Below are 64,600 nucleotides of genomic sequence, written 5' to 3'. Positions count from 1 at the left end.
AGTTGTGTACTAAAGTTAAAAAGGAATTCTAAAAGTGCAGAGGCAGACTTTGCTTGATAGTTATTCGTGTGAAAAAAAATCTCTGTGCAATAGACCAAAAATGATTTAATTTACTTGTGTGTGTGTGAGAGCAAGAGAGCATGTGGGATGGGGAAGGGCAGAGGAAGAGAGAGAAACTCAAGCAGACCGAGCCTGACATGGGACTCAATCCCATGACCATGGGATCACGACTTGAGCTGAAACCATGAGTCAGATGCTTAACCAACTGCACCACCCAGTGCCCCCCAACCAAAATGTGTGCAATCAGCCAGTGATGTAAGGTGGTTACCAAAAAGGTGGAGGATGCTTTAGGCTGCATTAACTGAGTGTCCATGACAAGAGAAGTTATGATCCCACTGGGTTTGGTGTGAACTGGAAGCCACTGGAGAGGGCTGTGTTCAGTCTTAGGTATCATGTCTTATTAAATATTTTGCCAAGGATAGTTACCTATGGAGAAAGATAAAAATATAACTTGGAGAAAGATAAAAATATCTAAGGCATTTATTTTTTGAACTGTTGTAAATATTTTATGAAAGTGTATTCAGTTGAAAACCGGTCATTTTTGTGAATAATTTCTGGTTTTTTTTAGGGAGTATAGGATTGAGGGCATTACTTTGTTCTGGGAGAAAACATTTTGGTAACAATCTTTAGTCAAATATGACCTGATTGTGATTTAGAAACTTCTGAATTAGTAGACTGACTCAAATGGAGGCATTTTAGACAGATTTTAAGAATATAGTTTAAGAATGTGTTCTTGGCTATATTAGAAGAACTCTGCCATTAAAGAAGTGGATGATTTTCTCACAGCCCCAAGCCCAAACCTGAAGTTTAACTCTCCTCCTATGCTTGAAAACTTTTCTTTCCTTTGGGAGATCTGTACGTGTATGCATGTATGTCTTCTGATCTAAGATTTTGTTTATTGAAGGTTGGGAGAAGAGCCTAGAGTAGGAAGGCTATACTAGTTTGGAAGATAGATTTTGATTGGAACTTGACCTGGCTTAATTAAACACTACAAGGCTTGCCTCCATGTGTGCTCCTCATGGTGTATTATCTGACAATGCATAACTCTGGACTATTGTGTTATTCTTGTCCAGGTTATGTAGGCATATAAGGATTCTATATGCATATAACATCCATAAAGGGAGGAAGAAGTTCCCCGGAATCAATGGATGTGTCCTATATAAACCATTTCAATTCTCTATTTTTGTGGGGCTGAAGGAAGTTGGGCTGCAACTCTTCTGGGTGATTCCTAATTCATTAGTAAGGATTGAACTGAGCCTGTGTATCCTTTGTAGGAAGTAGCCAGGGACTCAAGTTGGGGTTGGCCTTGGGAGCACCAGTACCATCCAATTCTATTTGCGGTTGTTACTTCTGTGTTGCTGTTGTTCCCAGGCCTTCCGTAATATTTTGCTAAAATCATAATCTCTCAGCAGGACTTTGGGACTTAAAAAAGGTAACTATGGAAAGTGGCAGAAATCTGGGGAGGTTAGTTATGAGTTAACAAGAATTAAATTGCAGGAAGGTAAGAAGCAGTCTGAAGTAAGTTGTCAGGGATGACATACATTAATGAGGATAGATTTGTAGAATGTGAGGTACTTCCCCCAAATTCCCAGAAATATGCCAACATACCAGGACAGGATTCTCATAAAAAACCTGTCTTAAAGCACTAAAACTGAATCTTTTGTTTTTTGATACTAAAAGGAAAGTAGACATTTGCATGTGGCAGAATAGATTTGATATTTCCCTTTCTCCACTTGGAAACTACTCAAAGAACGCAAGGAGAATGAGAAGTCTGTTTTTTATAAAACCAGAAAATATCTGGAACAATGACCCACATTACAGGAGGAAGGACTATTTAAAACAATGAAGAAAGAGGGGAGAGAATACTAGTGATTAGAGTTAGGGGCCAGGAAATTATGCTTTTCCAAGGTAAGAGGCATTCACCTGTTTGCAAAACTGGGTAGAAGATAAAGAACCTGTGGAGGGGAGACTTAGGCATGAAGTGGTTCCTCTCTAGAGGAGGCAGGGCTGGGTAGAGATTCACACAGATAAACCATATTGGCTAAGGTGGTCTAGTCATGGGGCGGACACCTTTGTGGAGGAAGAAGAATCTTTCCATGGTGAATATTTCTAGTGTTGTCTGCCTATCTCAATAGGACAGGAAAAGTACGTGCTAAAGAATATAACCTTAAAAATAAAAGAGAAAAAAAATAAAAAATAAAAAAATAAAAGAGAACATGACCGTACTGCCAATGTGAATATAAAATGGCACAACCAATTTGGAAAAAGCTTTTCAATTTCTAAAGTAGTTAAATATATACCACCATGTTGATCCTGTCATTCTACGCCCACACGTTTGCCTAAAACAACTGAAATCCTAAGTGCAAATAAAGACTTGGACAGCTTGTTTTGTCCCAACGCCAAACTGGAAACAACCCAAATGTCTGTCAACATGTGAATGGATAAACAAATTGTGGTATATTCTTAAAATGGAATACTACTCAGCAATAAATAAAAATGATACATCCACTAACATGGATAGATCTCATGTTGGCACAGAGTATGGAATGTGCAGGGGTAGGAAGAAAGGATTACAAGCAACAAGAGGAAACTTTTGTGGGATGATTAATATAATCATTTTCTTGATTTTTAGGATGGTTTCATGAATATATACATACATTTGAAAGCTTATCAAATCGTATACTTCAAACATGCATACTCTACTATATGTGAATTATATCTCAAAACTATTACAAATGATATACAAAAAGTATTATAATGCCTGAAAACTGTAAAATGTGGTGACTGGTTATAATTCAAATGAAAGCAAGTAGTCTAATTTCCTGCAATGTTTTAGTATAACTAACATTCATTAGAATCCCTGTAATAATGAAACTTAAATCAAATTTAAGTGCTGTCTTTCACAAATAATCTCATCTTTCAGTTGGACTCCTGGTATGAGACCTATTGCAATTTCAGTTTTATTGCTTATTTGGCTGAGGGGAATAAACAGGCCTAAGATGAAAGAGATTTGTTTCATTTTAGTTTGATTTGGTTTTGAGTTTGGTTTTTAGTTCCCATGCCCAGCCCTGAGCCCTTCAGTGTCTAGAACAATAGGGCCATGATGATAGTGGATGTTTAATAAATATCTTGACTTAATGTATAATTGAAAGGCCTGAATATTGTTCTCTCAGTTGCTTATTAAAAGATCTGCTGATGGAGAAAACCCTTTCGTGGGTATAGAATACTTTAAAAATATCAGGTAGAAGACATTCTGAGTCGAAGAATATCTAAGTATTTTTAGACTTCTAAATAATTATTTCTTCCAAATAAACAACTTTCCAGGTGTGAGGACAATATTTTTTTCTCTTCAGTGTTTGATAAAGAGAACATAAGCTTTCATCAATTTAACCCTAGCAAAATGAGTGGTAAGCAATACAGGTTGTTGCTAACAAGATACAATGATTCTTTATTTTCTGCAACTGTGATTTAATAATACTAGCACTTTCCTTATAGGGTTTTTGCAAGAAATAAATGAAATAATGCATGTAAAGCACCATAGCAGATGCTGTGGTGCCCCTCACCCCAAATCTCTCTCTTCTGGACACTCATTTCCCCAGCTGCCTGGGGGCGGGGGTCAGCTACTGAGAGCTCCTATATAATGAACAAGGAGTAATGTTGAGGGTCTTCTATGTCTCATTCCTTGTTGTGAGGGGAACCTTCTATTTTACCATTAAATATATATTGCCTGTAGATTTTTTGTAGGTAGTTTTGGTCATATTAATTAAGATCATTTCTCTGCCTAGTTTGTGAAGAATTTTCATCATGAAATGGAATGGATTTTTGATAAAGGCATTTTTTTTTGCATTTATTAAGATGACCATATAACTTTTTTTTCTGTTACTGTAGTGAGTTTTGCTGACTGAATTGGTGTTATTGGTGATTATCGGTGTTAACTGATTGTTATTGGTGAATAGGATTGGTGTTATTTCTTTTTGAAATGTTTGAATGAAGTTAATGGTAAAACCATTGATAAAGCCATCCTGATATTTTCCTTGTGGCCAAAAAGTTATTATATATTTAATTTCTTTATCAGATTGAGAATTGCTCAGATATTCTATTTTCCTTATCTCAGTTTTTAGTTTTATCTTCTAAGAGATTTGATCATATGCACTAAAATTTCAAGTTTATTGTTTTAAAGTTGTTTATCATCTATGTCTTTTAAATATCTTAAGGATAAGGGACACCTGGGTAGCTCAGTGGTTGAGTGCCTGCCTTTGGCTCAGGGCATGATCCAGGGTCCAGGATCAAGTCCCACATCAGGCTCCTTGCAGGGAGCCTGCTCCTCCCTCTGCCTATGTCTCTGCCTCTGTGTGTGTGTGTGTGTGTGTGTGTGTGTGTGTGTGTGTGTGTCTCATGAATAAATAAATAAAATCTTAAGAAAAAATTTTAAGGATAAGAGTCCATTTTTAAACTCTGGATAGTGGCAATTTGTGTTTTCTTTTTTCTGTCTTCTCCTCTCCTCTTTTCTTTCCCTCCTTCCTCTTCTCACTACCCCCCTTCCCTTCTCCATCTGGTATAGTAAGCTTTATTTATTTATTTTTTTATGATTTTATTTATTCATTTATTTATTTGAGAGAGAGAGAGCCAGCAGAGAGAGGAGCAGAGAGAGAGAGGGACAAGCAGACCCCATGCTGAGCATGGAGCCTGACTCTACATCCCACTATCATGAGATCATGACCTGAGCCTAAATCAAGAGTCAGCAGCTTAACTGCCTGAGCCACCTAGGTACCCCAAGGTTTATTAATTTCATTAGTCTTTCAAAAAGGCAAAATCTTAAATATTCTGTTTATGGTACATTTGATCTTTATTTCTTGAAGTCCTATATTATTTCTTCCCTACTTCCTTCAGATTTAATATACTGTTTTTTTTTCTAGTGGAGATGGATAATTAGCTCATCAGTTTTAAACCTTACTTTTTAATATATTCATTTAACACTATACATTTCCTTCGATATAAAGGTTTAGCTGTAGTCCACAGTTTTTGTTGTATCATAGTTTCACTTTAATTTAGTTCAAAGCATTTGATAATTTTCATTGTGATTTTTTTCTTTTACTCATGGGTTAGCTAGAATTCTATTGCTTATTTTCTAGCTATCTCTGGACATGCTAATTATCTCTAAAAAAATGTTGAGTTCTAGTTTAATTCCACTGTGGTTAGAAAACATGCTCTATATTAATATAACCTTCAAAATCGTTTAGAATTGCTTTATGACTTAGTGAATGGTCAGTTTGGGTAAATAATCTGTCTGCATTTGAAAAGAGGATAAATTTTTCAGTTGTTAGATGTAAATGTTCTCTATATACCAATTAAATCAAATTTGTTAATCATGTTATTCATACCTTATTCATTACTACTTATATTTGTTTTCCTTTTTTCAGTTATTGAGAGGTATGTTGCAGTTCTTCTACTATGATTATAAATGAGTCTAGTTTTCCTTTAAATCCATCAGTTTTTGTTTTATGTATTTTGAGAATGTGCTGCTACTTCTATACTGAAGCCAGTTTTCCTGTCAGTTCAACATTTTTATGGATATGAAATGGGCTACTGGTTCTCCTATTGTCATAAAGTCTATTTTGTCTAATATTGACATAGCAATACCAACTTTCTTTTAGTTAGTGCTTATACAGCACACCCATTTCCATAATTTTATTTCCAATTTTTGCATCTTTACATTTAAAGTATATATCTAGTAAGTATCATATATTTGAATTTTGTTATTTTATTCAGTCTGGTAATCTTTGGTTTTTTAGTTGTAGCATTTTGTAGTTCTTTATGATTAATATAATTACTGGGTTTCAACCCGCATATTTATTATTTGTTTTTCCCATATGTTCATTGCTTCTTTTTTCTTCTTTCTTATCTTTTGCTATTATTTCATTTCCCTCCACTATATTGGTATGTTAGATGTACATTCATTTACTATTCAATTGATTGTCACCCTAGGGACTGAAACTTGTATATTTGACTTGTGTGTATAATAAGTTAGTACTTTCATTCCTGACAACTGTTGTGCTATTGTTGTCATATATTTTAATCTACATATATTTTTTAAACTCTGGAATAAATTATTGTTACTGTTTTAAATAAAATAAAAATAACCCTACTTAGTCTTCATTATTTTCACTGAGCATAGAATTATAGGTTGGTAGTTATTTTCTTTCAGTTCCTTAAGTATTTCTTTCCATTGTCTCTAGGTTTTTCTCAATTCTGTTGAAAAGTTAGCTTTAGATCTTATTGCTGATCTTTCTTCAGGTCATTCTCACTGAATACTTTTTTTTGACTACTTCTTTGTCACATTTTTTCCCCTCCTTCTTATGTTATATATTTTTCTCATATGTTCTCATATATTGTCTTATATGTTTTTTTTTTCTTTCTAAAGATTTTATGTGTTTATTTATAAGAGATACACAGAAAGAGAGAGGCAGAGACACAGGCAGAGGGAGAAGCAGGCTCCATGCAGGGAGTCTGACGAGGGACTCGGTCCTGGGACTCCAGGATCACGCCCTGGGCTGAAGGTGGCACTAAACCGCTGAGCCACCCAGACTGCCTGTCTTCTATGTTTGTTAAATACTTCTTTTTTTATTTAAGATCTATCTGTGCTTTAGTTTGGTTATGTTATACTAAACTTTCTTCTAGTTCACTAATACTATCTGATGTTGTATCTAATTAGTTATTAAACTCATTCCTTATTTTTTTTCATTTCTAAATTGTTTCAAAATCGACCATCTACTTTATAGATTCAGTTCTCTGTGAAGTTTTCTATATTAAACTATTTTCTTGAACATGCATATGAGTTATTCTAATATCCTCTTATGATCATTCTAATAATACCTGCATAACTATAGTTTGATTACCTTTTTTTTTCTTTTGCCTTTTTGTCATTGATCCTATTTCCAGTTATGCTTGGAGATTTTTGGATTGCATGCTTGATATTATGTATAAAGGCTGAAAAAGTTTTTAATAATATCATCTTGCTTCTGAGAAAATTCTCTTTTCTTCCCAGAAGGCAGTTGGAGTAAAAGTGAATCATCTAGATCCAATTAATGATAAGGTAAACTGAGGCTGATTTTAAGATAGATCTCTTTCTGGTTTGTTCTTACTACTAGTCTGTTATCCTTCTGAAGTTTTACCTGATCGGCTGGAGAATTTGCCATAACCCCTAACCTTCGGAAGACCCTGAACTCATATTTTGACTTCCACTCTGAAAATGTGAGGTTCTGCTTAGTTTTTAAAGATCTTAGCAGCTTCAGGATATTTTTTTTTTTTAACTTCTTGCTCCATTCAGCCAATATCTAAAAGGGCAAAAGCCAAGCTGAATATTGGTTTATTTCTCTATGATTCTCTTTTGTTCTGGATTTTGGCTCTTCATATCCTGGTTGCCTTGAGAATTCTGAATTCAAATTTTTACCTACAAGCCCAGCATGCCTGTCATATGGGGCTGCAGCTTTTTGTATGGTTTCTATGAATCATGCTGGAAATTGGAAGATGTATCAAAGAAAAAATGGTAGTGAATGTGAAGTTTACCTCAATGTACTTCTTTTCTCACCTGAAGTTTAACTCCTCAAATCCAGGCTTCCTTAGTTGCTCTCAGATGCCTTTATATAGCTGTTTAGTTATTTGCCTTACTCATCTTTTATAATTGTCTAAGTCAGGAGGTCTGGTTTCATACAAGCTACTCCATTCTTGATATGAGAGGAAGATCTCTATTTTTTCTTATATATTAGAAGGCATGAGAATCATTTGGAGGGCTTGAAAACTGTACTTCTGGGCCCCATATCTGAATATTCTAATTTATATCTGCATTTTTAACAAATTACCAGATCATTTTGACCTAATTGGTCCTGCAGTCCAAACTTTACATCTTTTAGAGTATACAGGTCAAAACATGCCATCTACTTTTTTTGGGAATAAATTTATTTTTTATTGACAGCAATATTAAATAGTGAGAAGACAGCTAGCATCATCACAAACTTTTGGTTTCTTTTTTGAGGGGTAAAAGGATATAAAAGCCAAAGAGTAACTTAAGAAGAGAAAATGGGGGAAAATTCTATTTTCTGGGGGTGCAAAACTTCGTAGGCTTGAAATTAATAAGTAACTTATTAGTCATTAACTTTTCAATAGAATGACTTGGTAGTTCCATAGAGGATCCATATTGAGGCTATTGGAATTAATTCTACATCAGTCTGCCCTAAATGTAATTATCATTGAATTGATTCATGTTCTATCAAGGCACATTCTCAGATGAATATTTTGATGTATAGATCTTACAACTTCTTTCCTTATTATGATCTATAAGATGAGATTGTCCAAGACTGGAATGATTCCCAATTTGTGTGTGTGTGTGTGTGTGTGTTTGTATATATGTATGTGTGTATGTGTTTGGTTTGATTTTGTTTTAGAATTATTGCAGTTGTATCTCTCCTGGGCTATTTCTATCAATATGTAATTTCTGTAAGTCTCTACTGTTCTGTTAAATGGAGAGGAAAATGCCTAGTTTACAACTCTATTTAATCCTTTGGGGATCAATTGAGACTATTCTTGTGAAGTTGTTTTTTAAATAATAAAGCATTACTTTTTTATTAGTTATTTAAAGAGGCAGAGATATGGTGGGAAATAACATGGAAGAATGAAGGCTCAAGGTTCGCCAGCAGTCTAACCAATATATTCAATATGCCTGGAGTGAAGGTAATATTAAAAAAAAATTAGTAAAATATTAGGCAGTGAGATTAGGGCCAAATCATGGAGGTCTTGATTACCAGGCCAACTTCAGACTTTCATTCAACAGGCAATGCAAATGATTGCCTTATGAATAGACAGTTGAATGATAAGAAAAAAAATTATATGGCATTAAGTGTATGTCTTTGAATGGAGCAATGAGAAATTAAGTGGGTATTGAAATATTCTGAGTGAGAGGTAATGAGGCTCTGAAAGGAAGAAGTGAAAATGAAAATGAAGGGACATTTAAGAGAAAGGAGTTGAGAACAGAATCAGTTCACCTTAAATATGAAGAATGGAAGAATAGGAATATTTGTACTATCTTTGCTTCTTTTAAATTTTGATAACTGGAAGAATCAATAGAAGTAGGAAACACAATTGTCCTAAAATCCGAAGCTTACATCTGGTTTAATAATTGCCGTTTTTACTATATAGTTCCAAAAGAGATTTTTGAGTTGTAGACAGTTCTTTTTCTCAAATTGCCCCTACATGTGTGCATTCATTGTTTAAAATTCTAAGTATTAGATATTCAGTAGAATTCCATGTCTCATAAATATGAGCCAACATTCTAATTTCGATGTGTTCACTTTTACATAAAACACATTTACTGAATTTTTCTGACACTATATTATGTGTATAAAGGCTAAATATGGAATAGTTTAGCAGATAAAAATCCATTCTTCCAGTTATGCTCAAGGGATTAACACAGGCAACTCCCATTAATGTTAATCATCCAACTTCTTGGCCATGAAAGTTTTACCACATTCAGAGGAAGAGGTCACACATGAAGATGAAGAAGAGAGACAAGTAAACCATTTCCATATAGTGTATGAGCCATTAAAAAATGTATAAAAGATGTTTATTAAATGGATTTTTAAAATAAAAATTAAGGGACATCACTGCCTTCTTAAATCTCTCAGATTAACTTTGGCTGAAATGAACTTCCATCTATGTTCTGAGTTGACAGGATTTGGCTATTGGTTATATCTTCTGTGGATGTTCAATACCTACCCTGTCATCTAGCATTTCATTAAAATGGTTTCTATGCTTCAGAAATAATAATTGGTACTAATTACTGAATATCCATTTTAGATCAGGGGTTCTCAAAGCATGGTCCCTAGACTCTTAGCATGAGTATCATTTGAGAACTTGTTAGAAATGCAAATTCTTGGCCTCCATTCCTGAACTACAAAAGGAGAATGTCAAGGGTTGGAGCCCATCACCTCATCTTTTAACAGGCCCTGCAGATGGCTCTAATGGACTTTGACTTTTGGGAACCACTGTTAGACATATCTCCAGTCACAATAAGCCTACCTGTTAGAATTACCCTCTTCTTTGATATCAAAACTGTATCATAGAGAGATAATTTTCTCAAAGTTGTGCAGGTCTAGGATCTCAAAAGTAGATCTGTAATATACTTTATACCTCACCACACTAACTCTGTAGTGTGTATTGACTGAAGACGAAATGTACTCATACCACAGAAAAACAAGGCTCAATTCATGACTTCTGTTGTTATGTTATGAGGCCACGGGCAAAATATTTGGCCCTTCTATGCCTGTTTATAAAGTAGGCTTGGGGATCATTGCCTATACATAAAGTAGGCTTGGGGATCATTTACAGCTCGCTGTCTGTGTAGTCAGCCAATCAATACGTTAGCACCAACAGCTATGAAACAAGGAACTAAGCTGTGTGAGGTGACTAGAAATAAAAATGACTAGAAAATGCATTTCCAAAGATAGTCATACAAATAGTAAAACAAACAAAAAAACAAAAAAAGTTGATAAATTGATTTATCTTCTCTTTGTAATCTTGAACACATAAATCTCTACTGAATAGCATTATGAGCTTTTCATGGTCTTAGGCTAAATTGGAACATTTGGCCCTAGCAGTGAATGCACCATGGACAGTGTGAGTTTTTAGCCCCTCATTCCCACCTGTTCCTTTTTCCCTTCAAGGAATTCTATTTACTTTTCTTCATGTAAGATTACAGTAGCGGGATCCCTGGGTGGCGCAGTGGTTGGGCGCCTGCCTTTGGCCCGGGGCGCGATCCTGGAGACCCGGGATCGAATCCCACGTCGGGCTCCCGGTGCATGGAGCCTGCTTCTCCCTCTGCCTGTGTCTCTGCCTCTCTCTCTCTCTCTGTGTGACCTATCATAAATAAATAAAAATAAAAAATTAAAAAAAAAAGATTACAGTAGCATGATAACTCTCTGGTAAAACCCTGTACATATTACTAATCCCACACCTCCAAGGAAATTGGCTTTTCTCAGATTGTTCCTTATTCATTTCACTAATATTTATTGAAACTTATTATATTCCTAGTATTGTGCAATGGATGGAATGTAGGTAGTAATCAGATATTACACATTCTCTACCTTATGGCCATTGCCTGATAGTGAGTGTAAGTCATATAGGCACCACAAATGATTAAAAAAGGAACAGTATAAGGAATCTCATAGAGAGGGTCATGCTCTTAGAATTACTATGCATTCAGGGACCAGTGTGAGATATTTGTGTTAGAGTGATCTTGGAAAATTTATACTGAATGTTAAAAGCTTAGGGGGTATTCAGAGAAAAAGAGAAGATAAAGGGGAGTACATATTATGCTTGGGCAGTACCCATTTCTTCCTACCACTCCATTTCGCTCCTTAGATCTTCTCTGCACCTACTCTTAGGAAACACTGTGCCTCTGTGTGGCCCAGTAATTGAGAGCTAGTACTAACTTACACAATGGTTATATTTTCTATTCTGTTTTCAACCTACCTAGTCTGGGATCTGTATTCAGAGATAAAAGAAAGAGTCACACATCTTTTTGAGAGCCCTTTTGACTTGTGTAAAATATTAATCTGACTTCATAGGAAAGGAATGAAGTGGGTGATGGAAATGCTTATTGGTGAGGAAGAGGTAGATGTGGGATTCTAAGCTTGTGTGGATCTTCTAGCCTTGGGAAACTCTGCAGCGAGGAGGTCCTCTGGGTGCCTCTCATTTATATGCTGTGGCAGTCTGTGTTCCTGACATGGGTGCACTGAAGAACCTGCAGCTCCTCCTGAAAGCAATTATCAGGGTTCACCATATGATTTCAATTCTTTGTGGACTATAAAAGAGACACTTCACCATTTTTTGAAAAGGATATAAGCAGGAATGTTGGTAGCTTATGCATTATTTAGAGCCTGCCATCCTGCATCAGTCTCACAAAGGAAAATGACAGCATTGTCACGGTGCTTTCAATGTATGTGATGGTGGAAATAGAGATGTTGGATTTTGTAGTTTCTCAGAATTACCTGTAATCTGGTGACCTATAATTAGTTCGCTGAGGATATTAAGCTTTCATTTTTTTTCACTCATCACTGAAGATAGGTGTCTGGTATCTCATTATATTAAAAATCATATAATACCTACATTTGAGAAATGTTGTATAATGATAAAGTTATTAAGCACAGCTCATATTTCATCCAAAGTATGCATATGAAAGATTACAGGATATTGCAGGGACACAGCTGATAGCAGGATTTGACTCACTCTTATTTCCAATAGTGTCACATAGAAATCTTTTACTTTGTTTTGATATATTTTCAGTGAAGTACTTGGAAATTTGGATAAGACTGTTCTATCAAGACACATTGATAAAGATGCTTGGTAGTAGCACCATTTTATAATTCTTTTGCTCCTTTCTTCTGACTATTCAAAAGATCTCTTTTGATCTCATGAGAGGAAGGAAGGGTAGGTTTGAAACCTTTGAATGAACTCTGCCCTTCCATGCTGAACAGTTACTAGGTTCTTTCACTTCCATTTTACATGCTTCTGGAAACTTCTCCCACTACAATTTCCCCCTCCCACTCCTCTAAATCAGCCCCTTCTTACTTCCATTCCCATGGGCATTTACCTTTCTGTAATACAGTACTGAAGCTTTGTATTACCAGAATCATCTTACCTGAACACATCTTTGGTTACATTACTGCCAATCCAAAAATCTTCAGTAACATCTACTTGTTTCCCAAATAAATTATGAACTCCTCAGGAAAAAATTTGAGTCATCCTATAAAGAATATTGGTTACTTCTACCTTGCCTACACTCTGAGCAGCCTGGGCTATAGCTATTTCTTATTTTTTAAAAGAGTTTTTAAAAAGCTGTTTTAGGTTTACAATACATTTGAGAGGAAGGTACAGAGATTTGCCATATACCTCTTAATCAGCCCCCCACATATACCCTCCATCATTATCAACATCACTCATCAGAATGGCACATTTTTTTACCAAGATTGAGTCTACATTGACATGTCAAAATCACATCAAACCTGTAGTGTACCTTAGGGTTCACTCTTGGTGTTGTATGGTCTGTGGTTTTGGAGAAATATATAAGGGCATATATTGATCCCTAAAATATAATAAAGAATATTTTTACTGTCCTAAAAATCCTCTATGGTTTACCTATTCACCTACCTACCCAAACCTTGGGCAACCACCTATCTTCCTTATTATCTCCACAGTTTTGTCATTTCCAGATAGTTAGATAGTTGAAATGATACAGAATGTTAGGCTTCTCATATTGACTTCTTTCACTTAATAATATGCATTTAAGTTTCCTTCATATCTTTTTATGGCTTGACCAGTAGTACCACACTATCTCGATGACTATATCTTTATAATAAATCTTATTTCTGTAGCTTTATAGTAAGCCTTCAAGTTGGATGGCATCATTCTTTAACTTTGTTCTTTTCCTTAGAACAAAGGCTACCCTGGGTCTTTTGCCCCTTCATATAAGCATAAGATTCATTTTGTTGATATCCACAAAATAGCTTATAGGAATTTTATTTGGATTATAGTAAATCTATAAATCAAGTTGGGAAGAACTGACTTCTTGACAATATTGACTCTTCCTATCCACAAACCTGGAATATTTCTCCATTTATTTAGTTCCTCTTTGATTTCATTCTTTATAATTTTGTAGTTCCCCTCATGTAGATCTTGCATATATTTTGCTAGATTTATAGCTATTACAAGGTTTTGGAGCTAAGGTAAATAGTATTGTGTTTTTAATTTCAAATTCCACTTGTTCATTGTTGGTATATAGGAAAGCAATTGACTTTTGTATATTAGCTTTATATCATACCATCTTACTATAATTGCTTGTTAGTTCCAGGAGATTCTTTGTTAATTGTTTTGGGTTTTCTACATAGATGATCATACCTTCTGTGAACAAAGACAGCTATGTCTTCCTTCTTAATAAGCATACCTTTTATTTCTTTCTTTGTGTGTGTGTGTGTGTGTGTGTGTGTGTGTGTGTTACAGTAGCAAGTATTTTGTAGACCAGTGTTATAAAGAAGTGGTGAGATGGCACATCCTTGCTTTGTATTTGATTATAGTGTGAAAGCGTCATGTTTCTCACTATTAAATATAAACTATTTCTTATCGGCATGAGATGCTTTTAATAATTTTTAATTTTCAAATTAAACATAATAGCTCTCTGAAATTAAGAGACATTTGTTGCCTTAATCTCTAAGGATTCAAATCATAATCATTTCTTAACATCTATAACAATGTTATTTCCTCAATGAAAATTTTCTGGTTGCTCACAATTTGATATTCTTTCATTTGAACCTCTATAAATAGGTTATTTTTTGCATAACAAAGTACTGAAAACAGTGGCTTAAAAAACCAAGCAAGTATTATCTTACAATTTCTGTGGGGAAGGAGCTCTGGCATAGCTTAGCTGGTCCTCTGCTTAGGGTCTCATAAGACGTAATCAGGGTGTCAAGCCTGGCTGGATTGGGTTCTAATCAAGAAGCTTAACTAGGAGGACATCTGTTTTTAAGCTCCTTCAGGTTGTTGGCAGAATTCATTTCTTTCCTCTGCAGATTTTTGGCTTCTTCCAAGCCAGCAATGGAGAGAGAGGGACTCTAGTAAGATGGACTCTATGCTCTGATGTAATTGTGTACATGTAACCATGCATATCAAATCACATTTGCCACTTTCTACTGGTTGGAATGAAGCTACAGGCCTTGCCCACCCTCAAGGGCAAGGAATTGCACAAAGGTATAAATACCTTAAGAATAATGGATACCTCCTTAGAGTCTGTCTGCCATGGTCTGCATTATATTTTCTGCTTCTCTTATGATGTATTTTATGTCTCTGCTATCTTTTAAGAACTGACTTTCTCTTTACTAGATTTTTTAGCTCCATGGGTTCAATGATAGCCTATTTATGCTTTATTTTGCCTACACTCTTTGGTACAAAGTATTTGTGGGTTAAAAAGCTTATGAAGTCAGTTGATCACTGGATGCTTGTATTTTTCTATAAAATCTATGTTTTTCACTTTTCACAGATTATAAGTTTTTATTTTACTTCTTTAAAGATTTATTTATTTATTTGAGAGGTGGGGAGGGCCATAGGACAGAGAGTCTTAAGCAGACTCTGCACTGAGTATGGAGCGTGATGTGGGGCTCGATCTCATGACCCTAAATCATGACCTGAGCCAAGACCAAGAGTCACATGCTTAACTGACTGCATCACCCAGGTGTCTTGATAGATTATAAGCTCTTAAAAGGCAAGAGCAATATTCGCAACCCAATTTGTATATAACATCTAAATTAGGAACAAATCAGCAATTAACGTTATACTCTTATCACTCACTGAACAAATATTTTAGAAGCTGAAACTATTAAACACTTAAATTTTTTTTAAGATTTATTTACTTATTCATAAGATACATAGACTGAGAGAGAGAGAGAGGCAGAAACATAGGCAGAGGGAGAAGCAGGCTTCTCGCAGGGAGCCTGATGTGGGACTCGATCCTGGATCCCGGGATCATGACCTGAGCCAAAGGCAGGCGCCCAACCGCTGAGCCACCTAGGGATCCCTAAACACTTAAATTTGTAAAATGAATATAATCTTGCTTTCAAGATGATAGAAGTATCATACCCTGTGAGATTTGTTACATGAAGAATGCCATGATGTCCTTAGTTCTCCAGAAACATCATGCCTCTGATGTTAGGGTACTTTTTTTTCCCCCATTCTCTTTTCTTGGCTTTACATGAAAATATCAGCTATTGTAAAGTGCTACCAAACATCTTGAAATAAGGGAACTAGATAAAGGGTGCCTTTCTGGGAGGAAGGAAGATGGTTGGCCATGGTCAGAAGGTAATGGAGAAAAGGTTCTGGGAAGAAAGGATAAAAAAGTAAAATGATCCAGCCTTCAGTGAAAGAATTTTCTATAGGTCTGTTCTTTGATGTATAAAAAGTACTATTTGAAAAAAAAAAAAAAAAAAGAATGCAATTGTCCAAGGACTTAGAATGATGTTAAATAGATTCAGAAGTACATACTTCAGATTTCTTGATATGCTAATGAGGATCTTATTCTTCCAAGAGGAAGATTTAACATGCAAGTTCTCTGAAATTTACTTCTTCTTAGAGATGCGCGTATATAAAAAACAGAGAATTTTGTAGTTGGTTAAAAGAACAAGTTGAAAGAATAAACAGAATGGCATCTTAAATCCTGCGTGATTTCAGGGGAGGGGACAAAATATTGTTCAGAACTGTCGATGTTAATGGGTGGGTGGAGGAACACCTGTGTGTGTTAAAGGAATAAAGACATTTTTATTCATCTGTGTTTGCATCTTGAGTTTATATAGCTTTAACACAACTTTTTTGATTAGTTGGCAAATCTATGAGGAAAAAGACCCATGATCAAAATAGTAACTTGATTAAATTTCTACTAAGTCATTTGAACAAGTATCAAAAAATACATTTTTTTGACAGAAACTGAATAGGTAATAGCCATATGTACCCATATGGAATTAGAAGCTAAATATGTTATCCAAAAATTTAAGCTAAATATGCTTCTGTATCTTGCCATACTAACATTGAATTTCTGTCAATCTGTTTACTGAAAAGAGCATAGGGTTTTTCTGTAATAGTCAAAGGTTTGTTTTACTAGATCCAAGACCTGATGTTTTGTAAACTTCAGATTGATTGTTACAAAAAGCCCAAACAACTACATTTGTTAGAAGGTTTACTCTAGAGAATTGTGTTTGTTTTCTTAGAAGAGTAAGCTGTGTTTGCCATAGGAGGTTGAATCTGTTCAACCACTTTTTGAAATTGACCTGATGAATATAATTTTACTTATCCAGTTATAATTAGTCAACTATAAATGAGATCTGAAAATTCTGGAATGTTATTTAAAAGCATTCCTGTAAGTAAGTCTTTGTAAGTAAATATTAAAGGTGTTTCTAATGGAGCGACTTAAAAAAAAATGACACAAACACCATTCTTTCTTTAAAAAAAAAACTGACACTGAGGTTCTAAATAGCAATGAGATAATTATGATACTCTTAACAGAAAGGGTGAAATAAAGCAAGAATATCTGGCTTGGAGGAAAGGTGGAGGAATAGAATAATATACTTAGTATTAGAAATGTTGAATTTGAGTGTAAATTGAACTTGAAAGAGACAACATTCTAATGTCACAGCTCTGTGAGTCAAAGCTCTAAGGAAAAGTCTCGGGGAAAGAACAAAACATATTTGTTATAGTCAATCCTGGAAATATATCAATAAGTACTGGGTAAAAGGGTCAGAAAGAATCTTTGGAGTAGCATTAGAATTATCTATCTATCTATCTATCTATCCATCTATCTACCTATCTATCGAAGTTTTTATTTAAATTCCAGTTAGTTAGCATACAGTCTAATATTAGTTTCAGGTATAGAATTTAGTGATGCAATACTTATATACAACATCTGATGTTCATCACAATAAATGTCTAACTTAATCCATAACCTATTTAACCCATCCCCCCTGCCCACTTCCTGTCTGGTAACTATCAGTTTATTTTCTACAGGTAAGACTCTGTTTCTTGATTTTCCTCTCTTTTTTCCCCCTATATTTGTTTTGTCTTTTAAAGTCCACATGAGTGAGATCACATGGTATTTGTCTTTCTCTGACATATTTTTCTTAGCATAACTTTAGCTCTATCTATGTCATTGCAAGTGGCAAGATTACATGCTTTTTTATGGCTGAGTAATATTCCATTGTGTGTGTGTGTGTGTGTGTGTGTGTGTGTGTGTGTGTGTGGTGTGTACCACATGTTCATCCATTCATCAGTAGATGGATATTTGGGCTCTTTTCATAATTTGGCTATTGTAGATAATGCTGCTATAAACATTGGGGCGCATGTATCCCTTCGAATTAGTATTTTTGTATTATTTGGGTAAAAACTTAGTAGTGTTATTGCTTGATCCTAGGTTAATTCTATTTTTAACTTTTTATGGAATCTCCATACTATTTTCCAGAGTGGCTGCACCCAGTTTGCATTTCCACCAATAATATAAGAGGGTTCCCCTTTCTCTGCATCATCACCAATACTTTTTGTTTCCTCTGTTGTTAATTTTAGTCATTCTGACTGGGCTAAGGTGGTATCTTATTGCAGTTTTGATTTGTATTTCCTTGATGAAAAGTATGTTGAGCATCTTTTCATGTGTCTGTTGACCATCTGTATGTCTACTTTGGAGAGGTATCTGTTCATATCTTCTGCCCATTTTTTTAACTGGATTATTTGTTTTTTTGTATTGAGTTGTGTAAGTTCTTTATGTATTTTGAAAACTAACTCTCGGATATGTAATTTGCAATTATCTTCACCCATTCTATGGATTTTCTTATAGTTTTGTCGATTATTTTCTTTATGCTGCAGAAGCCTTTTATTTTGATGAAATCCCAATAGTTTATTTTTGCTTTTTGTTTCCCTTGATGCAGGAGACATATCTAGTAAGAAGTTACTATGGCCAGTGTCAAACAGGTTACTGCCTGTGTCTTTTCTGGGATTTTTATGTTTTCATGTCTCACATTTAGTTTCTTAATCCATTTCAAATTTATTTTTGTGTATGGTGTATATAAGAAAATGGTCCAGTTTCATTCTTTTGCAGTTTTCCCAACACATTTGTTGAAGAGACTTTTTTCCACTGGATGTTCTCTCTTGCTTTGTCAAAGATTAATTGATCTTATAGTTGTGGATTCACTTCTGGTTTTCTGTTGTTTCATTGATCAATGTGTCTGTTTTTATGCCAGTACTATAATATCTTCATCACTACAGCTTTGTAATATAACTTGAAATTTGGTATTAGAAGAAATATTTAAATAGAGTGAAACAAGGCAGGCAAAATTCGTCAAATACATATGGCTTCTTGGAAAAATCTTTTAAGTAGACAACCTAGGATGATGACTCTTTTCCATCTAATGTTAAAAGAACAGAAAAAAAAAGTTAATGAAATTCCTAAGTGTATAAGGTCAAAAATTTTAAAAATATGTCATATAATATGATGACTTTCAAAATAATTCATTGAGGACCTGAATGAGTAGAACTTGCAATTTTCCCAATTTCTCTCTTAAGCGGCTCTTTCTCAGCAAGATCTCTGACCACTTGCATTCAAGTTAGTATCACTCTCTCACTCTCTTTAACACTTATAAAAACTTGTATGAAATCAATCAGATTATCATAGTTGGTTATTTATTAGTCTGTCACTTATTTGACTGCCTACTCACCTCTCCATGTTAGCATATAAGCTCTATGAGGTCACACCATAGCAGCTCAATAGATAGTGAATTAACCCATCATAGCTTAGATGGATGAGTACGTGTATGCTATCAACACCACCCAGTTCTAGGGTATATGAGACACATGAGAAGGCTATTGCATTAAGCCATAATTCTCCCAGGTCTGGCCTGGCTTGGGAGGGAAAGTATATAAGACTTAATCTTATCAGGTCTTTTATTTCTCTTTAACATTTTTGTGAAGTACTTGCTCGATTAAGTTCTGAACACATATTAGAAGATTATTCATTCAATCATATTCTTCAAACCGTATCTAACTTCTCAGAGCAAGCTTAAAGTTATTCCAGTATTTGGGATGGGAGTGGGGGTATCATCCAAGTTGGATTGTTCATTCAGAGAGCCCTCCTGAAGAAGGCATCCTGGGCCTATATAGCTTTCAGACTGGCTTGGAATCAGATTGCCTTCTGAAGGCCTGGGCAGAATCCTGGCCCTCACCTTCTGGCAGTTACCCTCCAGGAGGCCTTCCAATTGCAGCTCTCTACTAATAGTTAAGTGAAAAAATGGTGAGAGCATCTTTTCCTCTTTATCTTTTGTTCTTACTAAACTGACTGAGTTCAATAGCAGCTTCTGGAAAGCATTCTAATTATCTCCAAAGCATTTAAGAAGCATTACTCACATTATCTCAGAAACATGTCTTGCTCCAGAAATGTATTTACTGTTCTTTTTAGAAACACAGATGCAGTCTAGGTAAATAATACAAAACAGTTACTTTCTTGCCAAGGGAAAAATTCTGTTTTTGTATTTATCTATTTAAAAAGCAAATGAAATCATTCATACTGAGGGAAGATGTATGATAGATCAAGATCTTAGACTTGTTCACTTCTTATTAACCTATGTATTTATTTATCACTATCTTTTCAAGTTTATCTCCATTTGGTTTAACTGTGGAAGACCTATCTTCTTTTAAGTCAGCCTCATTATAATGAAATATATTATTTTTAACTCTCTTAATAGTTAGGAGACATGGCTTCTATTAATTTACTATCTAGCAGTGTACTGTAAAAAAAGAGTCGGGTAAATCTTGGAATGAGAAATTTGAAATCATAGTGTTTAGTGATTATCTATTTCCTTATAAAGTTCTAAACTTTTTAAGAATGTCAAATTGTAACTGATTAATCCTTTGATTAGAGAAATATGACTGAATGAACAGGAGCAGCAAAGGGCAAGCCTCTTCTAGCTTTCTTCCTTCCAATGCATGATGTAAGAGCTATACCATTTATAGTTAGATGGTCATTTTCTGAATGGCAATATGTTTTAAGTGTGATGACTCTTTTTTATTGTACCTCAACAGCATGCATACAATTTAACATATATTATATGGTTGAAGCAATTCAAGCTATTGATGTAAATCTATAAAATCCTAAATATGAGCAAAGTGCCTGGCTCATGGTATGTATTCAGTAAATGAATATTGAATGAATATGTCCTTGCTACTTTAATTCCATTTCCAATATTGAAATACCATGTAAATTGTTGAAGAGACTTTTTTTGAAAAACCATTGATCATGAGATTGGAAGGGGAAGAATTTTCAATCTGGAGCTCCATGGTACATTTATCAAAGAGCTCTAAGTGCAGCTGAAGCAGCTGGCTAAAGTAGAAACCCTAGATATTGCTATTGGATTAAACTCAAATATAAGAGGAGAGAAAAATTGTTTAAAGTAGGAGTTCTGCTGATTCTCTTCTGTGCCTAGAACCAGTCTATAGAGACCCAGGTGTATGAGGTAGTCTGAAATGAATGCAGATTTCTACGCCTCAGGCATTTTTTGTTCTGCCCTATTGTCTCATAGAGAAAAAATCTCAGAATGAGTTAGTGGGAAGTTTTGAGGATGTCAGGAGCTCTGTTTTGAACTCAGCTACATGGGGGTGGGGAGCTGAAGAACTGCTGGCCACTAGTATGGTACAGGATCTATGTGGCATATGTTACCTCATCACAGTCAAACTACTGACTCCCCCCAAAATATAAAATATAATTAAAAAGTAGTGCACAGAACCAGAATGAGTCCACTATTTATTCCTTCTGCACTAGAATTTATTTTTAAAATACAAATTAAGCCTTAATTTTAAAACTCTAGGGCAGCCCTGGTGGCTCAGCAGTTTAGCACCACCTTCAGCCTAGGGTGTGATCCTGGAGACTCTGGATTGAGTCCCACGTCAGGCTCCCTGCATGGAGCCTGCTTCTCCCTCTGCCTGTGTCTCTGCCTCTCTCTCTCTCTCTCTCTCTCTCTCTCATGAATAAATAAATAAAATCTTTTTTAAAAAATATAAAACTCTAAGTCATGATATGAGAAAAATCTCCAAGGGTCATTAATTTGTCCCTCTTGTATATCTAGCCAGTTACATGGTTATACAAAGAAATTTGGAATTTGGATGAATCTTTAACTTGCATTTTGTCTTTTTTTGGGAGGCTCAATTGTTCTTATCTAAGGGGTTCAATGTTTTGTTGACATTCATTCCTGCAACATTCCTTTGAATTAGGGAAATAGAAAAAATTTTCTTCCATTTTCATGACATAATGTCCTATGATGAACTCCTCTATGAATTTCCACATCTGCCTTATATGCTCCTTTGGGCATTAACTTCCTAAAAGTTTAAATACCAGTCAGCTGTGCACCCAGCCCTCCAACTGCATCATGGACAGATCACTTTTTATGAAACCCAGTTTTGGAATGGGGTCATGTTAAACATATTTTCCTGATTTTTGCTGGCATATAGCATAGAACTTATATCTTATGAAAGTTGAAAAATGTGAATGCCATACACTCATGTCTGAAGGGAAGGTTAAATGGGAATTACAGAAAAGATCAAAGTTCCTGGCACACAACTGTTTCCTACAAATGTTGACCAAAGACTCTTATACTAACTGCCCAGAGTTGGCTGTGATTTTAAATATGTTAATTGGCTTTTAAAATGATAAATATAGGGCAGCCCGGGTGGCTCAATGGTTTAGTGCTTCTGGAGTGATCCTAGAGACCCAGGATTAAGTCCTATGTCAGGCTCCCTGCATGGAGCCTGCTTCTCCCTCTGCCTGTGTTTCTGCCTCTCTCTCTGTGTGTCTTTCATGAATAAATAGAATCTTTTAAAAAAATTATAAATATGTTTTTACAGTATGAAAAGGAGAAAATTCTTCGTTACACATAGGAAGCACATCATAGCATAATAGGAAGCTTCTCTTTTGTTTAAAGATTTTATTTGTTTGTTTGTTTTAGAGAGAGAGAAAGTGAGAGAGCGAAGGGAGGAGCAAAAGCAGAAAGGGTAGAGAGGAGGAAAGAATCTCAAGCAGACTTCAAGCTGAGCATGGAGCCCTGAGGGGGGGCTCAGTATCACAAACCAGAGATCTTGACCTGAGCCAAAACCAAGAATCAGACACTTAGCTGACTGAGTGACCCAGGAGCCCCAAAGATTCTCTTTTCTTGATATTTTATTGTATGTTTATCTATTCTGTTTTTCCATTTTACATGATTGAGGATGTGCTTCTTCCCAGAATTCCAACTGAAATAAGTCAGTAGTGGACTTTGAGAGTTCAGGACAATTAAATATGTAAGTGCTCATGTTTCATTGCTTCTTTGGGTAGAATTTTCTGGAAGAATTTTCTGTAGAGATGGAGAAAGCACCATGCAGGAAGGCAGATGGTCTGGTCCTCATCCCAGCTCTGCTCTGCAGCCCTAAGTCAATCACTTATGGACTGGAATCTCAAGTTCTTCGTCTGTAAAGGGGAAACAGTAATAACACTTGCTGTGTAAACCTCATGGGGTTGCTGTAATGCCCAAATGAGATAATGTAAGTGAAAATGCTCTGGAAGTTGGAAGGCATTACACAAGTATAAGGTATTAAAATTGCCAAGGGGCTGTTTAGATTTTCCTAACATTTCAAAACTACAGTAATCACTGTGGGTGTAGATGCATATGTGGATTTTTCCTAAAAAGAATAGTAGAAAATAAGCAGCTGTTTTATGGAATTTTCCGCATTTAATGATAGTAACTACTACTATCATTTGAAATTCTAAGAAAGAATAAGTTATTGGTTTCTTGATACATTCAGCACTTTTAATCTTTCTGTGTATGAGATCCCTTATTCAGTGCCTTTTTAACCCAGAAACCTGCATCATATTACTCAGAGGGAAAATGAGATATCTATTCATGAACTAAAACTACTTTGTAATCATAGCTAAATCTGGAATGCAGAGGTACATGACAGATTTCAGTTTAAGCTGCCCAATATCTAGCATTCGAAGGAAAATGTTCACTTGAAATCAAGATCCTCGACAGTATGTCAATAGTGACATAAAACTTGATCTCTGACAAAAGAATACATAAGGATATTAGATAACACGAATGACAGTGTTAATATTTGTAAATGACATTGAATTTTCATACAGAAAACACTTTGCTGTGGCTTTTGGAGACATAAATGTCATTAATTTACATGTTAGAAATAATGTACATCTATATATCGTGTTCATTCAACAGATATTTTTCTGATCATATGCTATGTGTCAGGCATTGTGTATATCAGGATACAGAGGTGTAAATATGTAGTCCCTTTCCTCAGTATTGATGGTTTTAATCAAGGTTAAATCTTGGAGTATTTTTAAAAACCTGTACTCCACACCTAAAGATTCAGGTTCAGAAGCCTTGCAGTGAGATCTGAATAAGTAGATTAAGAGATACCATCATCAATAACAAAAACAACTCCCCTGGGGTTTTGATGTGTCACTCTTGTTAATAACTGCCACTCAACATGCTAATAGGTGGGGACAGACACAGCATGGGAAGAACAATTTCTGAGTTGGATATTATAGAATCCCAAAATAGGGACAATAAATCTGTCTTCAGAGGGGGCTGGATAGGCAGGATTTCTGGAGAAGGTGATTCCTAATCTTTTCAAAAATTTTGTGTTATTTTTCTAATCACAAACATAATGCAGGAAATCATTGAAGAACACACACATACAAACAAAAAAAATCCTTTAATATCTATCTATGACTTTGATGTTCTTAAGTTTTGCTATAATATGTATAGAGTAGGTTTTTTTCCTTAACTCTTCAATTTTGTATTCTCTAGACTTTTGAATTTCAAATCTAATCAATTCTGAAATTCAGGGGAATATATCATCATTACCTTTGAATTTTTCTCTCATCATATTCTTTGTCATTTTCTGGGATTTCCATTATCTATATGTTGGTTTCTTATTCTATTCTCCATATATCTTAATTTCATCTTTCTATCCCCTCTTTGTTTTTATAGATTCTGCAACTTATTTCATCTATTTTGTTTTAAGACTATTATATTTTCTGTATCCAGTATATCCATTTGATTGTTCTTTTTGACTTCTGGTGCTTGTTTCATATAATCTATAACCTGAACTATTTCTTTGAGAATCTTATTTTTTTTTTAAGATTTTATTCATTTATTCATGAGAGACACACAGAGAGGAGCAGAGACAAAGGCAGAGGGAGAAGTAGGCTCCCCATGGGGAGCCGATGCGGGATTTGATCCCAGGACCCTGGGATCACATCCTGAGCTGAAGGCAGATGCTCAACCATGGAGCCATCCATGTGTCCCTTATTCTTGTTTTTTTTTTTTTTTTTTTGTCGTACTTTATGTATTTTTTCTTTGTAACAAATTGTCTTTTGTATCAGTTATCTTTTGCCACACAACAAATTTATGACAAAATATCTTAAAGTTTAATGACTTTAGAAAAACAGTAATCATTGTTTTTGTCATTCATGGTTTCTGTGGTTTTGAAATTCAGACAGCATACAACAGAGTAGCTTGTTTCTGCTGTGGGCTTTCAACAGTGTCTGGGGCCTCAGCTGGAAGACTTGAAGGTTGGGGATTGAAATGATATGAACTGCATTCTCTCACATTTCTGGTAGTGGTTGCAGGTGTTGCTGGAGGCTGGCTGGAGCTGCTATAAGAAAACCCACATGTGACTTCTCTATTTGGCTTAAGTTTCCTCACAACATGGTGGCTGGATTCCAAAAGAGAGAGTGAAGGAAAAAGAGAGAGAATCAGGCAGAGTTGTAATATTTTTTTGGTCTAGCCTTGGAAGTCATATAGATCACTTTTTCCTTACTCGATTGTTTCCTACTCTGCCCAAATGTAAGAGGAAAGAACATAGACCACATATCTTGGTGAAGGGAGTGTAAGTTACATTGTAAGAAGAGCGTGTGGGAATGAATGAACATATGGGTGTGGACATCTTTGTAATTTCTTATATACTCCTTATGATCTAGTTGTTCTCACCCATGAGCTCAGTTTCACCTGGGGCTATAACTATACTATCTGTAATTTGCAAGGAGGTGTGATGAGCCAGAGTACTAGCTTTGTAGACCTTCTGGTGAGTTTAAGGAAAAGAATCTGAAATAGACTCCTCTTTCTTGTCCAGATGGAAGTTTCCAGAAATGCTTCTTTATTTCTCTATAAGAGGTTCTTACAGATTAGTTGTTTATATCTGAGCTGTCCTCTTTCATTACTATTTAGGTCTTAATTAATTTTTTTTTAGAGGAATCCAGTAGCTCAAGCTAGTTTATCAATTGTCAAGAGCCAGAGGTTCTTTAGTATCCTTCTTTTCCTAATAGTCTATAATTAGAGTCTTGATTTCTTCTTTGCCCTAGGAATTATTTAGAACAGTGTGGTTTTGTGTCTATTTATTTATTTATTTATTTAAAAGATTTTATTTTTATTTATTCATGAGAAACACATAGAGGAGAGAGAGAGAGAGGCAGAGACACAGGCAGAGGGAGAAGCAGGCTCCATGCAGGGAGCCCAATGTGGGACTCAATCCCGGGTCCTCAGGATCATGCCCTGGGCCAAAGGCAGTGCCAAACCATTGAGCCACCTGGGCTACACCCCCCCCATTTATTTTTGATTGAGCTTTTAAATTTATACTTTAAAAACTTTTTCCACCTTTACTGCATCATGGTCAAAGTGGCTTATAAAATTTCCACCTTTTGGAATTTCAAGTAAAATATACAGTCATTTTCGTGTTACTGTTTAAAGGATTCTTGAATAAAATGTATAATTTTTTTAGGGGGGGGGACTGTTTTTTCCTGCTTGGATTCCTTTTAAAATTCTCTTTTTATCTTTGAAATTCAGAAAATTGTTTAAGCCATTTCCAGAAGATGGCCTCTTTTCATCACCATGCATGTTACAAAGCAAACCATTTTAATTTGCATGTTTACATTTATATACACTTCAGGATTTTTCCTATATTGTATCTATAATTATTCCTGGCTTCATATCTTCCTTAAAAAGACTTTTCCATCTTTTTTATCTCAAGATTGTTAAGCCATTTTTAATGCAGTTTTAGATCTTTAATCTTATCTAGAATAATTTTTTTTATTGATGTAAGTAGCTACTAAGTATTTTATTTTCTTCCAAAATTTATATCTAGTTGTTCTAATATCAGTGATTTAAAGTGATACATTTTATGATTTTAAAATTCCCACATATATTTAGAAATATTTCTGACTAGCATATTGTGCATTGATCTATTTTTCTATTTCTTTTGATATTGCCAATGCTGTTTAAATTATAGCAGCTTTACATGTATTTTCATACCACTTCAAGGTACATTCCCTACCCTTTTTTCCCTCTTTGATATTTTTCTGATTCTCGTATACATATTTCCAAATGACTTTTGAAATTCATCAAATATATTTGATGTTTATTACTTGTGTATTGCTACCAACCAATACTCTAGGAAAGAAATGTTCTATAATTGCATTGTCTAATATGATAGTCACCAGCCACATACGACATTTAAGCACTTGAAATTTGGCTAATACAACTGAGGAACTGAATTTTTTTTCATCTCCAGGTATTTCTTTATTAGAAATGAAATTAACCATTCACACTAGAGACTGCAAAAGGAAATTAACTTAGTATTACAATTCTAGAACAAACTTCACAATAAGGGACTCTTAAGTCTTCATAAAATGGAAAGAAAAGGGAGAAAGAAAAAAATCATTTAGGACTGTATTTCTTAAATTTGACCACTTTCACAGACATATTCTTAGGGGAGAGGATTGCAAGTTTCCTGTGATAATATTTTAAATTTTACATTTTGCTTCTATTTTAATCTAAACAAGTTAATTCACACTCAGGATTATGTGGACAACCATCTTACATAACAGAGGTGCACAGAAGCTGCGCTTGCATCTCTGATCTATGTGTCACCCAATAAGTGAAGACCAACTGTGCTTAATTTTTCATGTGGTGTTTCTCAAATTGGGTCCTTAAGACTCTTCATGGAATTATTGAACATTTCCTATGAGATCTGTGAGTTGTCAAGGTTAAGAAAACTGGTTCAGAGCAGGAATTCTCAAGATGGGAAATGGTGGGATGGGAATGGTGACTGGGGAGACACATATAGCTTTAAAAAGCACATTCAAAATACCTGTTGCTTTTCTAATGCAAATTCTATAAAGTCAAACTCAATAAATTTTCAGGCAGTAGCAGAAAACCAGTTATAGATTGATCCTAGAGGGCCTGGGATAAACTTGGTTGAGAAACATTGGCTTAGAGGTAGAGGAGTCCTAGCATATAGAGAACAGTTAGTAAGAAGCATGTGTCAAGGAGAAGAACATCTTTTGAGTCACTGAATGAATCCTAAGCCATAACTTGTCCTGGTTTCCTGGAACCCAAAGGGCTAATTGAGAGAGGAAACTCAAGATGTCCATCAACTTTCTCAAACCTGTGATTTGGGGCAAGTTGGTCCACTTTTAATATTGAGTTCAAAGAAGGAAAAGCTTTTTTGCCAAAAATGCGCTCCATCTCTTAAGGGTTTTTTGTTTTGTTTTGTTTTTGTTAACATATTTCAGAATTTTAAGTAAATGGTTGCTGTGGCTGTTAGCCTCTACTACATCTGCCAGGAAGTATGGTCATTTGCAATGCCATCCAACTCTTAAGGAGGTTATCAGCCTGGAGATTGCTCTGTAATTATTGTAGAGTTCCAATTTGCTTCAGCCACTTTAACAGTTCCCCACTCTTATGCATTTCTATCAGATTTGTGCATCCACCTATACAGTCTTTACCCATAAAAACCCAAGGTACTGTTTCTGGCTCCTGTGAACTGTTGCAAATAATCTTGAATCTTGATTGTGTCACTGGTGGCTATGATATCAACAAATCCCAAAACCCTTGTGTGGAGGGCAATGGTTGAGGGGCTCTTGGATCCTTCTGCAGTAGAGGCAGGTGGGTTTGATGAACACAACCACCTTTGTGGGTTGGATTTTGTTGTTCACACTCTTGACCCCATGCTGATAGGCAGCTGACTCCTGGGGAGGAATCCTCAATTGCGATATTGCTTAGGGTATAAACCTCTGAATTTTTAATTTAGTCTAATTTAATTACATTTAAATTTAAATAGCCACATATGGTAGTGGGTACTGGATTAGAAAATGAAACTCTAAAGCCAGAAATAGGTAGAGAGAAAATAGATAACGATATTCCTATCAAGGGCCCTTTGGTTTTTTTTTTTTTGTATTTTCTTTTCTAATATGGACTGATGTCAAAGTATGTAGGTAAAGTTCTTATATAGGTTTCTCTTCAGCCTAGATTCATGTCCAGGGACATGGGATGACTGTCACCAGCATTCCTCTTGATGCTACTAACCATTGCATCAGGCGAGGGACACACCATATCTAGTAAACCTGTATGTCTTAAATTATTCGATTGGCACAATAGATCTTAAATGATCTATAATAGCAGAAATAGAGTGGTTCTTGTCTTTTCCCCTGTCTGCTCTCATCCTCTCAAATTATGGGAAGTTAATGAATTTCTACCAGGAGCTCTTCTTTAACTTACTTCCTATGATAATTCACTACTGTCACAGTTTGGGTAGTGGAATGTTAGTAGTTGGTTTCTTATTTTCAATTAGAATTTCTAGCATTTCAGTTCAGGAATTCATAGCTCCTGTTGCCTAAGTGACCATGTTGCACTGAATAAGCCAATCATCTGAATATCTGTTATGCCAGTGCTACATTTTTCTAGCTACCTAGATAATTGTATTTTGTTTCATATTACTTTGGTCCCTTTGCCATAACTGCTTGGACCATAGGTATCTGAATCTGACTCACAAATACATAGACTGGTGGTGGCATTAAAAAATGAGTTGAGCTAATTTATTTCTTTTCTAAGTTTGATCTAAGAAAATCTAAGTAAATGATTCAGGTAACCTTATAAGAGTAGGTTAAGAATCCATTAGGAAGAATCAAGGTCATATCAGCTTTGTTGTGCTGACTCGCTGAAAGGGCCCAGAAACTAAGTAAGCAGAGGGAGCTAGCTGGTCACTAAGGGACATCCTGTGGAAGTGAGAGCATGTTGCCTATGAAGAGATAGAACAAGTGCAGTTAATCAAGAGGCCTCAGTTTCTGATGTCATTACAGTCCCAGAGTATAAAAATGCTTGAAATAACCATTTATTTAAATTTAGATAATTTATTTTAGAGTTTATTTTTAAACCACTTTATTGAGGTGTGATTAGCACACAAATACTGTACATAGTTAATGTATGTATTATTTATTTTCTTGAGATAACTTCTTGAGATTAGTTTCTGTTCTTCACAATTAAAAGAGCCTTGTCTGAAGGCTTGATAGCAGTTTTCCCTAACTTTGTATTTTGTTTGGTTCCCTTTGTGAAGAAACGGTGATCAGATATCTGTGCTTATGTCTCCCTTTTTCCTGAAAGTTACCTGAGGGATGTGTGTGTGTATATGTGTGTGTATGATAAGCATGATAGAAGGGAGAATATAGGGGCACCTGGGTGGCTCAGTCAGTTAAGCATCTGCCTTTGGCTCAGGTCATGATCCTGGGGTCCTGGGATTGAACCTCACTTGGAGCCCCACAAGGAGCCCTGCATTAGGCTCCCTGCTCAGAAGGTAGTCTGCTCCTCCCTCTCCCTCTACCCCTCCTCCCATTTATGTGCTCTCTCTCTCTTCCCCCATCTCTTTCTAAATAAATTGATAAAATCTTTAAAAAAAGAAGGGAGAATATTCAGGCAGGGAGAACAATGTTAGGAATGAAAGGCAAGAAAACAAGAAGTAGTGGAGTATGGATTAAAGTATGGATTTTTGTTTAATTTATGCTGATCTTAAGAGATGCAAATGAGACGCACTACCCCCTCATGTTGTTCATTCATTCATTTATTAGTCTATGTATTTATCCAGTAACTGTTAAGTGCTTAATATCAGACGCCTGGAAGATATCCCCTTACCTAGGTTTTTCTTTGAGACCTTAGTTCTGTTGAGAGAGTCTAGAGTTCTGGATGGAAGAGGAGGAAATGGTCTTCACAGGATGAGAGCTCCTCTACAACTGGATGTGGGAAAGATTTTGAGAGAATTAGTGGCACATTAGTGGCACAGTGGCACATTAGTGGCACAGACCTACACATGTGCTTCAGAGTATGGTCACTCAGGTCTGTGGCTGTCATGAGTGTCTTAGGAGCAAGTTTTAGTTAGCAGAGAGGAGGATACAATTATAAAGGACATAATGAGCAGCATGAGAGTAGTGTCCAGTGGAGGGTGAGGGACCAGATGGAAGGCGATCTCATGGAATAAACAGAGCCATAGAGAAAGTGGTTATCTCCATGAACTAAAGGCCATGACTTCTTTTTTTGTCCCCTCCCCCGATACCAGATAAGACTGTGGTTTCTTTTGCAAGTCCAGGGAGGTTTGAGAAACTCAAAGAAGAAAACAGTGAATTTTTTATTACCCTGGAGAACAAGATACATTTGATTTAAAAATTAATGTTGTGTTTCTTGATCTGAGCATGGAAAATTGTCATTCCTGCTACATACATTAAAGAGTTTTGTCTTTACCCAACAGTCAGTGAAGAGATAATGAAAAATTTTAAGGAGATTGACACCACAATTTTGTATTTTAAATATAGTTTTGTGTTGATGGATTTAAAGGTCATGGACAGTAGTTAGAAGCTGTTACACATTTGTTAGTGAGAGATAATAGGTTCCTTATCCAGAGTAGAGGCAATAGGGAGACTGAGGAAAGTTTGTTTCTTTTCTTTTTTTTTAATTTATTTTTTATTGGTGTTCAATTTACCAACATACAGAATAACCCCCAGTGCCCGTCACCCAATCACTCCCACCCCCCCGCCCTCCTCCCCTTCAACACCCCTAGTTCGTTTCCCAGAGTTAGCAGTCTTTACGTTCTGTCTCCCTTTCTGATATTTCCCACACATTTCTTCTCCCTTCCCTTATATTCCCTTTCACTATTATTTATATTCCCCACATGAATGAGAACATATAATGTTTGTCCTTCTCCGATTGACTTACTTCACTCAGCATAATACCCTCCAGTTCCATCCACGTTGAAGCAAATGGTGGGTATTTGTCATTTCTAATAGCTGAGTAATACTCCATTGTATACATAAACCACATCTTCTTTATCCACTCTTCTTTCGATGGACACCGAGGCTCCTTCCACAGTTTGGCTGTTGTGGCCATTGCTGCTATAAACATCGGGGTGCAGGTGTCCCGGCATTTCACTGCATCTGTATCTTTGGGGTAAATCCCCAACAGTGCAATTGCTGGGTCATAGGGCAGGTCTATCTTTAACTCTTTGAGGAACCTCCACACAGTTTTCCAGAGTGGCTGCACCAGTTCACATTCCCACCAACAGTGTAAGAGGGTTCCCTTTTCTCCGCATCCTCTCCAACATTTGTTGTTTCCTGCCTTGTTAATTTGCCCCATTCTCACTGGTGTGAGGGGGTATCTCATTGTGGTTTTGATTGGTATTTCCCTGATGGCAAGTGATGCAGAGCATTTTCTCATATGTATGTTGGCCATGTCTATGTCTTCCTCTGTGAGATTTCTCTTCATGTCTTTTGCCCATTTTATGACTGGATTGTTTGTTTCTTTGGTGTTGAGTTTAAGAAGTTCTTTATAGATCTTGGAAACTAGCCCTTTATCTGATATGTCATTTGCAAATATCTTCTCCCATTCTGTAGGTTGTCTTTTAGTTTTGTTGACTGTATCCTTTGCTGTGCAAAAGCTGCTTATCTTGATGAAGTCCCAATAGTTCATTTTTGCTTTTGTTTCTTTTGCCTTCGTGGATGTATCTTGCAAGAAGTTACTGTGGCCGAATTCAAAAAGGGTGTTGCCTGTGTTCTTCAAGATTTTGATGGAATCTTGTCTCACATTTAGATCTTTCATCCATTTTGAGTTTATCTTTGTGTATGGTGCCAGAGAGTGGTCTAGTTTCATTCTTCTGCATGTGGATGTCCAATTTTCCCAGCACCATTTATTGAAGAGACTGTCTTTCTTCCAATGGATAGTCTTTCTTCCTTTATCGAATATTAGTTGACCATAAAGTTCAGGGTTCACTTCTGGGTTCTCTATTCTGTTCCATTGATCTATGTGTCTGTTTTTGTGCCAGTACCACACTGTCTTGATGATCACAGCTTTGTAGTACAACCTGAAATCTGGCATTGTGATGCCCCCAGCTATAGTTTTCTTTTTTAAAATTCCCCTGGTAATTCGGGGTCTTTTCTGATTCCACACAAATCTTAAAATAATTTGTTCTAACTCTCTGAAGAAAGCCCATGGTATTTTGATAGGGATTACATTAAACGTGTATATTGCTCTGGGTAACATTGACATTTTCACAATATTAATTCTGCCAATCCACGAGCATGGAATATTTTTCCATCTCTTTGTGTCTTCCTCAATTTCTTTCAGAAGTGTTCTATAGTTTTGAGGGTATAGATCCTTTACCTCTTTGGTTAGGTTTATTCCTAGGTATCTTATGCTTTTGGGTGCAATTGTAAATGGGATTGACTCCTTAATTTCTCTTTCTTCAGTCTCATTGTTAGTGTATAGAAATGCCACTGATTTCTGGGCATTGATTTTGTATCCTGCCACACTACCAAATTGCTGTATGAGTTCTAGCAATCTTGGGGTGGAGACTTTTGGGTTTTCTACATGAGTATCATGTCATCGGCGAAGAGGGAGAGTTTCACTTCTTCTTTGCCAATTTGAATGCCTTTAATGTCTTTTTGTTGTCTGATTGCTGAGGCTAGGACTTCCAGTACTATGTTGAATAGCAGTGGTGAGAGTGGACATCCCTGTCTTGTTCCTGATCTTAGGGGAAAGGCTCCCAGTGCTTCCCCATTGAGAATGATATTTGCTGTGGGCTTTTCGTAGATGGCTTTTAAGATGTTGAGGAATGTTCCCTCTATCCCTACACTCTGAAGAGTTTTGATCAGAAATGGATGCTGTATTTTGTCAAATGCTTTCTCTGCATCTAATGAGAGGATCATATGGTTCTTGGTTTTTCTCTTGCTGATATGATGAATCACATTGATTGTTTTACGGGTGTTGAACCAGCCTTGTGTCCCGGGGATAAATCCTACTTGGTCATGGTGAATAATTTTCTTAAGGTACTGTTGGATCCTATTGGCCAGTATCTTGTTGAGAATTTTTGCATCCATGTTCATCAGGGATATTGGTCTGTAATTCTCCTTTTTGGTGGGGTCTTTGTCTGGTTTTGGAATTAAGGTGATGCTGGCCTCATAGAACGAATTTGGAAGTACTCCATCTCTTTCTATCTTTCCAAACAGCTTTAGGAGAATAGGTATGGTTTCTTCTTTAAACGTTCGGTAAAATTCCCTTGGGAAGCCATCTGGCCCTGGACTCTTGTGTCTTGGGAGGTTTTTGATTACAGCTTCAATTTCCTCCCTGGTTATTGGCCTGTTCAGGTTTTCTATTTTGTCCTGTTCCAGTTTTGGTAGTTTGTGGCTTTCCAGGAATGCGTCCATTTCTCCTAGATTGCCTAATTTATTGGCGTATAGCTGTTCATAATATGTTTTTAAAATCGTTTGTATTTCCTTGGTGTTGGTAGTGATCTCTCCTTTCTCATTCATGATTTTATTAATTTGAGTCTTCTCTTTCTTCTTTTTAATAAGGTTGTCTAATGGTTTATCTGTCTTATTATTTCTTTCAAAGAACCAACTCCTGGTTCTGTTGATCTGTTCCACAGTTCTTCTGATCTCGATTTCGTTGAGGAAAGTTTCTTTCTTGATGGGAGACTGAGGAAAGTTTGTTTCTTGATTGACCTTGACAATTGGATAGAGGGAGAGCTCAAATTGATACTAGATCTGTGACTTAAGTAACAGGGTAGATAGGTGTTGTATTATTGACATAAGAAAGACAGAAGTTAGTTGAACTTATTATATTGTGGTGCCTGTGATATCTCAAGGAAATATTGAGAAAGCACTAGCTAGGGTTTAGTTGGATACCTGAGTATGAAATTCAAGAAAGGATTCTTAGCTGAAATAATGGTATAGATTGGTCCAGTTGAGGGACAAGTGAATCGAAAGCATTGGTAAATATATTCAGCTCATCTCCAGGAAGAGGACAGGAAGGGACTTGGCAAGGATGAAATGTAGGATGCAGAGTCAAAGCTAAAGAGGAGATATCAGAGAAAACCTCTCAAATTCTTCATTAACCTAATAGTTACCTTGGATATCACAGAAATATATGCTTTTAATGCTTCAGATAATTTTGTTTTGTTACTTTTAAGTAGATACCATAATGGTAAATGAAAAATTCTTCTGGATACATTAGGCAGAAAAATAGCTCCATGAAATAATTTGCACACACCAAAGTATTTGGTGGCTAAATCCATCTGTGAAATGCTGTCTAGTTTATACCCTACTGGAGATTCTGATTGCCATTAACATAAAAGTTTCAAGAAATCCCACCGCAGTCAAGAAATCCGTTTAACCTGGTATTTCTCAAACTTCCCCTGTCATAAAACTTTATTTTTAGAGTTCAAGAGCTATTAACATTCTTCTAGAATGATTATTAGAAAGAAAAAATCTAGGAAAAGATGGGAACTAGCCCCCTGTTTATCATCTCACAGCTGAGATTAGGATCAGGTATTAAATAACTGATCTAAAAGAAAATCATTTAAGATTGCCTATAAGGAGCCATCCATACTGCCTCTACAAAGATGACTAACTAAAAATTGCTGCTTAAAAGTTTTGGTCTATTTTGTAGCTACCATAGTACAATTTTCTTTATTTTCCTTCTCTTCACCCTCCTCCTTCACTTCTTTATCTCCTGCTTTTTTTCTACCTCCTCCCTTTTCTCCCTTCCTCTTTCCTCTCTCTCTCTCTCTATCTTAAGTAATTGTAATCACACTGTATGTACCAATTTCCATTAAAAGTTTCAATGGTTGCATAATATTTTATCACGTGGATTTATTATAATTAACCACACCTCTTCTGCACCCTTTTTTCAAATGCATTTGTATATAATACGCTGTGATAAATATGCTACATTGAGGTTTTTTTCTGCATTTTGAGATATTTTCTCAGTAATTAAAAAATTTTAATTTAAAGAACATCTTTTCATAAGCATTCTTGGGGCAGTTTATCTAAAGATTTCTATAATGTGATGACAGCAATAAAATCTATCAGCATTTTTATTAGAAATGATTCTTCTAGTGATTAATAATACTACATTAGGACTGAGTAAATAAAACAGTATCTGTGTCACTCTAAATCAATTTCTACCTTTCTATAATTTCTCCATCATTCCTCTTTTAGTTTCTCCCATGCAACTTGCAAGCCATTTCCTTTACCCCCACTTAAATCTTATTTTCTCTTTATCCTACCACTCCATTTCACACCTTTTCTCACCCAACACCTTGAAAAAATTAGTTCACAGACTCACTTTCTGACCTTCCAGTCAACCATTAATGTCCTGCAATCAAGTCTCAGCTGCCAAAACTTTAAAACACTTGCATATTTTATTATAGTTTGTTTGTTTTATCTTCTGCTAGACTGTGTGTCGCCTTAGTGGTAGGAAGGATGGTCTTGGTATCCATAACAATGGCACAAAAATGTATAATCAAGAAAATGAATTCATTCAACAAAATTGTCATGATATTCATGGCATGATGTTCATCTATTCTTCACTTAAGCATACATAAGATGAATTCATATTTCTTTGGCTTTTGGAATAACAGAAATCCAATGTACCTTTTTAAGGACTTATTCTATATTGTATTTCCTTTCTCTTAGCATTCACTGGAATGATCTTTCTCTTTGTGTCTGTTTGTGTACCTCCCCAATTGCTTGCCATATAGATCTATCATCTGATTATTCATCTCTCTTTGTTAAATTCTGAATCTTTATTAAGTTTCTATAAGTGGACTTGATAATACTCTGATGGTTGTCAGCACAAGATAATTTGTACCATAGATGCAGGTAAATGACATATTTCATTAAGATAATGTTCCTCATAACTGTAGGAATAGAGTTTGGGACCAGGATCACAGAGGCCAATATGGTTCAGGGAGTCAGATGAAATGTAGAAGCCACTCACATACAGGGTTTGTGTCATATTATTCCATCTCTAAAAAGAAGATACTGCTAATTACATGAGACAGTTGTGTGGTCACTGTCACAGTGATCACAGAACACTGTACACAGTACCAATATCAAAGGAAGTAAGGGAGGAATCCCTTATTTGGAACAATTTTTCTAATTGAAGTAGGTGATACATATATATCACTGGAATAATGTACACACATATATGTTTGGGTTGTGTCCACTATCAAAGAATTGCTAAAGTTATTACAGGATTTTGAATGAGATGTGGTTTATCTGGAAAGACTGTGAGAGTGGTCAAAATTAAGTCATATTAAGAACTTTAATCTTAAGAGAGTCTCTTTGAAGAGAAGGATAAAAGCTTTGGGGTAGAGAAAGTACTGTGTTTGAAGGGTCAACAGTGAAAGTGATCAAAGTGGTAGTTCTGATGCTGCCTATTCATAGATGTAAAAAAGCAGCTCTGAATCATTTCTCCGCTGAGCAAAAGGTGCAGAAAATGAGTAAACATTACAAGGCAGGAAGTTGTTGCTATTTCACAAAAAAGCTTTTAGTCTTGGCATACAATTATGGATATGAGACTGAGAAGGCAAAGGAAGAAATGTAAGTATATGACATGGTATATTGTCATAAGGAAGAGTAAAGATACAGATGAGATCACAAACCTGTGATTTGTCATGATGCTTATGGAGACATTGGGTTGGTGGTCATAACAAAACCCTGTGTCTGAACCAAAGATACCATTCTATAAAACAGAAAAGGGGAGTTGGGGGAAGAGAGAGGAAATTTTAGGGAATCATTACTTTTAAGATTAATATTGAACAAAATAGAGAAAGAGAATGGAAGGAGGAAATTAGCATCTTGCACAATACAACAGTGACTAGATTCCTTCCTCCCTAGAAGAGTTAGCAAAAGAGCTAATAAATGGTTTTCTTAGAAATTTTCATGCAAAGGCAGATGGGGTTCCAGAACAATTCATGAATTACACAGAAGTGGAATAAGGGCTGTCCTTCTCAAAGTGTGAGGCATGCTGAGTTCAAGAAATAGTGATTTAGGAGGTAGTGTGTGCTTGCTCCTGTTTCAACACCTTACTAATTACAAGAGACAGTCAATAGGACAGGAAGTTTGTAGGATAATGTCAACAACTCTGTAAAGAGGATGAATTCATGAGAGGCAACTGGGGGGACACTTTGTGAGAAGGAATATGAGAGAAAGTTTCTGTCATGAAAATGCCTTCTTTCAACCTTAAGAGTGAGGAAAACATTACATTACATCAACTATGGAGTTTAAATTTATTTTGTAATAATGTAATTAAAGAAAATAACTTGTGAATGGCATTAGCGAGAGAACATAATATAAAACTTTCTCCTTTTTTCCTTAATCAAACATTTTCAGCATGTGGGGCAGAAGAACTTTTTTGTTTGTTTTACTTTGGTTTTAGAGATTCCTTTTGTTAATTATAAGGGAGTAGTGCGGTCTCCTTAAGTAGGGCTGAAAATAATAGTTGAAGAGAATAGTTGGTGTTTTAATCCTATACAAAGACCGTATGTGCAAAGGGAAACATTTGAGTCTAAAGATGTAATTGATCATTAGTCAGGATTTGCCTTTTCTAGAATGTTAAACAATCATCAGTTTGTGAGCAATAAAGTCAACAATTCTGGTTGACATATTCAACTTAAGAATCTAAGGGTAGATAATCAGATAATACTTGTTTGTGCTACCTAAGATAAAATCAGGTTTGAGAAGTAAAGAATACTTTGGGGTTGGTAAGTACTCATAAATACCTAATTTTAATCCAATTTTTGAAATAAATTTTGTTAAAAATAATACAGAAATTAAATAAACACAAAAACTAAGAATAGAGCTCGATGAATTAGTACAAAGGGGGATAAGTCTGTGTAACCACCCTCTAGAACAAGAAGTAGAATAGAAACAACATCCAGATGTTCTCCTTATTGTTACTGTCCTCACAGCAACATCTGCCTTGAAATCTAACATAAGTTAGTTTTTCCTGCTTTTAAAAATATATTTAAATCCATCGTACAATGCATATTCTTTATTCTGCCTTCTTTCTGCTCATCATTATGTTGATGAGATTAATCATATTGTTGAATATAGTGGTGGTTCATGGTTCTGAATTATTTTCATATGTGAAAGAAAAATTACCACATTATTAAAAATTGGGAAAATAAGTTTAGAAGACAGTTCCCAATTAGTATTCAAATATGGCTATAATAGTAATTTTGATATTATTCAGAATTTGTTTCACAACTATTTCTCTTAGTTTACAAATTCTTTCAGCTTTCACTATTCATCAAAACTACTCAGAGATGAATATAGTTCTAAGAAGCTAGGTAGCTTTCTCAGCTCATGTAAAAAATCCTAGGCTGGGATCCCTGGTTGGCTCAGGGGTTTAGCGCTTGCCTTTGGCCCAGGGCGCGATCCTGGAGTCCCAGGATCGAGTCCCATGGAGCCTGCTTCTCCCTCCTCCGATGTCTCTGCCTCTCTCTCTCTCTCTCTCTCTCTCTATGTCTTTCATAAATAAATAAATAAATAAATAAATCTTAAAAAAAATCCTAGGCTTTGTTTTGGTAGCCTACTGTATTTTCAGCACTGTTGAATGGAAATTCCCTTTTTTGTAGTTTTTACACAATCTTTTCCATCTTTACACGAGGCAGGTCAGAACACTTCTGTTCATTTTTTCCTGGACAACAAGCAGAGACATACAATGCTCCCATACCTCCTTTCCCATTAATTATCTGTTTTTAGGCTGATCCTTAAATTGTTCAAGAGAATATGGTGCTGGATCCTTTTTTCCCCTGCTTTTCTTGTTCAAACTTAAATTTGTTGATAATATTTTGGTGGTATATTATCCAGAACTCAAACCAGTATCCATGGTGTACTCCTTGTATGAAATATGGTAGAACTCTTTATTCTCTTATTTTTGGAAGCTGTTTCTTTTGATAAGGTTTAGGATGAGTCAGGAAATCTGGCTGGAGACAAATGAAATAGAGTTTGAAAGTTTCTGTATGTATTGGGAATCATGAGAGTTTTAAAGGGAGAAATTATAAAACCAAGTTTAAGTTTTATAAAAGTAACTTTGGTAGCAGTGAAGTATAGGTATTATAAGGGGAAAATAACAACTTCTAACTGAATTCACTCTATTTTTATATTATCTATAGATTTGATTAATAAGCAATCAATGTCTACATCTAAGACATGATACTCTTCTTCAGTATGATCATTCAGCCACTTATATCTCCATTCAATGCATTTTTATCTTAGATATCAGGTACTAATAAAAATAATTATGATTGAACCATTTTTATCATTTATGGAGTATACACACTTTTTAAAAGTGCTTTCAATATTAACTTATTTAATTTTTTCCTAAATCTTTGAAGTAGTATTATTTTCATCATCATTTATAAATGAGGAAACTCAGAGACACACAATTTAAGTATGTTCACTACACTACCTCAAAAGAGCTAAGACAATGTAGAATGAGTATCACCTAATGTGACCATACAGAACAAACCTCTACTTCATGGACTCTTGGAATAGACTTTTATACCACTCTAAGAAAACTCAATTTATGGGAATAAGGACTGAAAGACAGGAATAGTAAGACTGTGTAGTTGCTGCCATTTTGAGTAAATATATTTCAGTTGAGAAATGGATTAATTAAATAGGCAAAGAAAGTCCCCTTCTACCAAAAATAAATTACACATGGGGTTTAATTTCATTTTCTTTTTTGGAAAACCACCCAGTTGTTCTTGCAGAGTATATTATTGTTAGTTAAACTATTTTTTAAAATTCCAATTTACACCGAATTGAATATAATCACTAGTTCATAATTACAGAGGGTTTTTAATCTAAAAAATATCTATGTTCTTTTGATGTTCAATTTTAATATATGCCACAAAACTATTCCATTTATAGTCGATTTTTGTTATTCATGGTAGTTATGTTGTATAGAGTCACTACAAACACTGAATTAGTGAGTATTGACCCACTGGTCCTAAGAAATACAGAATTGGGTTCCTGTGAGCTTCTGGGTACAATACTTTTATCAACCAATCAATATGTAACCTTGTTTTATGTTTGTTTCTGTTTAAAGATACCTTATTTAATATGTATTTTTGATGCATTTACACTAAACTCACAACTAACAGCACTAAACTCATGCTTGAATGAAGCTTATCTAACACATGTATTTTTTTCCATAAGACCACATACAGCATAGCCTTCTTGCATTAAGAACTTAAGGACTATGCTTGAAAAACATTTTAAATAGCATGATTGTCAACATAAAGCACAAAGATGCAAAAATCCAGGACTAAATAAACCGAGGACACTTGTTTACAATATCAGAGCTGAAACAAGATGAAAGTTGAATTGAGAATTTTGATCTCAATTGGGAATGTACATGCTGGGTGACTCAAATTTTTTACTGCCGGACATGTCCACAAATGACAATGAAAACATCATGAGTATTGATTTTGGGGTAATAAGCAAATTTTAGCAAGTAGGCAAATTAAAAAATATAAAAGCTGAATAATAAGGATCAACTGTCCTTTGTATTTTATTAAAACACACTAAAGGATGAGCTTTAAGATGGCATCATAAATGAAAGGATTCAGAAATCTCTAGTATTTTTTTTCCTCAGGGACATTATTTCTCTGACTATCATAGTGTTTTTAGATTGTCTTTCAAAAATGAGAGAATTATTGTTCTAAATGGTTAGGAATTCTCTTGCTGAGAAGAGTTAATGGGATTAACTGGGCTTAAAGTCTACATTTTTTTCTTTCCTTATCTCTTGGGATCATTGAGCATTACAGGTATTACAATTAGATAAACCTTTATAAAATAGTTTTAAATATCATCATATAATGAGCTATTAAAAAAGCTGAATTTGTCAAACTGCTGGAGATCGAATACAAAGATGAAAAGTGGGCAGGGACAAAAAAAGACATGTCACTCTAAAAAGTGGCAGTAATAAACTTGATGACCAGCTTTGCAGCACGAAATATGAAAACCAGAAGACAATGGATTGTCACCTTTAAGGAACTAAAAGGTTAAAACTGCCAACTTGGAATCATATAAATTGTGGAAATACCCTTCAAAATTGAAAGCTAAATAAAGACTGTTTAAGATGAGGAGAATATTAGACAATTTGACATAAGCATACCTGCAGTATAGAAATACTAGCAGAAGTTCAGGCTGAAGAATAGTGATCCTTGACAGAAATTGTAGGAAGGAATAAAGCAATAAACAATAAAATGCAATGAAAGATACATGTGTGAGTAGAGATAACACAATATTGACTCTTTAAAATAACAACAATAATAATGTCTTGTAGGGTTTATAACATATGTTAGAAGTAAGATATATGAAAACAATGAAGAAAAGGGGAGAAGGATATAAGCAGATTTAAATGCTTGTGAGTTTCTTACTTTATTTGAGAAATAGTAAATCTACTTAGTTTGTTAAGGTGAAATATAGTAAGTGAAGGATGTGCATTGTAAGCTCTAGAGTAACCACAAAATAATACAAGAATGCATAACTTAGAAAAGAAAAAGAGAATAATAAAAGCTACTTGATTAATTAAAATGAATGTCAGGATGTCAGGAAGGAAGAATAAAGGCAGAAGAACAAATGGAAAAAGTAGTAAACAGCAAGTTCTTAGGTATAAACTTAACTATTTTTAATTATATTACATGTAAATAAAATAGGCAATCCAATTAAGGGATAAGATTATCAACTTAAATAAAAAATAAATAAGAAACACTAAGAACAGGTTGACCAAAAATAGATTGGAAGTGGAGGATGGAAAAAAATACAATTTTAGCACTAATTCCAAATAGCTAATGTACCTGTATTAGTATAAGATAAGATAAATTTTGAGGTTAAAAAGGAGATTTCATAATCTTTAATGTCCATTCCATCAGAAGGTACAAAAGTCCTAAATTTGTGTGTACCTAGTAACAAAATGCAGAATATATAAGGCAAAAGTTGACAAAACTAGAAGGTTAAATTAACATCTTTATAATCAGAACTAGAGTTTTTAACATACCATTTTCAGTTACGGACTAAAGAAGAAGAGAGAAAAATCATTAAAAATACAGAAGCTTTGCATATTACATCTAAGAAAGTTGACCACAGTGAAATATATAGAATGTATGTATAACTCTAGATTTTTTTCAATTTCAAATGGAACATTTACAAAAATAGAACCGATGCTGGACTGTAAGATAAGACAACTTTCAAAAGACTGAAATAATACAGAGCATGTTCTCTGACCATAGTGTAATGAAACTAGAACTTAATAATGAAAGCATTATTAAAAAATCTCCCAAATTTTTAGAATGTGATTGTTAGTAAATGAAGAAATCACAATGAAAATTAGAAAGTAATGCATGGTCTTGAAAATACATTATGAAAGTACAACATATAATAACTCCCTCAGGTGGGAGTCTTAAGAGTTGGAACACTATATATTTGGTGTAAACTCTTCTCTCCCCAAGGAGAAGGTGGGAGTTGTGAGTTCCCTCCTGATTGTATGTTGCTGTGCCAGGGTTAAGGTTTATGGAGAGTGTGTCTCAGCCTTTTCCACCTGTTTAAATGTGGTTTTTCCTTATTTGCTGGATATGTGGGAGTTGCCTAGTTAGTTTCTGGATATCTTTCAGAGGGAATTATTCCATGTGAACCTGTAGAATTTGGTGTGTCCTTGGGAGGAGGAGAGTCCAGGGGCCTCCTGTGTTGCCATCTTAGACTGGAATTCCCTGTGGTGACTTGGGCATCCTCGTTTTGTTCCTATTTCAAACAAAACATTCAATATTTCACTATTAAATATGACTTTTTTTGATAAATGCCTTAAAAATTTAAGATATCATTTATATTATTAGTTTTCTGGAAATTTAAAAAATATCATGAATGTATGTTTAATCTTATCAAATGCTTCCTTTACAATTATAAGAATGATTATATGGGTAGGTATTCCCCATTCTGTTAATACAGATTGCACTGATTGATTTTTAATGTTAATTCAGCATTGCATTACTGGAGTAAATATGACTTGATCATTTTGGTTTATCAATATTATATATTGCTGGATTGAATTTGCTAGCATTAAGGATATTGTGTCTATGTTTATGAGAAACGAGATATATATATATATATATATCAATCATATATGTTTATTCAAATGACAGGCAGGAAGCAGAGGCAGCAGCAGGTGGGTGAAGGCAGCCAGGAGGGGGCTGGGCAGGTTAGCACTGCTCCCCTTTGTCCCCTGCAATTTTGCTTTGCTAGCCACCTGAGCTGCTGTCTGCATCAGGGTCAGAAATACTTTCCCTCTTCTCCCTCCTGCCCCAAACTGAATAAATAGCATTCCTCTCCCCACAAGAGTTGGGGTATATATATATATATATATATATACCAAATACACACACACACACATATATATATACATATATATATATTTTACTTTATTTTATTTTTTTAGTAATATCTTTTTCAGGTTTTGGTATTAGGGTTATCCTGATCTCAGAAAACAGGTTAAGCAATGGTTCCTCCTCCTCTTGAAAAAAATTAGCATAATATCAATGCTATGTCTTTTTTTTTAAGATTTTATTTTATTTACTCATGAGAGATACAGAGCGAGAGAAAAAGAGAGGCAGAGACACAGGCAGAGGGAGAAGCAGGCTTCATGCAGGGAGCCTGACGTGGGACTTGATACCGGGTCTCCAGGATCACGCCGTGGGCTGCCCCTATATCTTTCTTAAATGTTATTTTTCATCAGTGAAATCATGTAGGTCTTGATCTTTCTTTATGGGAAGATTTTTTTTTTAAATAATAAGTTCAATTTTTAAAATCAATAGTGGGGTATTCAAATTTTGTTTCATCTTTTGTCACTTACTTAAATTGCATTTTTCAAAGCATTTGTTGAATTTGTTAGCACAAAATTATTCATAGGATCCTATTTTTTGAAATATTTATTTTAGAAAGAGAGAATGAGAGAGAGAGAGAGAAGTGTGTGAAAGGAGGGGCAGAAGGAAAGAGAGAGAGAATCCTAAGCAGACTCCTTGTTGAACAGGGAGCCTATCATGAGGCTAGATCTCATGAACCTGAGATCGTGACCTGAGCCAAAACCATGAGTCAGACACTCAACAATTGTGCCACGCAGGTGCCCCAGATCCTCATATTTTTTAATGATTGTAGATCTGAAATAATTTCTCTTTTCACCCATAACATCGGTGATATGATACTCTCTTTTTTTGTGATCAGTGTAATAACTAAGGCTTTACTTATTTAAAAAAATTTTTTTGTTGGTTTTTTCAAAGAATCAGCTTTGGAATTTTTAAATTTTGTCTATCATTGGTCTATTATCCATTTCATTGATTTCTGCTCTTGAGCAGAAATATTTTTCCATATTTTTTTTAATTTATTTTTTATTGGTGTTCAATTTACCAACATACAGAATAACCACCAGTGCTCGTCACCCACTCAGTCCCACCCCCCCACCCTCCTCCCCTTCTACCACCCCTAGTTCCTTTCCCAGACATAGCAGTCTTTACATTCTGTCTCCCTTTCTGATATTTCCCACACATTTCTTCTCCTTTCCCTTATACTCCCTTTCACTATTATTTATATTCCCCAAATGAATGAGAACATATAATGTTTGTCCTTCTCCGATTGACTTACTTCACTCAGCATAATACCCTCCAGTTCCATCCACGTTGAAGCAAATGGTGGGTATTTGTCATTTCTAATGGCTGAGTAATATTCCATTGTATACATAAACCACATCTTCTTTATCCACTCTTCTTTCGATGGACACCGAGGCTCCTTCCACAGTTTGGCTATCGTGGCCATTGCTGCTATAAACATCAGGGTGAAGGTGTCCCGGCATTTCACTGCATCTGTATCTTTGGGGTAAATCCCCAACAGTGCAATTGCTGGGTCGTAGGGCAGGTCTATCTTTAACTCTTTGAGGAACCTCCACACAGTTTTCCAGAGTGGCTGCACCAGTTCACATTCCCACCAACGGTTTAAGAGGGTTCCCTTTTCTCCGCATCCTCTCCAACATTTGTTGTTTCCTGCCTTGTTAATTTGCACCATTCTCACTGGTGTGAGGTGGTATCTCATTGTGGTTTTGATTGGTATTTCCCTGATGGCAAGTGATGCAGAGCATTTTCTCATATGTATGTTGGCCATGTCTATGTCTTCCTCTGTGAGATTTCTCTTCATGTCTTTTGCCCATTTCATGACTGGATTGTTTGTTTCTTTGGTGTTGAGTTTAAGAAGTTCTTTATAGATCTTGGAAACTAGCCCTTTATCTGATATGTCATTTGAAAATATCTTCTCCCATTCTGTAGGTTGTCTTTTAGTTTTGTTGACTGTATCCTTTGCTGTGCAAAAGCTTCTTATCTTGATGAAGTCCCAATAGTTCATTTTTGCTTTTGTTTCTTTTGCCTTCGTGGATGTATCTTGCAAGAAGTTACTGTGGCCGAGTTCAAAAAGGGTGTTGCCTGTGTTCTTCTCTAGGATCTTGATGGAATCTTGTCTCACATTTAGATCTTTCATCCATTTTGAGTTTATCTTTGTGTATGGTGAAAGAGAGTGGTCTAGTTTCATTCTTCTGCATGTGGATGTCCAATTTTCCCAGCACCATTTATTGAAGAGACTGTCTTTCTTCCAATGGATAGTCTTTCCTCCTTTATTGAATATTAGTTGACCATAAAGTTCAGGGTCCACTTCTGGGTTCTCTATTCTGTTCCATTGATCTATGTGTCTGTTTTTGTGCCAGTACCACACTGTCTTGATGACCACAGCTTTGTAGTACAACCTGAAATCTGGCATTGTGATGCCCCCAGCTATGGTTTTCTTTTTTAAAATTCCCCTGGCTATTCGGGATCTTTTCTGATTCCACACAAATCTTAAAAAAATTTGTTCTAACTCTCTGAAGAAAGCCCATGGTATTTTGATAGGGATTGCATTAAACGTGTATATTGCCCTGGGTAACATTGACATTTTCACAATATTAATTCTGCCAATCCACGAGCATGGAATATTTTTCCATCTCTTTGTGTCTTCCTCAATTTCTTTCAGAAGTGTCCTATAGTTTTTAGGGTATAGATCCTTTACCTCTTTGGTTAGGTTTATTCCTAGGTATCTTATGCTTTTGGGTGCAATTGTAAATAGGATTGACTCCTTAATTTCTCTTTCTTCAGTCTCATTGTTAGTGTATAGAAATGCCACTGATTTCTGGGCATTGATTTTGTATCCTGCCACGCTACCGAATTGCTGTATGAGTTCTAGCAATCTTGGGGTGGAGGCTTTTGGGTTTTCTATAGAGTATCATGTCATCGGCGAAGAGGGAGAGTTTCACTTCTTCTTTGCCAATTTGAATGCCTTTAATGTCTTTTTGTTGTCTGATTGCTGAGGCTAGGACTTCCAGTACTATGTTGAATAGCAGTGGTGAGAGTGGACATCCCTGTCTTGTTCCTGATCTTAGGGGAAAGGCTCCCAGTGCTTCCCCATTGAGAATGATATTTGCTGTGGGCTTTTCGTAGATGGCTTTTAAGATGTTGAGGAATGTTCCCTCTATCCCTACACTCTGAAGAGTTTTGATCAGGAATGGATGCTGTATTTTGTCAAATGCTTTCTCTGCATCTAATGAGAGGATCATATGGTCCTTGGTTTTTCTCTTGCTGATATGATGAATCACATTGATTGTTTTACGGGTGTTGAACCAGCCTTGTGTCCCGGGGATAAATCCTACTTGGTCATGGTAAATAATTTTCTTAATGTACTGTTGGATCCTATTGGCCAGTATCGTGTTGAGAATTTTTGCATCCATGTTCATCAGGGATATTGGTCTGTAATTCTCCTTTTTGGTGGGGTCTTTGTCTGGTTTTGAAATTAAGGTGATGCTGGCCTCATAGAACGAATTTGGAAGTACTCCATCTCTTTCTATCTTTCCAAACAGCTTTAGGAGAATAGGTATGGTTTCTTCTTTAAACGTTTGATAAAATTCCCCTGGGAAGCCATCTGGCCCTGGACTCTTGTGTCTTGGGAGGTTTTTGATGGCTGCTTCAATTTGCTCCCTGGTTATTGGCCTGTTCAGGTTTTCTATTTCATCCTGTTCCAGTTTTGGTAGTTTGTGGCTTTCCAGGAATGCGTCCATTTCTCCTAGATTGCCTAATTTATTGGCTTATAGCTGTTCATAATATGTTTTTAAAATCGTTTGTATTTCCTTGGTGTTGGTAGTGATCTCTCCTTTCTCATTCATGATTTTATTAATTTGAGTCTTCTCTCTCTTCTTTTTAATAAGGCTGGCTAATGGTTTATCTATCTTATTAATTCTTTCAAAGAACCAACTCCTGGTTCTGTTGATCTGTTCCATAGTTCTTCTGGTCTCGATTTCGTTGAGTTCTGCTCGAATCTTTATTAACTCCCTTCTTCTCCTGGGTGTAAGATCTATTTGCTGTTTTTTCTCTAGCTCCTTTATGTGTAAGGTTAGCTTTTGTATTTGAGTTCTTTCCAGTTTTTGAATGGATGCTTGTATTGCGATGTATTTCCCCCTTAGGACTGCTTTTGCTGCATCCCAAAGATTTTGAACGGTTGTATCTTCATTCTCATTAGTTTCCATGAATCTTTTAATTCTTCCTTAATTTCCTGGTTGACCCTTTCATCTTGTAGCAGGATGGTCCTTAACCTCCACGTGTTTGAGGTCCTTCCCAACTTCTTGTTGTGATTTAGTTCTAATTTCAAGGCATTATGGTCTGAGAATATGCAGGGGACGATCCCAATCTTTTGGTATCGGTTCAGACCCAATTTGTGACCCAATATGTGGTCTATTCTGGAGAAAGTTCCATGTGCACTTGAGAAGAATGTGTATTCAGTTGAGTTTGGATGTAAAGTTCTGTAGATATCTGTGAAATCCATCTGGTCCAGTGTATCATTTAAAGCTCTCATTTCTTTGGAGATGTTGTGCTTAGAAGACCTATCGAGTATAGAAAGAGCTAGATTGAAGTCACCAAGTATAAGTGTATTATTATCTAAGTATTTCTTCACTTTGGTTAATAATTGATTTATATATTTGGCAGCTCTCATTCGGTGCATATATATTGAGGATTGTTAAGTCCTCTTGTTGAATAGATCCTTTAAGTATGATATAGTGTCCCTCTTCATCTCTCACTACAGTCTTTGGGGTAAATTTTAGTTTATCTGATATAAGGATGGCTACCCCTGCTTTCTTTTGAGGACCATTCGAATGGTAAATGGTTCTCCAACCTTTTATTTTCAGCTGTAGGTGTCCTTCTGTCTAAAATGAGTCTCTTGTAGACAGCAAATGATGGGTCCTGCTTTTTTATCCAGTCTGAAACCCTGCGCCTTTTGATGGGGTCATTAAGCCCGTTCACATTCAGAGTTACTATTGAGAGATATGAGTTTAGTGTCATCATGATATCTATTCAGTCCTTGTTTTTGTGGATTGTTCCAGTTGACTTCTTCTTAAAGGGGAATTTTAAGAGGCCCCCTTAAAATTTCTTGCAGAGCTGGTTTGAAGGTCACATATTCTTTCAGTTGCTGCCTGTCTTGGAAGCTCTGTATCTCTCCTTCCATTTTGAATGACAGCCTTGCTGGATAAAGTATTCTTGGTTGCATGTTCTTCTCATTTAGGACCCTGAATATATCTTGCCAGCCCTTTCTGGCCTGCCAGGTCTCTGTGGAGAGGTCTGCTGTTACCCTAATACTCCTCCCCATAAAAGTCAGGGCTTTCTTGTCTCTTGCTGCTTTAAGGATCTTCTCTTTATCTTTGGAATTTGCAAGCTTCACTATTAAATGTTGAGGTGTTGAACGGTTTTTATTGATTTTAGGGGGGGATTTTGGATACTAACCCTTTATTAGATATCTCATTTGCAGATATCTTCTCCCATTGCATGGGTTGCTTTTTAGTTTTGTTGGTTGTTTTCTTTGCTGTATAGAGCTTTTAATTTTGATATAGTCCCAATAGTTTACTTTGCTTTTGTTTCCCTTGCCTCAGAGGACCTATCTAGAAAGAAGTTGCTGTTGCCAGTTATCAGAGAAATTACTGCCTGTGCTCTCTTCTAGGATTTTTATGGTTTCACGTTTCACATTTAGGTCTTTCATCCATATCAAATTTATTTTTGTGTATGGTGTAAGAAAGTGGTCCAGTTTCATTCTTTTGCATGTTGCTGTCTAGTTTTCCCAATATTGTTTGTGGATGAGACTGTCTTTTTGCCATTGGATATTCTTTCCTGCTTTTATCAAAGAATAATAGACCTATAATTGTGTGTTTATTTCTGAACTTTTTATTCTGTTCCATGGGTCTATGTGTCTATTTTTGTGTCAGTTTCATACTGTTTTGATTACTACAGCTTTGTAATATAACTTGAAGTCCAGAATTGTGATGCCTCCAACTGTGCTTTTATTTCAAGATTGCTTTGGCTATTTCAAGTTTTTTTATGGTTCCCTACAAATTTTAAGATTGTTCATTCTAGTTCTGTGAAAATTGCTGGTGGTATTTTCATTGGAATTCCATTAAATTTGTAGATTTCTTTAGGTAGTATAGACATTATACCAATATTTGTTCTTCCAATCCATGAGCACAGAATCTCCATTTCTTTTGGCCATTTTCAATTTCTTTCATCAGCGTTTTATAGTTTTCAGAGTACAGATCTTTTACCTCTTTGGTTAAGTTTATTCCTGAGTATTTTATATTTTGGATGCAGTTATAAGTGAGATTATTTTCTTAATTTGTCTTTCTACTACTTCATTATTATGTAGAAACACAACAGATTTCTGTACATTGATTTTTCTATCCTGTGATTTTACTGAATTTGTATATCAGTTCCAGCAGTTTCTTTGGTGGAGTCTTTCCTGTTTCTGTATAGAGTATCATGTCATCTGCAAGTCGCAAAAGTTTTACTTCTTCCTTACCAATCTGGATGCCTTTTATTTCTTTTTGTCTGCTGTGGCTGGGACTTCCAGTACTATGTTGATTAAAAGTAGCAAGAATGGACATCCTTGTCTTGTTCTGGCTTTAGGAGAAAAGTTTTCAGTTTTCCTTCACTGAGGATAATGTTAGCTGTGGGTTTTTCATATATGACCTTTCTTATTTCATGGTATTTTCTCTCTAAACCTATTTTGTTGAGAGTTTTTATCATGAACAGATGTTGTGTCTTGTCAAATGCTTTTGCACCTATTGAAATGGTATTATGATTCTTATCCTTTCTCTTATTGATATGATGTATCACACTGATTGATTTGTGAATATTGAACCACCCTTACAAACCAAGATTAAATCCCACTTGAGGATGCTCAATGGTTGAGCATCTGTCTTTAGCTCAGGTCATGATCCTGGGGTCCTGGGATCGAGTCCTACATCAGGCTCCCAATAGGGAGCCTGCTTCTCCCTCTGCCTCTCTCTCTGTCTCTCTCATGAATAAATAAATAAAATCTTTAAAAAAATAATAAATTAAAAAAAAATCCCACTTGATTGTTGTGAATGATTTTTAACAATGTATTATTAGACTTGCTTTGCTGGTGTTTTGTTGAGGATTTTTTTCATCTATGGTTATTAGAGATATTGGCCTGTAGTTCATATTCGTGTGATATCTTTTATATGGTTTTGGTATCAGGGTAAGGCTGGCCTCATAGAATTTTGGAAATTTTCCTTTTAGTTCTATTTTTTTGAATAGTTCAATAAGAATAGGTATTAACTCTTCTTTAAATGTTTGGTAAAATTCACCTGAGAAGCCTTCTGGTCCTGGATTTTTGTTTGTTGGGACTTTTTTAATTCAATTTCTTTGCTCTTACTGGATATGTTCAAATTTTGTATTTCTTTCTGTTTCATTTTTGGTAGTTTATATGTTTCTAGGAATTTATTAATTTCTTTCAGGTTGTCCCAATTTGTTGGCATTTGGTTTTTCATAATATTCTCTTATCATTGCTTGTATTTCTGTGGTGGTGGTTATTTCACCTCTCACACATGTAATTTTATTTGAGTCCTCCTTTAAGTCTGGATAGAGGTTTATCAATTTTATTGATTTTTTTCAAAGTATCAGCTCCTGGCTTCATTGATCTATTACATTGTTTTTTTTGTTTTGTTTTGTTTTGTTTTTTAGTTTCTATATTATTTACTTCTTTACTGATCTTTATTATTTCCTTCCTTCTGCTGTTTTTTTTTATTGGAATTTTGACCACCACCTGTGGTGCTAGTTGTAGGTTACCTGCTGCATTTTGGCTATAAAAAAATAATGAAACACCACAAACTGCTCCCATATCCTAAACATCAACTTTCTTCTTAAATTCACTGCTTTTGTTGTCTTATTACTTTTAAATAGCTGTATTTTTTATTGTATTCTCTCCAGAGTTTAAAACTGTCATCTGTGAGAGGGTCAGTCTGATAGGAACCTACATGACAATTACCAGAAATGGAGTTTTTCTGTATTTGTTTTTAAAATAACAAATATCTTTCTAAAAAAAAACAAACAAAAAAAAAAAACAACAACACTTCATGAACAAAACAACAAGAAGAACAATAAAACTCTAGCCCCAGATGTTTTCACTGATCAAATATTTTAAATATTTAAAAAAAAAATAATATCAGTTATACAAAACTTCTCTCAGAAAAATAGAAAAGGAAGTACTTTACAACTCATTTTGTGCCTCCAGCATAACATTGAAATAAAAACCTGAAGTTGACTTTATAAGAATTAAAACTTATTGGATAATTTATTTCACAAATATAGACACATAGGGGCACCTGGGTGGCTCAGTGTTTCAGTGTCTTCCTTCAGCTTAGGTCATGATCCTGGGGCCCGGGGACTGAGTCCTCCTTGGACTCTCCATAGGGAGCCTGCTTCTCCCTCTGCCTATGTCTCTGCCTTTCTTTCTGTGTTTCTCATGAATAAATAGATAAAATCTTTAAGAAAAAAACATGGACACATACACAGAATCCTGAAAAGGCATTAACAAATCAATTCCAATGCTATATTAATAGTAAATTATGCCATGATCTAGTGCGGTTTTTTTCAGAAATGCAAAGTTGATTTAACTGTTACATATCAATGTAATTTTCCACATTAGTACAAAAATGAAAAAAAAAACAACTATGTTTTCTCAATTTATGCCAAAATGCATTCATTAAAATTTAACATTCATGATTTTTAAAAGTTTATTAATTTATAAATAAAAAAGAACATTCTAAGTCTGATGTAGTATATCTACATAAGTCTATGTTTAATGGTAAAATATTGATTGCTTTACCTCTGAGTTCAGGAGCAGACAGATGTTCATTGTCACTAGTTCTGTTCAACAATGTACTAGATATCCCATCTAGGGCCACAAAGCAACAAAGCATGATAAAATATGTTAAAACTGGGAAGAAAGAACAACCTTGTCATTATTGGCAGATAACATTATTACATGCAAAATACAAAAGAATATATAAATTCAAGAGTCTTCAAATTACTAGAATTATTAAGTGAACTTAGCAAGATTGTTGGATACAACATCAATATAAAAATCAATTTTATTTTTATAATCTATCATCAAACAATTAAAAACAGCAGGAATCTTTAGTATCTAAGAATAAATCTAATAAAAATGCCAATTATCTTCAGTACTTAGGCCTAGGAGACACAAGACATCTCTACTGCAAACTACATTGCTAAGAGGAATTAAGATGACCTGGTTAAAAGAAAGTACTTGACTTGTTTCATGAAGACTCCATGTTTTAAAGGTAGCAAGTCTCCCTAAATTGGCCTATGGGTTCAATAATATCCCATCAGAAATCTCAGTGGTTTTTATATGTATCATATTGATAATCTAATTCTAAAATATCTACGGACATTTAAAGACCTGGAATAGCCAAGGCAAACTTGAAGATTAAAAGCGAACAGCTTAAGCTAGCAGATATTAAGATTTATTTATTATATGACCACGGAAACAAAGACAATATTTGCTCAGACATAGGTCTGCACATATATAATCATCTAATTTATGACAGAGGACCCACTGCAATTTGTGGGAGGAAGGCAGTGTGGGAGTATAGTCTTTTCAATAAATGGTGCTAGGTCAACTGGATAACTGTATGGAGAAAAATTTAACATCGACCCCTATTTTGTATCATATGCAAAGATTCATGTGAGATTATAGACCTAAGTGTGAAATACAAAGTAATAAACCTTCTAGAATAACATACAGAAGAGTATATTCCTGAACTTAAGTAGAAATATCTAACTTTACATAAAAATATCCTATTCACAAAAGAATGTATTGATAATTGGACTTCATTAAAATTAAGCCTGTTGGTTAATCAAAACACAATCAGAAGTGAAAAAGTAAGTCAGACACTAGGAGAAGACATTAGTAATGCATAGTATTTGATATATCTATTGTTAAATGCCTTTTTGCAGTATCTATCCATCCATCCTAACAAATCAATAAGAAAAAAATCAATAAAAAATGAACAAAAAACTTAAACAGTAACTTCACAAAAAAGGATATTTGAGTGTAGAATTACCAAAATATGCTCAACATCATAAATCCAAACAAATTTAAAGTATACATACAATGTGAAACTACCACATACCAAGCAGAATGGCTAAAATGAGAACTGGCAATGTATTGGCAACCATACAGGAGGTGGTAAAAATGTAAACTGTTAAGACAACCTTGTAAAATTGTTTCATTAAAACATACCCATTCCCTCCATCCCTTAGCACCAGTCCTGAGTATATACCCAACAGAATTTGAGTGTTAATATTCACCAAACCACATGTATAAGAATAGTACTATTATTTATAATAGCCCCCAAATGAGAACAACTCAAATATCCATCAAAGTTAGAATAGATAAATACATTTTGGTATATCCATAAAATGCAATGCCTGAAAAGCAATAAAAAGAACACAATAACCTAATGAATCTCACAGACATGCTGTGAGGCAAAAAGAGCCAGACGCAGAAAGAATACTTATTGTATGATTTGATTTATATGAAATTCATTACCAAGTAGAACTACTCAGTAGAACTACTCATAAGTTGATATAGTGGTTACCTTTGGGAGAGGAAGGAGTGTGGGCCAGAAATACTCTGTATCTTAATTTGGGTGATGGTTATATGGATATATACATATTTTTAAAGTAATCTCCACACCCAACATGGGGCTTGAAGTTACCACCCCAAGATCAACAGTTGCATGCTCTACTGACTGAGCCAGCCAGGCACTCCCTGGATATGTACATATTTGGTAAGTTTTATATTTAATATTTGTATGCTTTTCAATATAGAATCCGTCAATTAAAAAAAGGCTTAGTTAAGAATGAGTAGAAATAAGCTGTAATCACCATGTTTCACTCCAGTGCTTGTGTGTGCAAATTAAGGTCACTGTTAAAAATGATTGAACAGGGGATCCCTGGGTGGCGCAGCGGTTTGGCGCCTGCCTTTGGCCCAGGGCGCGATCCTGGAGACCCGGGATCGAATCCCACATCGGGCTCCCGGTGGATGGAGCCTGCTTCTCTCTGTCTATGTCTCTGCCTCTCTCTCTCTCTGTGTGACTATCAGAAAGAAAGAAAGAAAGAAAGAAAAGAAAGAAAGAAAGAAAGAAAGAAAGAAAGAAAGAAAGAAACCAAGTTGGATTCCTTTAAAAAAAAAATGATTGAACAGTGATTCCCCACAGCAAATATGTGCCAGAGAGTGAATTTATTCTTGATGCTTTCTCACCAAGTAATTTCTGGGGATTCCCCAAGGAATGCTTATAAGTCTATAACCTGTCTGCCTGCTGTTTGTCTCATATGCCTATATGTTGTTTGGTCCAGAGGAATACGAAAGCCTTTTAGGTGACCTTGGTTTTTTTTTTTTTATAACTTGTTTTTTTTAGAGCTCAAATATTCAATAATGTCCAAGCTGAACACAACTGCTTCCTCTCAGTTTCCTCAAAGTATGGGCAAGGCTTACCATAGTGGTCCAGTTAACACCATCTTAATGGTCAGTGGTCCATGGGCTATAGTTTCAGTTATCAAGCACTAGATCACTCCCATCAATATTACAGTCTATCCCACATTTAGAGGAAACATTTTTCCTTCTTCTAGGGAACAATCTGGCATAAAAACAAAGTGATTCATTCTAATATCCCAGTCCATAGCAGATGTGTTCAGTTTTCTCTGAATACAAAGAGTGAGAATTTGCTGTTCATTTGTGTTCCCAAAGGGTTCATCTTGATGACTTTCCCAATACACAGGGAACAACTCCAATCTGCAAATAAGGAAGAAGGAATGGAAAGGTGGAAGGAAGGATGAAGGAAAAGAAAGAAGAAAGGAATGGAGGAAGGAAGTATAGAAATAAAACAAAGGAAGTCTCTCTTTACTGTGCTCCCACCTCAAATTAATTTTTTTCAATTCTAATTGTGCAGATTATATTATGTAAACATTGTGCGAGATTTTTTCCTTTAAATTCAAGAAACAGTCACGGATTTCAATGTATCATAAAAGCAAACACCTGCAGCCTAGCACTGTAGCTAAACCAGAAAGCATGAAAAGCAGAGAAATCAGTTTTAAACCCTAAGACATAGCAGACCATATCACAACAGTACCCACTAGATGTCATTTTATCTATAGGGGCAGGTTTCCTGCAGGTAGTGTAAATCCTTCTACTTTAGAACAAAGGAGAAGAAAACTCTATAAAAGCACATGCAAGGATTGTGACCACGGGAGAATTTCATGATTTTTCCATTGTCCATGTATGGACATGAGTGACACTTTAATATTATTGTGATTCCATGTAGATAATGGCCATCCCTCCTTCCTGCACAGGACACTGCCACCTTTCTTCTCCATTTATTCCTCCTTTAATCTTATAGACACTCTACCACTCTCTGAGATACATCAGGAGGATTCACAGAGATCCTAAGATAGAGGAGATTTGTGACTTATATCACAGAACTGCCATTTCCTGTCTGATGTCCTACTATAAGAAATAGCAGTTACATTTTTCTCCAAGGCCTGGCTGAATGTGACATTTTCATTTGCTTGTGTGATCCTCACCCTGTTCCTGATTAGAGTTGTCACCTTCACTTGAGCATCCTTCCCAGAACAAATGAGAGCAGGTAAAGAAGGGAGACCAGGGAGGTGCTTGAGGGCAAGGCCAGATTCCTTATGTATTTATAGTTTTTTTAAAGATTGTATTTATTTATTCATGAGAGACACAGAGAGAGAGGCAGAGACATAGGAAGAGGGAGAAGGAGGCTCCATGCAGAGAGCTCAATATGGGACCCAAACCCCGGACTCCGGGATCACGCCCTGAGCCAAAGGCAGATGCTCAACTGCAGAGCCACCCTGGCATCCCAGTAGTTTTGTTTTTGTTTTTGTTTTGTTTTTTTAAATAAAGCAAACCTAAGGTATAAACTGTCTATTGTCTTCACTAATACAACTCTTCTAAAGCCTCATGGGTAGAGCTTCTTAACAGCCTTTGAATATGGCCTTGTCTTGGTTGGCCCCTTTATGCTGTTAAAAGATAAACTGAGGCATATTAAAAATTTTAAGAGTTTACCTGAGCAAAAATCAATTTGAATGGGCAGCATATCAAATCAGAAGTTGTCAGGAATACTCCACAGACAGGAGCTCTGGGAGAGGCTTTGTAAAGAAGAGGCGGAAGCAAAAGAAGAAAGTTACTGATTGACTGTAGCTTGGAGCCTAGTTGATTATTTGTGATTGGTTGTCTTAGTGTTTTGATTTTATAACCTTGAAGAATTTATAGGTTTGGATTTTGCTTTGCTTACACAGGCCACCATGGCTTTAGAGCCAAGTCAGGCTAATGTCCTCCTTGTTTAATTAATTTGTCAGTGCCCAGAAAACACAAAGGAAATCAGTTCATTTCAAGGTTGCCTCAGCCCTTTCTCCGAGGTGCAGGTAGGCTGGACTTTCTTTGCCTTGTTTACTCACTCCTCAAGAGATGGGCCTCTGTTTCCTCTCAGGACTTCCTATCTGTTTTACTGCCCACCTGCCCCACACACGCTTCAAACCACCTGGAGCACAGTAGCCATTTCTTCTCTTGTCAGGGTAGTTAGAGAAGGACTCTGTCTTAGAGTCTGGTGGGTGGTGTAAAGAAGTACCCTTATAGCAACAGTCTTCTTGGTAAAGTTAGGATCACAGGCGTTGAGGAAGGAACCAGTTTTCAAGGAAGACAAGTGATAAGACGCAGGATTCAGATATTTTGGTGAGCTTTAAAGCTGCCTTTGAATAATTACCTGTTTTCCTATACCTATCTGTATACACACAGAATCAAGTATAGACACTGGGAAACCAGGGCAAACTAACTCTTTACAGGGTTATGTAGACAAGGAGATAAGCAGTTCAGCTTGAGATTTAGGAATTTGGATAACTGACTTTTTGATTGCCATGAGTTTGACTAGGATTGATGGTTGGAAACTGATGGTTTGGGGACTTACTGTACTACATTAGAAACAGACCAAATCAGATGATTATGTACAGTGCCCTAAAAGAAGAATACCTGAGCAAAATGTTATCTTAATTGTCTAAAATGGCCAATTTTGATATGAACAATATGCTGTTTCCCTCATACCTCTGGTGAAGCAGTTTTGCAATAATCAGAATATCTAGCCTGAAAAATACAGAAAATTCATGGTTTCACTGTAGGTGGGATATAAGTATCATGATAAGTGTTTATTTCCAGGAAGATTCAATTTATAGTATTCTGCTCTATCAAATAAATATGCATTTATCATAGCATGATTTTGATATGTGCATCAGAATGTGTAATCTATATATCAGAAACACAGAAGATAACAATATTTCCAAAATCATCATAATAAGAAAGAGCCCCAAGACCCTATGTAATTCCAATTGGCCCAAAAGAGGGAATAGAATTTCAGTTGCCTAGAAAGCCCAGTCAAAATGCTATTGGTGTGGGCTCATGCCTTTGTTTGCAAAGTGCACATGACATGTCATATCTCCAGTGGCAGAAGGCCTTATACCATATTGGGGGCCAGCAGGGACATAGCACAGTAAAGAAAAGTCCCTTACCAGACGGAACCCTTTCAGTTAAGATGACCCAGTTAGCCCTGATTCCAGTATGTGCATAGGAGCTATGGCTTGAAATAAAATAGCAAGTGACACTGTTGAAATGTGTGTAATGGGTACGTATGTATATGTGAATATATTTGGGATTTTTTGTGGAAAGCAGGCTATCTGTCTGACCTTTGCTTAAAATATTTTATTAAAGTTCTGAAATGTGAATCAGTTGTCTGTTCTAATGAATCAGTACTCTCTTAACAGATGGTCAAATAAACACAATGTTTCTACCTTCCCAGAAATCATCTTAAGCACTAAATTGTTATCGTTTGTGAGAAAAGAGCAATCTTGTTTAAATGCTAGTAAACAAGCATCATGTACCTCGCTTACCTCTGTCTGAACCTCCGAAAGAGGACCCAGGTGGGAGTTCAATTTAATGAAAAATGCATTAGGAGTGGTACTGATGGCTCAGAGGGTCTATTACTCATTTGAATCTCAGCCAACCAGGTAAACAAGCACTGGTCCATGAACCCTGGCCTGAAAGAATCAGTGAAGGTTTAATGAAAACCATGAAGTGGTCCTAAATGAAGGGTTTAAACTTTCTTTTTTCCTGCTTTTTAAAGCTGTCTGTGGGAATCACATTTGGATTTTATGAGGACCAGAAGGTGTTACAATTTGCATTGGTAATTGGCATAAAGAAGAGACTAGGAAAGATAAGCCACGATGAGTTAACTGTACTAAGGAAAATTCTTAAAGACCTAATGTATATTATAAATACCTATATATATAATATACATATATACGTTATATATATTATATATAATATGCATTATATTATATATAATATATATTATTTGTTATACATATACTTGTTTTTAACAATTATTTTAAAAGTCTATGTATGCTATATCAATAAAAAAGAGCCCATTCAACTGTGTGTAGGGTTACTAGCTACCATAGGAGATTTACCAAGGTTAGAAAAGTATAGTATTCAACTTGAACAATTTATAATTTATATCTAGTGAGAAGATTAACATAAATGGAGGTAGGGTGTATGTGACAGAGAAATGCTATCTTAATTCTTAGGGCTATAACAAAATACCATAGACTGGGTGAAATAAATTTATTTCTTATAGTTCTGGAGACCAGGAAGTATAAGGTCAAGGCACCAGCAAATTTGGTGGCTAGTAAGAGACTGCTTCTTGATTCACATACACCTGTCTTCTGGATGTGTCCTCGCAAGGAATAAAGATTGAGGGAACCCTCAGGTCTCTTTTATAAGGGCACTAATCTCATTCACTATGGCTCTATCCTCATGTCTTATCTTCGAAAGGCTCCACCTCCAAATACTACCATCTTGGAGATTAGGTTTTAATATTTGAATTTTGAAGGACACAACCATTCAGTCTATAGCAAGTTCATAGAAGGCGATTCAGAGGAGGGAGAGAGCATATGGTAAGGGGAGCTAGGATGCATTCATGAAGCAGGTGGTACATTAACAGGGCTTGACACATGATGGGGAAATCAATTGAGAGAGCTGGCTATAAGAAAGATAAGGACTAATTGGAGGAAACAGTGATAAAGATAGGAAAATACAGGACATATTGGAATAACATTTAATCTCATCTTCTGGAGCATAGGCTACTTTTTGAATAATTTTTTTTTTCAGTTCAGATCAGATAATCCTTTGATGCAGTGGGCTATCCTGTGTATTATAGGATAGTTAGAGCACCTCTGGCCTCTACTCATTAGATGTCAGTAGTACCCCCCCATCCTACCCCTTCATGTTGTGGCAAACAATTTCTGCAGACATTATCAAATACCTCCTAGGGGGAAATATGACCCCTATGTGAGAATCGCTTTTCTAAAAACTTGCCACTCTGGGGACTGGTAGTATCAGCATCACCTGGGAACTTGTTAGAAATGCAGAACCTCAGACTCCATCCCAGACCTACTGAAATAGAGTCTGCAGTTTAACAAGATCCCCAAGGTGATTCATATGCACATTAAAATATGAGAACTACTCTGAGAAATAGAAGAAAGAGCTGGTGAGATTGGTTGGGGGTGAACACGGCTGCTCATGAAAGGGCTTGGACATTTTGCTACAATTTTAGATGTAACTTGGTAGGCAATGAGGCTATATTGAATTTTTTCTTTTTATCGCAGTATTTAGAAATAATAGTGTGATTTTGTCTACTTAACATTCCTCTCACCCTTGTTACTATCTCTATCTCAATTTTAAGGGAAATGACAAATGCCAGCTAAAAGCTACATTTTCCAGTCTCCCTTGTAGTTGAGGGGACTATGAGAATATACGCTAAGCAGAAGTTATTTCAGGAGGAGGATGACTCAGAAGGCATGTCCTTTTTTTCCCTTAGATCTTTCTTCTTCTTTTCTGGGGATGAACAAGATGGTTTGAATTCCAGAAACCATCTTTAAGGTCTGAGAAGAGGCACTCCCTAAAGATGGCGGAGTACAAACTAGTAGGAACCTAAACCAAAGAGAGAGAAGAATATGCCCCACTCTTGTTTAAGCCACTATTTTTCAGAAGTCTGTTGCTAATAGCTGAATTCAATTCAGTGATTAAGTGATTAAAATTGATATTTATATAATGGATGGATTGGAGGAAAGGAGATCGTCTGGAAACTATTGAAATAGTTTGGGTGGGAGATTGGAAGAACATAATGAAAGTGAAAAGGAATTTAGAATCTTATTTTCTTTGGAAGCACTCTCATCTTTAAGTTTGTTAGTGGAAAAATGGTGATGTAGTTTATAAACATTTGAAAACAGGAGGAGTGGGATTGTGAGTATGTGATGAGCTTGATTTTGTACATTGCAGACTTGATTAATAAGACTGATGTGTATACTCAGGAGGCAGTTGCTCAGAAGATAAGTTTGTGTGCAAATATAAGGTACTGGTGAGTGGAAGCTGAGCAGGATTGAAGATTGGCAAGATGAAGGGAGTAGGGGTTGGTGATCATGAGTCTGTCATTGAACTGGAGAGAGAAGCACACAGGAGATTAACAGGCAGGGGGTTGCTAAGGAATTTTTGCTGAACAGGTTCTGCAGAGGAATTTTTATAATGATGTTTAAAGGTGGAATTCAGAGGACCTGAAACTATTTTATAAGAAAGTCTACTTGCTCAAGGAGCACTTCCTCCTCTGCAATGACCTCATAAATCAGTGAGGTCAAGTGTTTGTTCACTTTCTGCAGTTAGGCTAACAGAAGCATGCTCCATCTTTTCCAGATTCTTCTGGGTTCACCATGACTCTTTTTTTTTTAATATTTTTTAAATTTTTATTTATTTTATGATAGTCATCACAGAGAGAGAGAGAGAGAGAGAGAGAGAGAGGCAGAGACATAGGCAGAGGGAGAAGCAGGCTCCATGCAGCGGGAGTCCGACGTGGGATTCGATCCGGGGTCTCCAGGATCGTGCCCTGGGCCAAAGGCAGGTGCTAAACCGCTGCACCATCCAGGGATCCCTCACCATGACTCTTCAGACATCTTCTTTAGCTAATGCTATCATGGAGACTATTGATCCATGCTGTGTATGACATGGCCAAGATTATTGCCTTCTGAAAATGTTTTCTCTTTTTTGTACTCAAAATCTTTTGCATATCCAAAGAAATTAATTCCCTAGAAGTTGATTTATTAAACAGCTGCAAATAAAAGTCACATGAGAGATGTTTTCAGGAGTGCAAAGATGATGAAGGTACAATCTAGTCCTCAGGGACCTTATGTACAGGATAGAAATAAGATGAGTATGGTAAGTGATAAGTAGGATATATATCAGAGTGCTCTAGTTCTAAGAACTAAAGGCTGGGGTGTACATCTAAAGATAGGACTCTCCACTTGACTGAAATGTGTGAGCTCTGGGGTCCATGTGCTTCTGCTTCTTTGGCGAACACTACCTCAGTCTTCTCTCTTACCCAGTTTACTTTATTCCCTCTTCCAGAAATAAACAATCTCAAGTCTTATCCATTTTATCCCAAAATAAAGTCTCAAATCTAACCCATTTCATCCCTTCTCAAAAAATATTTCCATTATAGCCACTGTTTCTTACTTCATGTTCACAGTTCCTTACCTGAATTTATGAAATTCCAAAGCTCTGAAAACCAGAGTTGTTCATTTTTTTTTTTAATTTGTCTATTAGTCATTTGGCAGCTAAACCTATCTGAGCTGATGGGAGGTGCTATATAACCTTTATTCATCCCTAGAACATTCATGTTATTTGTTGAAGAAATATTTGTTTGGTTAAGGAGTGCTGCCTTATATCTTACTAAGGGAAACAATATTACCATTTTTTTAAATTTTGAAAAAGTCTGAATTCCAAAACCTATCTGAACCTGAGAGTTCTGGGTAAGGGAATATGGGCCTATAGAGTTCTCAGAGTCCTACCCAACTCAAAGAAGATGAAAATGGGAGGTTAAAATGGTTGTTAATATGGAGACAGCATGATCCTTATTTGCAAATGATGCTATACATTAACTGGCAAACCTGTGAGAATCAAGTGAGAGGCCATAAGATGTAAGTAAAACGACTGAACCAAAGTAAGTGCATCAAAGTTCAGCCTTTTTACTAGCTTCTGTACTAATCTTACAAGTAGAATTTAGGGAACTCCACTTAGTTCATTAGTCTAAATGACTGAGAACAAATGGCCTGATCTTGTACTCCAAATTTAGTAGCTGGGTTTCTGCCCATACTTGTGGCCAACATCTCACTTTACCTTCCAATTTCCCCCAAGATTGCCAGGGATGGCAGACCTGACTCTGAACAGCAGCCCTGTAAAAGGGAGCCACAGCCTGCTCTACAAGCTCTAGTCAGCTTGCTTGCATAGATCTCTTTACACACGTCCCTCTGACCCACTAGGATCCCAAGCTTCTGCCTGGCTGCATGCTACCCCTTGGTTGCATCTGGCCTTTGTTTTTTCATTGTCTTTAGGATGCTGCCCCTTGTGTCATTATGGATGCCAACTTTGGTATTTCTTAGAAATGACCCACAGACAGTTTTGTTCTAACTTTACCTACAGTGTGACTCTGCAGCACATCATGTAAACAAGCTCACAAAACACAAAAACCAAGTGGCACAGCTGTGCCTATATGCCCAGAAGCTATTGCATTTTAGTGACATTTTAAATCTGAACAGTGACTAATAATGCACCTGGGATATAAATTCTGAATCATACAAAACTATTAATTGTCTCTGTACTAGGTAAAACTAGAACAGTGGGAATTTTTTGTATGGTGCATATTTGGGCTTCACACATGAGCAGACATAGCAGGAATCTGTTTGAAGGGGCAACATCTGTCTTCTGGAAATACTACTTTCTTCCTTCTTCCTCCCTGCCTGCTTTCCTACCTTTCTTTTTTCCTTACCGCTCTACTTCCATTTATCATTTGTGTATAGTTTTCTCATATAAAAATAGAGATAATAATGGTGTCTTCCTTATAGGATTATTGTGAAGGTTAAACAAGTCGATATATATATACACACACACACATACATACATACACCTGACCTGAAATAAGAAAGAGTTTTTTAATTGTCTGAAATTATGGTTGATACCATCTCAATGTTAGGTTCTGTTCTAGGAGCTCTAGATACACAGATCAAAACCACATGCTCTCTTCTTAAATATTTCCCATATTTGTAGTACTTTGTTTTTGCAGCACTTGCTGTTTTGAAGCATGAACTCTAGAATAAGTGGTTTGAATTTGAGAGCCAGCTCCATCACTCTCAAAATTCATTATTTATATGACTTTGTGCG

The 64,600-nt window shown here is 35.8% G+C and overlaps 1 pseudogene; it reads right to left on the bottom strand.

Moving 5' to 3' along the window:
- Positions 1-28,361: 28,361 nt before the first annotated feature.
- On the bottom strand, positions 28,362-31,972 carry LOC100684181 (annotated as a pseudogene).
- Between the last annotated feature and the right edge of the window lie 32,628 nt (positions 31,973-64,600).

This window comes from Canis lupus, chromosome 22 (assembly GCF_011100685.1).
Source record: "Canis lupus familiaris isolate Mischka breed German Shepherd chromosome 22, alternate assembly UU_Cfam_GSD_1.0, whole genome shotgun sequence".
Lineage (NCBI taxonomy): Eukaryota > Metazoa > Chordata > Mammalia > Carnivora > Canidae > Canis > Canis lupus.
This window is presented reverse-complemented; position numbering and strand designations above follow the sequence as displayed.